Source organism: Rutilus rutilus, assembly GCF_951802725.1.
Source record: "Rutilus rutilus genome assembly, chromosome: 16".
Taxonomy (NCBI): domain Eukaryota; kingdom Metazoa; phylum Chordata; class Actinopteri; order Cypriniformes; family Leuciscidae; genus Rutilus; species Rutilus rutilus.
This window is the reverse complement of record NC_140224.1, coordinates 19,699,293-19,756,587: the sequence shown is the minus strand read 5'-3', so window position 1 is coordinate 19,756,587 and position 57,295 is coordinate 19,699,293. Positions and strand designations below refer to the sequence as shown.

Here is a 57,295-nt window from a genome sequence, read left to right as displayed (position 1 = left end):
CGACGTCCCTGCTTGGTAAAATTCAAACACTTTTATTTTCAAATTAAAAAGGCAAAATTACCACAGTAGATGGCGGCAGAGGAGCACTTAATTATTTACTCATTAGTCATTTGCACTCCTTGACAGCTTTTTCAGGCGTATTGCTTTCCAAAATATATTTTAGAGATTATCAAATCACTATAATAACATAATCTGTTTGGTCAGAAATCTGAAGCTGTCAGTCAATTCACTGCAAACTCCTGTTTTAAACAGTTAATCTGACTAAACTTCACAATGAATCTTTGTTTTGAGAGGATTTGAGCGAATTCTCACTACCAGTAATTCCCCTGATTGGTCATTTTCAACAGAAATGCATATCAGGGCTGCGTTCAGCCCCGACAAAACGTTGCACAACGTTTTTTAAACAGAAACGGTGATGCGTTGAACACACTGTTCTGATGACGCAAGAGTTGCAACTATGGCAGCTGAGAAGGCCATTCTTTGTGATCTTTGTGAAGAATTTTCTGAGCTTGATGAAGTCGGTATAAATATGTGTTTAATACTACAAAATATGCCCGATGTTACAGTTACTGCACTTGCCGCCCAGAACAAAAGAGAACATCCCAATCGAGTGAAGGGATTGCTGAAACTGAAATGGAAGCACACATCTTACCAAATTCAGACTAAAACACATCTATTTAGCCTCACATACTGACTTTATTTGTAGGTCATACTGTTTTAATACCCTGTATTTTCTTTCTCATTTTTAGGAAAAGCACTTAATTACCATTGTTTATTTCTATACAAATACACTTGCAATGAAGCTAAAAATATAAACAACTACATCATTATTATGTTGATATCCTATATTTTTTACAATAAAACTTTCGACAAACATGTCTTCTAATATCCTCAGTTGTTGCGTATACCGAGCTGCATCAAACACATTTGTAAATTACTTCCTTGCTTGAACCCATTGTGCGAGTTCACTATAATACCACGTGCTTTATATACATGTTGCTGCTGATTGGACTGCAGTTCTGACACACCCACCAAACAAGAGAAAACGTATCTCAAACCCCGTTGCACACCGGTGCACGCCGTTTCCAGGAAACATGACGTTCAACCCGGAAACCGTAGCAAACCGTTGCGCACCGTTTTGAACTTGAACATGCCCCAGGCTACAATACTAAACGCTGCATAATCACGTTTTAAATAAACATCAGCTGCACTGTTGAACTATATGACAAAAAAAAAAAAAAAAGAAGCTTATTTGCTTTTCTCTTTTAATAATCAATTACAAATTATATGTTACCCGTAGTAATAACTCTGTCAAGCCTGAAAATGCATTTAAATGCCTCATTCCTGCAGATTTGGACTTCCCAATTTGCGTCTAGACCAGGGGTGTCCAAACTCAGTCCTGGAGGGCCACTGTCCTGCAGAGTTTAGCTCCAACCCCAATTAAACACACCTGAACCAGATAATCAAGGTCTCACTAGAAACTTCCAGGCACGTATGTTTAGGCAAGTTGGAGCTAAACTTTGCAGGACAGTGGCCCTTCAGGACCGACTTTGGACATCCCCTGCTCTAGAAGTTGTCACGGACTCTCCAGGCCCTCCCCTCCCTACGCGCGCACACACAAACACACAGTGCTCCCCCTCCCCTGATTAATCACACACACCTGCTCATTGTCTCACCCGGCCAGCACCTCTGCTACATAAGGACACTGACTCAGTTTTCACTTTCTGATCGCTCAAACTGCTCCTGCCATTGTTTTGCAAGTTTAAACTTATCTCTGTTGAGCTCCTTCCAAGTCAAGAATTTCTATCAGTGTTATCATTCATTCCTACATGTTTTACTCACCTGCGCAACTATTACCGTGCTTCACCAGTTTCCTGTGGACTACGTGCCTGCCATACTTGCCAGGTAGATGTTCACCCAGGGGCGGGTTTACCTTTTTGGGGGCCCCAAGTAAAGTAAGGATCTCTGGCCCCCACACATTTTACGACGAATTGCACTACAGTAATATTGAATAGAATAGAAATAGAAAGTATAACATTTTTTACTTTAAACTGCATAACAAAAATGTTCTACACTTTGGTAGGCCCTACTTGCTCCCTTACGCTTTAAAATATAAACCTTGGTTTTGGATTCATCAATCTTAATTTTGTCCATTATTCAATATTCAAAATTACACAGTTCATTTCGCTATGAGAAAATAAACCTCTTGGTTTTAGCTTGAACAAACTGTCGTCTTATTGTGAAATCTGATATTCCGATTCTCAAATATGTGTTAGCTAGTGATTGTATTTTGTCTTTTAAACACTTTTATAATGATCACGAGATGATCACGAGATGATAACGGGTGATCGGCGCCGCCGTAGTTTGCTCTTCAGCGCAGAGAATCAAGAGTGTTCGGATTTACAACGCGCAAATTCATCCACTTCTCCCGAAAGACATGAAAGAAAGTGGCCGGTAAACTGGGAGGAGAAAAAGGGAAAGTAAACTATCTAGTTACCTAGCCTACACGATGTAGCCTATTTCTGACGTGAATAAAACACTGTCAAATTGGTTCTAAATTCCGCTTCCATAGATGTGTGTATTTTATAAATATCCTCCTGAGACCCAGGAAAAAAAAAAGTATATATTTTTTTATGTTGTTTAGAGCACAAGAAACAAATGGTAAAAAAAACATTTTTGAAAAATAATATTTTATTCATACGTTATGCTATGTCCTGTAGCGGACACCAGGACTCAGTTGTTTAAAAAATAAAATGACATGAAATTATATGTATTGGCAAAACCAATGGGATTTTTTATTTTTTATTTTCTTATCGCCTATACATTTTGGGGTTTCAGGATTTATTTATTTTTAATAAAAATTTGTATAAAGATGATTCTTAACTATGTTATGAAATATATAATGGAATGAACTGATACACCATTTTACTTTATATATGTGGGTAAAATGGCCATAAATTAATATTCCCATTCAATGCAATGTGTCTGTACACTGTATCTAATGTGCACATTAATGTGTTCTTGGAGCAACATTTAATGAAAAAAAGAAGTATAATTGGAGTAATAATTGGCAACATTTTAATAATAATATCTAATATTTCATAGGAATATTGATGTATAATTTATTTACATATTCACTTGTTGTGTCTCACAAAACGCCTGATAAACATGATTTAAGTCCTGATGTCCTCTACGGTGGACATGTATGAAATCAATGCCCTGTTCTGGAACAGAAAGACTTTTTTTTTTCTTTTTTTTTTTGAAACCCCATAACATTTTCCTGAGATGTTGGTTTATGAAATACAATTTGAAAAGTAGTCCGATTTAAATTATAATTACAATATATTATCATATTTCCTACATTTGATTACTAAATTAATGTCAGACATTTTTAAAGACCAAGGAGAAGTTGTTTTCATGGTGAAACCTCCAAACATTTGGTATCTCTGAAAAGTCCTGAATGTGCTCTTTACAGGACACCCAGATTGTGTCATGTGACGTGCGGTGTCAGAGAAATTCACTAAAATATAATGTCCACTACAGTGGACAAAAGTTTATTCCTGGGTCCCAGGAGGATATGTGGTCCCATATTACCAAATGTGAATCATTGATCGATCAAACTGAAATGGTTTGTCTAGAAGCGAACTGTGATGCATTCATGCTGTTATTAAACACTGTTATTGTGTTTGTACAGTTGAGGCCGTATCGACCACCAGAGCTCCAGCCAAGAACAACTGCAAAGCTCTGACTTCCACCAAAACCAGAGCAGCTACAGGTAAAACCACTCACTTAAATTTAGGAATGTGCAAAAGACGCAAGTGGAGGATAGTTGCCAATGTTAACATTTTCATATTTGCTCCAAAGTTTGACGTCATAATAATTTTAAAGTCTCATGTTCACCCAGGCTGCGTTTATACAAAAATGCAATAAAAATCAATTGGTATAAATCTTCAGAATGGTCCTTCAGGAATCATTGTAATATAGACCTTATTCACAGCAGCGTCATCTTTGATTTTTAATGGGAATGAAAGCGAGGCTGTGAGGGACAGACATGCATGTGTTTTTGGATCGTTCTGTTCATGAAACACTGGAAAAATCTTTCCAAGAAATTTCAGTTGACAAACTCCCGACAATATAAGCTGTGGAGAATTGTAAGTAATCTAGGAGCTTTATACAGCTTTTTACAGCGGATGCCATTGGAAACACGGCAAGTCTATCCCTCACAGCCTCACTTTCATACCTGTAATGGCGCCGCTCTGAATAAGGTCTATACTGATTTGGTGCTCAAAACATTTCTTATCACTGTTAAATACAGTTGTACTGCTAAATATTTTGTGGAAATTGTGAAACCTTTTATTTTGGATTCTTTGAATTAAAAAGTTAAAAACAGGAACACTGTTTGTGTTGCCTTTTAGTCATGTCTAGTTTTGAATTCCTTTTTGAAGCTTTCCCATTGTCATGTGACTCCCTTACCCCTCATGTGATCTTTTCATTTGCTCCTTAGTATTTGTGTCATGCCCTGATTGGTTCATTGTTCACAGGTGTTCTTTGTTACTAGTCCTTGTGTATTTAAGCCCTCATGTTTGCCCGGTTATTTTGCTGGGTATTCTGTAACATAGCTAATGTCGAGCAGACGAAGACAATGACGTAGCGAACCCAAGTGCAGATTATTTGTGAAAATCCAAGAACATGAAACAGACTATGAACAAATTCCAATATGTGAAAAATCATTAATGGGAATAAAACGTATTAACAAAGACCTAGCACATGAGACAACTTTGTTAATTATTCCCGTTAATGATTTTTCACATATTGGATTTTGTTTGTAGTCAGTTTCATGTTCTTGGATTTTGGATTTTCACAAATAATCTGCACTTGGGTTCGCTACGTCATTGTCTTCGTCTGCTCGACATCAGCTATGTTACAGAATACCCAACAAAATACCGGGCAATCATGAGGGCTGAAATACACAAGGACTAATCACAAAAAGAACACCTGTAAACAAAACAATGAACCAATAAGGACATGACAAGTACTATGGAGCACATGGAAAAAAAATCACATGAGGGGTAATGGAGTCGCATGACAAAACCTTGAGTCTTGTCACCATTTTCAATTTCACAAGCTAATACTATCCCAAGTTTATTTATTTATTTGTTTATTTTACTCAAGCTAACTGAAGATAATATCATTCCTTCTTAGTTTGATTAGGCTTTTCACCTGGAAGGTGGCAAACTCGCTTCAGAGACCATGTCCTCTTGTGGTTCCTCTTGGGAGGAAGGACTGAGCATAGACTCTGGAATGCATTCCTCTAGCTGAGGTTCCGAAGAATCCGCAAGATGCTCGGACTGGATGGGAAAGTTTCGTGATTGGTCTACTGGACTTTTCTACTGCATTACTGATCTCTGGATGGATGTGTGAGGTACAGGTGGAGCTTGTAACAAAAAAAACAACAACTCATGCTTACTAAGGACAAGTAAAGTTCAGAGTAATGGTTTCACTGGGCTTTCCACCTGGAAAAAGCCTCCATGGAACACCACAGTCTGTGTGGCGGCAGGGGCCGCAGGAACAGAATCTGCATCGTCCTGGATGTTGTGTGACGTCTCAGAAGCTTTCTGTTCAGCCTGCTTGGCTCTCATGGCAGCCTTCACAGCAGCCAGTCGACTCTTCACTGCAGCGCTGGCACCTGCACCTGCTCCGGCCTTCCCTCCTACGGCAGGAGGCTTCTGTAGCAGAAAAGGACAGGATATGAGAATTACACGCTTCACATTTGAAATGCAAGATTATTAAAGGATGGTGCTGATAATGTGGTTTACTTTGACCACTCTTTTTCTGACGACAGGCCTGACTTCCTCTTTCCAATCCCTTGCTTCTGCCTCTTTCAAGGAATTAAACTTCTTGTTAACATCTTCCACCTTTAATTTTTTTTATTTTTTTTATATAATAAATAATTCTTTGAGCAGAACTTCCTGAATTATCTACTCTTGTTTTAAACTGACGAAGTTGTTCTTTGGGGTTTTTTTTTTTTTTTTTTTTTTTATATATTTTTTTAATATCCATATGTCTAACTCCACCAATAATTGTGCCTCTGAGTTTGTAAATATCACATTCTTTTAACTTCAAACTAGATGTATGGGGACAAACACATAATCGCGGTCACACTTTGGACCTTGTTTTTACTTTAGGTGTGAGAGTCCACTGTGGAATTATTGGATATGACTGTATCTGATCATAAATGTATAGTTTTTTTAACTGTGATTCACCAGCTATTAATAAGGTCTCATCCCACGACATACTGTATGTTCTCGCATCTTTAATGAGCATAGTCTCTCAATTCTGCACAATGTTTGACCGTCAAAGCCCTTGCTTGTCTAAACATTCTAATACTAACAGTCTGCTTGTTAGTTTCAATGCAATCTGTTTGCCCTCATCAAAAAATGTCAGTACCCCTTAAGGTTAAGTCTAAGTCCAGAAATGATAGCCATGACTCAATAACAGTACTCACTGCTTGAAAAGGGAATGTAGGAAGGCTGAACACACAACGCAGTTGGAAAAAATCTGGACTCAAAATACACTATATTAGCATGAAGGAGCTGCTATTAGAGTATATCAGAATGGTTAAGGATGTAAGAACAAAATATTTTTCAGAGCGAGTCTCTGCCCATCACCACAACCCAAGATTTTTAAGACCGTTGATCTGCTGGAAAATCCAGTTGAAAGTGATGCCGACTGTGAATTGTTTATCATGTTTTACTGAAAAGGTTTAGTCAATTAAATCCTCTATCACACCCATGATGCATTTTTCAAGATTCTTTGAGGAGAAAGTTCTAAAGAACCGCATTTATCTGAAATGGAAATCTTTTGTACTGTCACTTTTGATCAATTTAATGAATCCTTTCTGAATACAAGTTACCTAATTTCTTTTTAAAAGTCTTGCTGACCCTAAAAGTTTGAACGGTAGTGTATGTTGTTTCGCTGTACATGTTTCAAAAGGGCAGTGATGGCCAGCGAGACTGAGCGTTTGACTGGATTTTCTGAGCTGTGGGAGTCACGATTTGATGATACCGCTATCCCGGAGGAGAGTAAGGCTTTAGTTTTAGCTGGTATTAAATTGAAAGTTGTCTTAACTCAAAGTCTAACACAGTATCCTAACTAGGTTTGATGCAAGCTTTTACTGAAAGTGAAAATGGCACAATCACAACTAATTAGAACATACCGTCTAATTAGTAATACCGTCACTGTCGGGTGGAAACCTTGTGTCTCCAAAAACACTACTTTTCAGAATGAAACACTTTTTAAAAATAATTAAACATGGTGTTGTCAAAGTTGATGTAGTGTTTTTATTTGTTTTATTTGTTCAGACAATTGCATGTGCTGTCATATTAACATTTTACCAAAATCAAGCTCAAATGTAGTTACAAGGTTTTTGACCAGAGACTGTCGGACATACTTTGGTCAGTCATTAGAACGGCCGCATCGGAGGCAGTAAGTGCATCATATTACGTTTTCATCAACTATATATACAGTAAACTTTTTATAGCCTGTGAGTTATGTGGGCGCTCAGTTTTTTGTAATTTGGCCAAAATCCAGGCAGGGTAGGCGATTTGTTCCAGAAGCATTTTTTTGTTATGCTAATTGAAAGTCTCTTCACATACTGATAGCAATCACTAAGTTAAGTGGTCTAAATGTATTTGTGTGTGTGTGTGTCTGTGGAAGGTGTAGGACTATAAAATGTTCTTCTAATTGCATTCGGCCCGAATGCAATGTTACGATGTCGTCAACGCATGTATATTCATACCTCCGCGCACCCTGCTCGTGCTGACATCACACATCATCAGTGCACAACGAGCTTATGCTTGTGTTCATACTTGTCATTTGGAAGAGATGGAAACCCATTATGATATACTCGGAGTGGTTCGTGACTTGAATTTATTCGTTTCAATGGCAACCCTATCAACATCAAAATGAATCTGCAGCAGTCAGGTGGTACAGGTCAGTGCTCTTTTTATATCTGTAATACGACTCGTACTTGAGCTTACTTCACTTCTTTATTGTTTCTGCTTTTTTCGTTTTACGTCACCGAACTGTGTGCAAAAAACATTCAAGCCTTTACATCACTTCCGTGTCCAACCCTTAAAGTAACAAGCATTCGTTCTATCTTATTAATGTAACAAACATATTACTTTAACTATGCATCAGATTATTATATTAACTAAGTATGCAACACTCTTCAAGTTGTTTGTGCTTTGAGACATGAGGTAGTTTAACACCATCACGTGATGCTTTGCAAACTCTGCTGTGTGCGTTCATGTGTTTTGAAGGCACGCCTTTGAAGAGTGCTCTGAAGGGAGGGTGGGATCTCATGCTTTTAAAGCTAGCCACTCTGAAAACTGCCTACCCTACCTTTAAAGATGAAGTGCTATGCAGAGGCTATTTAAGACTGTACTGGCTATGACTCAACAACAAATGCTAGACTGAGACCCTCTTCTCTGGTCCTCGAATACACAACCCACAGACAGATGTAAAGGTTGACCAATAGTAATCATTAATGAAAAAATTTAAATTATGAAATATGGAGATACAAGATTGGTGACAAGAATAATGAAATTTCAATGGTCTCAAATTTGATATAATAGGCTAACCTTATTTAAAGCAAAAATGACTTTATCATTATAGTGAAATAAAATTAGGCTACTTGTATTCTGATAAGATTTTGGTCATATCTCCCACCTTTAGATCTGACAGTACTGAGACTTTTGGATCAGAACTGGGACCCTGAGTAAAAAACTTTCATGTTAACCATATAACATGGGTCAAAAAGATACATAGTATAGCTAACCTTTATTCTGCATCCCTAAATCCTACTAATAGTCAGGAGAGGTTTTTTTTTCTTTTACTTGAGAGTTTATGGATCATGTTCTGATGTATTTTTCCCAGGATGCTACTAGTTTGGACTTTGAGCGTTACCTGCAGCCAACAGTGAGAGACAGCATGTCTCCGGGTCTTGCAGCAGAGAGGTTTTCCCTTGTGGTGGAGGATGCTGAGATGGAGAGTCCTGTGACTCCGGCAGAGGAGCGTCGTCTTGATGTCTTGGCAACACCTACAGGTAGTTTGTCCTTCATATCACATCATAATGTTATTAATGCTCACATATGGTTTGTTGGGGGGCATGTGGGCACTCACTTCTCTCTCTTGCACTCCTGTCTCAGTTCTTCCCAGAATGATGTTCACACCCGGGACCAGTCAGGTGGATTTACATCTTTCCTTTATTAACTGTCATTTCTTCTGTCTTTCATTAGGGTTCCCACTGTTTTCCAGTCATGGAAATTCACTCAGAATTTGGATCTGATTCAGCAATTTTGATCCAATAAAATATTTTATAGATGTGCAACTAGTAAAACAATTTCTACACAAATGTTTATGACTTGATTTTTATGAATACAATCTTAAATCCTAAAGATTTTTTTGTAATTTTTAGTTTTTCAACCATGGAAACCATCATTTTGTTTTCCATGACTGGGGGAACCACTACTCTATCACACTTTCTGAGAGTTTAATTTTTAATTTGTCCATAACCTTGTGTTTCAGATGTCAGACAATCTGTTGCTGTTCACCCCAGAGCAGAAGGAGAGAGTGAGACCATCAATGTGTGAACGTGACCTGATCATGTTCACTCCTCCCACAAACAAACAAAAGCACATCCACTCACTCTTTGAATGTGGATGTTTTTTTTCCTTATTTTATTGGCATTCACAGTGTTTTTAACAAAGCAAAAAAAACGATGTACTTCCATTCTGTGAATTTACTTTATCTTATTCTGGTGACTGATTGTTTTGAATGCCAGACGTGGTAGAGGTCACATGGGTCTTGGGAGAAGGGGGCGAGTGATTAACATTATTGTTTGGAAACTCTCTTTCCATCTTCGTCTTGTCTCTCCTCAGCCTCCAGCTGTTCTGTATGTCTGAAAATAATTGTAAATTATAAAAATATGGGCTTCAAAAACCATCTTTTTTAAATCTAGGGGATTTTTTTTTAAATACCTTGCTTTGTCAGAATCTGCAAGACCACTTCTGTTCTTTTCTCTCAGCTTGAGTCTCTCCTCCTCCAGCTTCACGCTGTGCTCATATGCAGGGAAGAAGGTCTGAGTGAAGAACTGCTGTGTTTTCTGCATCCAGTCCTTCTCTGAGGATATGAAATTAGCCCACTATTAGCCCACTATCAGAGGCATAACTAAGATTTTATTCATTTACATGAATTTTCCAGGTGACACTTTTAAATTAGGCTACCTCATATCGTTTTCCAAGACTGTGGGAAGCACATTTACATTTATTCATGTAGCATATGCTTTTATTTAAAATAAAATAAACTACTTCCAAATGAGGAATACAAGCAAAGGCAATAATGTAAGTGCTAGCAATACAGCGTTTCAAACATCCTCCAGAATAGTACAACCCTTGATCTTTATTTTGTCTTTATTTTATTTTAAGTCACCTTAAAGCCCCTTTGGAAGTTTGCTGAGACCCCCTAGTTGAGAACCACAGATATAGTAACAAGGACAGACCACATTTTCCATTATGAATTGCATTTGTGAAGTCAAACCTTTGAAAGCAAGCACAGGACTTTGTCTTTGCTCCATCTCCTCAGATAGGGATAACTGAAACATTTCAAAAGATAAGAGCAACTTAATAGAGACAGTCTGGTTAGCTTTCACCCCAGCTAAGATAATATCCACCTGTATGTGATACTGAGTGGTATCTACAAATCTCAAGAGACTTTGTACTGCCAACATGAGAGAAAATGGCTGAAATTTCATTCTTAAAAATTGAAAAAACAGGCACTGACTTGAAGTGAACTTGGCTCTGTAATATTCTGCGTGGTGTCGTCCCAATGACTTGTGTCAGTCTGGCTCTCAACATCAGTTTGGATTCTCTGGCCTTTCACCTCAGCACAGCCCAACAATGCCTCAAAGAACTCCAGAAAGCTAATCTACAACCAAAATAATTTGTCATATCAAATCAAAGTAAGATCAACCAAAAAAAAAACATGAGTTCAGCTACTGACCTCCAGGTCCAGGTTGATGTAGATTCCATCATGAATTGCAGAACTGTCAACAGAGAGGATCTCTAACACTTTGGACACGGTTAGCTCGCTGTCATATAAAGAGAGGTCCTGTGAACAGGACTATGCATAAGAATTATGTGTGAATAATTCTTAGTAAGTTGAGACTAGATGAAAGTAAGAGGCCTGTTACCTTAAGCAACCAGACAAATTGCCTTGCAGTCAAGGTTTGGTCAGGCTGGACAGAATTTGCTTCACACAGTTCCTGGTAAATTTCCCAGCATCTGTCTGAGTAGTGACATGCAACTGAAGCATGGTCAGGGTGGCAGAACAGAGAGCCTAAAATAAAGAAATACATTTTTAATAAAATAAAACAATAAAATAGACACAGTCTATGTTTAACAGGGACATTCAAGACAATTTGTAATAATACAATCATAATATAATGTGTATCTCTCTACCTTTCACATTCTTTGCATTGGGAATGATATTCTGCCTCATGAGCTTTGAAAAACATGCTGCGAGTATGTTATTAGAGGACCTGTAACATGACAAGTGATCTGTGACTAGATGGAAACTTTCAAGAACATAAAAAATCCTATCATTGTAGGAAAATACTCACTCAATATCTTCGTGGCAAACATGATATGCTACAACAATAATATAGCTGATACACTCTCTCGGTAGAATGGCAGTGAAAGGATAATAAACCTGATCTGGATTCAGACAGTGACAACAAGCAAAACTTTGATTACAAATAGTTTATTTGATATAAAGAGAAAACATCACAAACCATTATTATGCTTAAAGACATTACCAGTGATGAGATGATCTATTTGCGCTTGCGTGATGCCGTGCTGGTGAACTTTACAGTCCATGAGAAATCGAGAGAACTGCAGGTAGGTCAGGGGGAATATTTTGTCTGGAGATTTCTCATGTCCAAGGCTGCTGTAGAAGCTATATATCTCCCTTAACAAACCAATGTGTCTCAGCACTGCAAACTCCACCTGCACAGATGGAAATAAAATAATACTTACACAGCACACCAACACAATTTTGGCTCTGGATTTACCTTAGGATTCATTTCAAATAAGGACAAAAACCTGTTTGAGTTCTTGATCTCTGTGGTCCTCAGGGACTCTGTCTAACAGAGTATTGATGTTCAAAACCATGTCAGATCCGAGTGAGGAGTTTGTGCTTGACTGTGAAGATCTTTTGGATGAATCATCTAATTAACAGAGATAAACTATTAGAAACACTATAAGTAAAAAAAAAATAATAATAATAATAAAAATAAAAAAAACCTCTTGACATACTGTAAGGGACATGAAATTAATTAAACAGTGTTTATAGTACACTGTCAAAAAATTCTGATAAGTTAACTCTCTCTAAAGGTTTTATTTATTTACTATTTTTTAGAATGACTGTTTACGGTACATTACCATGCTATTTACCACATAAATGCATAGAGTTAACCTTTTTTTATTCAGGGATCAACGAGGATGGCCAATGTGAGAGTGTTTCAGGTCATTTGATGGAACTGTCAAATTAGATATTTATTTAACCAGCACTATAGCTTGTTTGATTAGATGCACTTTTATGCTTTGCTTACTTATAACATGTGGTTTTCTGTGACATACTGTTTTCTGTTTCATACCTTAATTTAAGCTTGTTAGTAGGTACAATTATATAACTGGCTAATAGATGAGGTTTTATCGAAATTGGTCTTTTAAGCTGTCCTGGAGTTTTTTGTATAATTATAATTTAATATACAATTGTAATCAAAATTATTCAACCCCCATTGCAAATCAGGTTTATTGGCAAAATGTACAGACTTTCAGCTGTTTGCAATGAACAAATCAAACATAAGTAATTGAAATAGCTCAACACAAATGTTTCAAATGATTTCCACAAATTCAACTGAAAATGCAACTTTTAATTACTTCTTCAGTCTCACAATTATTCAACCCCTTTATGGTAAGCATCTTTAATACTTAGTAGAACACCCTTTTGCTATTATGACCTGATGCAAACGAGATGTTTAACCAAACACCATACAGCTTCTGGCAATTGTAATTTTGATTACAACTGTACACTCACTGGCTACTTTATTAGGTACACCTGTTCAACTGCTCGTTAACGCAAATATATTATCAGCCATTCACATGGCAGCAACTCAATCTCAGAAAAAAGAGAAAATATCTGGTGAGTGGCAGTTCCGTAGACGAAAATGCCTTGTTGGTGCCAGAGGTCGGAGGAGAATGGCCAGACTGGTTTGAGCTGATAGAAAGGTAAGAGTAGGCTAACTCAAATAACCTCTTGTTACAACCGAGGTCTGCAGAAGAGCATCTCTGAATGCACAACACATCAAACATCGAAGCAGAACGAGCTACAGCAGCAGAAGACCACACTAGGTGCCACTCAGCTAAGAACAGGAAACTGAATAATAATTTAATATACGAAATAATAAATGTATATAGGCAAGAGTATATATATATATATATATACATTTATTTTATAATAAATGTAACAATTATACATTGTAAACTACATTTATATATAAATATTCATTTATACAATTCAATTTAGTTATGTAGGAAATCAGTTGCTAGGGACAATGGTCAACTATATAGTTTAGTAGCCATTAATTGACCAATCAGAATCAAGTATTCCAGAGAGCTAATGATATTTAATTCTAAATATTTAATTCTGGTCATGAATATTACTTAATACTTTACTCTCGTCTGGAAAAGGAGTCGTAATCCCACTCAGGCCAGGAGTGAAGGCAGGAAATTCAGCTATGCAGTCCTTATTAAACTCCCCTTCATATACCCGTCCATTTTCAAAAGTGTATTTCCCCTGCAAAAGACCATCTGTAGTGTTGGAATCACACAACCATCTCACATCTCCATAGTTTGAAAGGTGGTTTACCTGTCCATGTTTTTTGTCATGTTTCCACTCTCCACTATACACAGCCCCACTGGCATATAAGAACTGTCCTTGACCATGACGCATGCCTTTAACGAATTCTCCCATGTACTCGTTCATACGAGGGTACTGAGAACACGGAACTCTTTTACAGAACCATGTGTGCGTTCCTTTTCCATCCTACAATAAGTAAGAAACTTCTGCTAAAATTTTCAGTACAAAATTATACAAAATCATAATGTAGGAAATGACCCTAAAAATAAGGGCAAAGTTAGTAAATGACAGACCTGAATGCCATTTAACCACTGTCCACTGTATTGCTGATCCAACTGAACCCATCTCATTGTTCCTTCTCCATGTCGGACATTGTTCCTCCATTGTCCTTCATACACATTGCCAGATGGGTAACTTAATGGGAAACAAATATATTTATATTTTCTTCAAATATTAATTTATAAAGAAAAAAAAATATTTATAGAGAAATTATTACTATCACACACCACCGCTTTCCCCAACCCTCTCTGCTGTTGTTCACCCAGTCTCCTTTGTACCATGATGTGGATGCTTGGTTATAGTACATTACACCCTGTCACCATCACAGGACACCAGTCAAGATATTTATTATTAAATGCATGTGAGGAAAGTTGAGACAATAGATGTGTGTATGCACATACCTGCCCTTGTCTTTTGCCCAGATACCACTGACCTCTGTACACAGTAGAGGTTTTGAAACATTTGAACACCCCGACACCATGACGGACACCTTGGTGTAACTCCCCCTCATAAGTGCTGCCATCTAGCCAGGTGTAAGTCCCATGTCCCATGGGAACATTTAATTTAAAATCACCCTGCCACAACAGTTAATTTCGCTATGAGTAATTCATTTCTCCAATCAAAACACTGGGGTATTATGTGACTTATCAAATCCTAGCTAATGTAAATCTTCCTGTACATTTTTTACTTCCATGAACTCTTAACATACCTGATACTTTACACCGTCTGACCAGATATATTCACCAGAGCCATGCATCAACCCATGTGAAAAACAACCCTAATGAATACAAAATGGTAGAAATAATGAAATAATGTTCGGTAATTTAAGTTCCCTTTCAGTCACTCACGTTCGACGTAACGTCGACGTGACGACGTAATTGGGATCACTTCAGGGAGCCCTATCAATTTTGAGTGTCTACAGAACGAGCCAATGAACGTTGGCGTGCGTGAATCGCGTCACGCGCCCCTGCCCCGCAGCGCGGGTATAAACAGGAAGCGGGCGCACGCACACATTGTCTTTCACTTTGGAGCCGAGCTTTTGTTTGACTTCTGAACCTACAGACTGCTTACTGAGAATGAGAAGACTCTCATTCGTGTTGGTGTGATGGCGCGATCAGCGGTGGCCGCGAGCATTGCAGCTCACAACTGCTGTTTTCACAGCACTGCTGTTTTGTGTATTGTGTATGTGTCGGTATCGGTGGGTGTTCCGCCTGTGTGTTTATTCACACCACGGCTACCCCTGGGTGCCTCAACATTGAGAGAGTGTTTCTATTTTTTTTATTTCACTAAAAGAGCAACACAGATGTCATTCCGCTTGTGCGTTTCTGGATGCCGTCATTCCCTGGCGCCAGCAGATGGCCACAGTAGTTGCCTCTCGTGTTTGGGCATTCAACACGCTGAGGCAGCTTTTGTGGATAGTTCATGTTCCCATTGCGGGAATATGACTATCTCAGCGCTTAGATCGAGACTCGCTTGCCTCAAGGGAGGTGCAGTCCCCTCGCCTATGCCCCGATCTAGTGTTTATTCTGCCCCGCAGAATAGACCTACTTCGCCGCATGACCAGGGTGATCTGAGGATTACCGTGAGGGCTTCCCCGTCGAGACAACCTCCGCAGGCCCCTCACGCCTCACAAGCGCTGTTGCCTTTGGAGTCCCTTAGCGAACGTCTTGGTCCTTCTCCGGAACGACCAACCGTTTCCTGTGGGGCTCCTCCTGACGACCAGATGTTGATAGCAGCATCGGAGGGGGAGCTTCAGTCCTCTGGAGATGACGACTCGGCTGCGTTACCCTCCTCGGGGCGTGTAGCGTTGTCCGAGACCGATCCAGAATGGGCAGAATGGCCTATGCTTTCCCGGGCCGCCGAGAAGGTCGGGCTTGCGTGGAACCCTCCACCACGTCCCGAACCTTCTCGGTTGGATGATTGGTTTCTCGGGGCGGGCCGTGCTGGTTCTCAGTGCACCGCCCCGGTACCTTTCTTTCCGGAGGTGCATGAGGAGCTTTCTAGGACGTGGAAGGCACCGTATAGTGCCTGAAGCTGTCCTAGTGGCTCCTCCCCCCTCGCCACCCTTGACGGCGGGGCAGCTAAAGGGTATGTGGATATCCCCCCAGTGGAGTGGGCTGTCGCGATGCAATTGTGTCCGGCGTCCGCCTCCTCTTGGCGGGGTAATCCACGCCTCCCGTCCAAGGCCTGTAAGTTCTCGTCCGGTCTAACGGCGAGGGCTTACAAGGCCTGTGGACAGGCTGCTTTCGCCCTCCATGCTTTCCCCCGGTGGAGGGCAGGGCGGAGAATCTTTTGTTTCCTTTTCTTTTTGTTCCGCCACTGACCCACTGACCCTGGACGGGACGCGGAGGTTCTAGGTGATCTACCCCCTGCGGTAGTTGACACCATCACTTCTGCTAGAGCCCCCTCTACGAGGCGCCTCTATGCGTTGAAGTGGAACCTGTTCGTTGACTGGTGCTCCTCTCACGAGAAGAACCCCCGATCTTGCTCGATCAGAGCCGTGCTTTTCTTCCTGCAAGAAGGGCTGGAGCGAAGGCTGTCTCCCTCCACCCTTAAAGTGTATGTTGCCGCTATTGCCTGAATGTATGTTGCCGCTATTATAAAGCCAAAACAATCTCTGTTACCTTAAATGATACGCTTATCTCTGTAAAGCTGCTTTGAAACAACTTACATTGTTAAAAGCGCTAGGCCTATATAAATGAAGATGACTTGACTTGACTTGACATCACGATGCTGTTGATGGTAAGTCTTTGGGGAAGCACGACCTGATCGTCAGGTTCCTGAGGGGAGCGAGGAGACTGAATCCTCCTCGCCCACTCTCTATACCCTCTTGGGATTTGTCTCTGGTCCTTTCGGCACTTCAGAGACCACCCTTTCAGCCTCTGCAATCAGCTGAGTTAAAAATCCTGTCCTGTAAGACAGTACACCTGGTTGCGTTGGCCTCTATCAAGAGGGTAGGGGTACCCTCTCTATCAAGAGGGTAAAATGCATGCATTTTCGGTCGACGAATCGTGCCTAGAATTCGGCCCGGATAACTCTCACGTGATCCTGAGACCCCGGCCGGGATACGTGCCCAAGGTTCCTACCACTCCCTTCCGGGACCAGGTAGTGAACCTGCAAGCGCTGCCTTCGGAGGAGGCAGACCCAGCCCTGGCTTTTCTCTGTCCCGTTCGTGCTCTGCGTCTGTACGTGGACAGAACGCAAAGCCTCAGGACCTCAGATCAGCTCTTCGTCTGTTACGGAGGCCAGCAGAAGGGAAAGGCTGTCTCCAAGCAGAGGATGGCCCACTGGATAGTGGATGCCATCGCCTTGGCTTACGAAGCCCTGCCCGCCCGGTTTGAAAGCTCACTCCACTAGGGGTGTCGCTTCTTCCTGGGTGCTGGCACACAGCGCCTCGCTGACAGACATCTGTAGAGCTGCGGGCTGGGCGACACCTAACACGTTCGCTAGGTTTTATAGCTTACGTGTTGAGCCGGGTTCTTCCTGTGTGCTCGCTTCAACCAGCCGGTAACACCGAAGTTCCCGCTCTAGTGTCGGCTTGCTGCACCACTCCCTTCCTCGGAACGGATACGTGCGCTTTTTGCTCCAGTCGAGTTCCCCACTTGGCGAATCCTGTGAGCTCCTCCACACTCCTTCGGCAGTCGGACATTGCGGAGCGTCCAACGCCAGGCCTAGTGCTTTGAGTAACTTGTGCTAGGCTGGGTTCCATATGTGTGATCCCTGCGGCGATCCAATATGTGTATTCTTCCACGACCAGCTCCCTGCGGTGAGCCCGTGTCTTTCCCTTGGCAGAGTCTGCTCTGCCGTCACTGTCCGGTGTAGCCTCCCCCTTCGGGCTGGAGCCACCCCAGTGACATTCCATATGTTGCACTGCACCTTTGGCCAGTCCATATGTGTATTCTCCACATGTTACCTCCCTTCGGGCAGGATGTGGCTCCGCAGCGTCCTTTCCCCGGAAAGGCACGCTTTCCCAGTGTTATCCAAAGAGTTCCTCTGTGTGGGGTATAATGGAACAGCAGTTGAACTCCCTCTACGCAGATCTTCCGCCCCAGCCAATTGGGGGTCTGAGAGTCTTGCGTAGGGCGCTGGATGTGGCAGCAACCGTGGCGTTTTCCAAGGGATCCCAATTACGTCGTCACGTCGACGTTACGTCGAACGTGAGCGACTGAAAGGGAACGTCTCGGTTACTAATGTAACCCTCGTTCCCTGAAGGAGGGAACGGGAGACGTAACGTCCCGTCGCCACTGTTGCTGACCATCACTGCATGGCCGTCACAATGTCGGCTCCTCAGCGAAAAACAATGTGTGCGTGACACGATTCACGCACGCCAACGTTCATTTGCTCGTTCTGTAGACACTCGAAGTTGATAGGGCTCCCTGAAGTGATCCCAATTACGTCGTCACGTCGACTTTACGTCTCCCGTTCCCTCTTTCAGAGAACGAGGGTTACATTAGTAACCGAGACGGTTTTCAAGTAGAATCTGTTGTCTACTGGAGTTCCCTGAAGGTAGCCTATTTCAGGGCAGGGTTTTTTAAACTGGGCCTAGGGTTCAGTTTTGTGATAAAATATATTGAATTTATTTCTAATGTTCATCTTTCCTCCCTTACAACATTCTCATATATATATTTTTTTATATATAGCCTATATATATTAAAGATCTGTTAAGTAATATATAATGTACAGTAGTAATGTTAGCAATGTTCTTAATAAAAGTTTAATAGTGCATTTAAATTAGATTTACATTTTTATACAGGATCTAAAGGTTGAAAACCCCTAAGTTATCGTTCATCACTCACCTTGTAAATGTGGCCACCTTGAAAGTAAGCGACACCTTCTCCATGAAACATTTCTCCACACTTTTCACCCTCATATCTGAGAGAAAAAAAAGATCCCAAACACTACAAACCCCTATTTTATTTGTCAACCAATCTGAGTGTTATCGTTTCGCAAGAATGTCTAACCTTTCCACGATTATATGGTGAAGAATGGGAACTTTACGGCACTGATCATGTTCATTATTGTTTGGTCCATGCTCGTTCGTGTGCCGAGACACTGCAGAGGAGGAACACACAGCAGAGCTCGAGGAGTCTTGTCCATCGTCAGGCTCTGTGACGGACTCCGACACTAAACTGGACGTGGAAGACTGTCCTAACACTTTACTTAACGTTGGTTCTGGCGTAGATCTGTTAGAACTTATTTTTTGTACTTTAGCCATCGCCGGTAGAGAGAGTCAGAATTATTCGCTAGTTCACCAACTAGTTAACGTCCCTGTGGGGTGTACACACTACCGGTTGCTAAGCAATGTTACAGTACGGCAAGTTAGAAGGGTAAAAAATATATATATAGAGAGAGTCTTGTTTAATGTAAAATATGATTAAGGATAATATTTCTCAAAGTAGTTTTACTTTTGAAAGTCAGCTTCTGTACATGCACAGATTAAAAGGACAGTTCACCAAAAAAGTACAGTAACACTTTACAAGAATGAACAATACTTCTAAAACATTTATTAATCTTAACGTTAATTTCAACATTTACTAATACATTATTAAAATCAAGTGTTGTATTTGTTAACATTAGTTAATGCACTGTGAACTGACATGAACAAACAATGAACTGTATTTTTTAAACTAAAATGAAAAAATACTGTAACAAATGTATTGCTCATTGTTAGTTCATGTTAGTTAATACATTAGCCAATGTTAACAAATGAGACCTTATTGTAAAGTGTTACAAAATAACTTTTTTTTTCCTGAGGAAAACTGGTAACCAAATAGTTTTGGAGACCATTGACTTCCACTGTACGGATAAACAAAACAATAATTTATTTCTCAAAGTACCTTATGTTCCACATAAGAAAAAAAGTCTTGCAGGTTTGGAATGACATTAGGGTGGGTAAACCATGACAATTTTCATTTTGTGTGTGTGTGAACTATCCCTTTAAATTAATTATTCCTATTCTATACAAGCACTAGGGGTTATATATTTGCACCTTTAAAATGTTTACTAATTTTTAAGAAATAAAAAATACAAAGCCTCCAAAAAAAGTGACATTACAGTTAGATAAAGAATTAGGAGCTCAAACACATTAAAAAACATGAGAAAGATACTTTATTATAAAAAAATACAAATAATAATAAAATCCTTAATTAAAACAATAGTGTTTAACAGTCAATATAAAATTCACAGGCAAACTCAGCAAAAATAAAGTGTTTCAGTCAGGAGAAACCATATCCAGATTAGCAAGGTGTCTCATGGTGGGTCTACCATGTGGACAATTCCAGGGCTGTTCAATTTCACCCATGTGAAGCACAAGTTTCTTCATTTCACTGATGTTGAGGGCAGTGCCAACCATCACCTGTGTAAACAGAAAAACAGAACAAACTGTTTAAATGCAACGGCTCAATCACAGACTCTGATCTTCCTTTACAGGTTTTTATGTGGGTTCATACTGGTGGATTAGAACAGGGTTGCAAAATATTCCTGACGGGAAGAAAAGTTAGCTGCCCTTACCGATTTGCGACAAGCCCTGGATGCGAACATTTGCCTAACTCGAGAAGGTCGACACATGATTCCTGGACTGTCGCTAAGCATGAAGATGAGTTCTTCAATGTCACTTGGGCCAAAGGTCCAATTCTTACTTGTAGGTAAAGACACCAGCTTCACCCTCTCCATAACCTGAGCTGATAAACACACCACCATACCACATCAATTTGAAGGAATATGTACCAGATACGATCCTGAAAATCTACTACAGTAGATAACCCACCATCCTCATCAATGAGGAAGTCAAAACCATTCTTTCTGAAGATTTCAAGGTTTTCCATGAGCACAGTTTCACTGATAGCCGGGAGGTGGAGATTTTGTGGACTGCATATGGAGAAAGAAAATACAAGTTAGCTTTAAAATAAATACCAGCTCCCAGTTCCACTTATATTTGCAGATTGTGACTTACACTATGAGCCTCTGTCCCTTTAAAACCGTATTCTGTTGGAGCATCTCAAAATTGTACTTTTCATCTGTGGCATGCTGGTCGATTATGAAAAGGTCAGATTTCAGCTTGGTGATAATAAAACCCAGGTTGAACTGACCAATGATTTCCATATCCTTGAACATATCTTTGCTGTAAAGAAAAGTTGAAACCTTTTAAATGGCATATAAACTCATAAACATGATGATTGCAGTATTTCAAAGGGATAGTAAACCCAAAAATAAAAATTCTGTCATAATTTACTCATTCTCAGGTTGTTACAAACCAGTAAGCATTTCTTTCTTCTGCAGAACATATTTTGAAAAATGATGGTAACCAAACAGTTTCAGTTCCAATTGACTTCCATTGTAGGGGAAAAAAACAATGCAAGTCAATGGACACCGAAAGGGGTTGGTTCTTTAAAATTCTTTAAAAAAAGAAAAACATTCTTTAAAAAAATATTTTTTTTCTTGAACAGAAGAAAGTGAGTCATACAGGTTTGGAACAACATGAGGGAAAGAAAATGATGATAGAAGTTTCATTTTTAGGTGAACTATCTCTTTAGGAGCTCAAACTAAAAAGATCAGTCTAACCTTATTTCTTTCTTAAGCTCGTCCTCAGCACTATGGTTTTCTCCAGGGTTAATCTTCGCCCTGAACCGTCTATATTTTAACTCTTGATCATTGTTCTCTGTCTTCTGAGCCTGCAGCCTCTGTATCCTTTTAGAAAGTTCCTTCAGAGAAAACTGCAAAAGCACAGTTTTCTTCTGTATGCTGACAGGTGAATCCAATTCCTGGGAGGAATTCTTGTTTTTGGAGTCCACCAAACATGCTGGAGGTTCATCTTCACGTCTAGCTCTTTTAGCTTCAGGACTTAAGATTCTTTCCTGGTGTTGTTCTGACTTTGTTTCTGGCATTAAAGGTTCATGACTCCAGAACTTATTTACAGGTTCATCAATAGTCTCAGCTTTAACATCAGTTTCATATATAATAGGGTGTAAAACTGACTTGTTTTCTGAATTGTTTTCAAGTAGAATCTCTGGATCATCTTTTGCAGAACTTTGGTTTGCAGCCCAAGAATCATCAGCATCACTATCAAAGGTGCTTTTATATTTAGCTAAACAAACAGTCGATTTAATGGAAGTAACAGCCGCAAAACTTGGAGAGGATTTTAAAGGCGGCCTCATGTCAGTAACTTTTTTAGAGCAGCTCACAAAGGAAAACATATTCTTCTGAGAAGGACCAGCACAAACAGCTTTATGACTAGACTGCTTTGACCCAATTCCTGGAGCCTGATGGTTTGAAAATGCTTGTTTAAGTCCTGCTAGATTGATGGAAGTCTTTGGGGGCCCTTCATCTGTAAGAGCTTGAGACGCTGAAACGGTTTCAAAATCTTCTGTACCAGTGCTTGTCTTAGTTGGTCTACCTAGGCCTTCAAGAGCAAACATCAACATATGTAATGACACTTCAAGACAACACATGAGCGGTCCTATAAGGTCTGAAGTACTTTACCTGTAATTGCTGGAGAAATGTGATTGAGACTTATTTTATTGACACCAATCTCAAACATAGCAATGAGTGAGCTTTTTAGAATGGCCAGCAAGAGTTTTTCCTCTTGTAGAAGGATTTGACGTTTGTCTGGAGTGACATTCACGTCGACACAGTCTAAAATGAAACAAAGAATCAAAACACAGGATTAAATGATATGTTTAAAAATACTTCATTAAGCATTTATATTCTACATACTTTGTATTATATAAACTACCATTTAAAGGTTTCTGAATGACTATTTAAACATTTTCGAAAGTACAGAAATACAGTAAATTGTTAAATATATATATATATATATATTTTTTTTTTTATATATATATTCTATTATAATCTATTTTAAAATGTAATTTATTTCCGTGATCACAAGGCTGAATTTTCAGCAGGCATTACTCCAGTCTTCAGTGTCACATGATCCAGAAATCATTCTTATATGCTGATTTGGTGCTCAAGAAACATTTCTTTTTAGTATTAATGTGATTCTTTGATGGAGAGAAAGTTTAGAACAACAAGTGTATTTTAAATAAAAAAAATTGCAACACCTGTCAAAAGTGACAGTAAAGACATTTAAAATGTAATTCCTCTTGCTGAATAAAAGTATTTATTTCTTTAAATACCTAATACTTTTAATACCTAATAACCCAAACTTTTGAACAGTAGAGTATCCAATTATTTACAATCATATACAATATATTATATTATATACAGTACACTAATTTAATTTCTTAATTTAAAAAAAGTCTTACCTGAAGCGACAGTGATGTTTAGAGCGACAAATGGGTATTGATGCCGATTGTACATGTGATAAACCTCATTCACAAGCTTGGAGACCTGCAAATATTACAAAAAAATATGAATGAACACATCATACTTATTACATATATTATAAACACAAAAATACTTTAATAAAAAGACCACACACCTTTACTGGATCACAGGGTCTTTTATTGATAAAGAAGAACTGTCTGTCAGTAGCACTTCGACCAACACCATGATCCCCTTGTGACACAAACCCTTCGATGCTAGAATGCAATAGTACCAATAAACATCACTTTACACAAGAATATCCAAGTTATAATATGGTTTTCATTACCCGAACTGATAATAAGTCAATCGTAGATAGACCCACAAATGAATATGTTTACACAGAATAACTTACATGAAAAGGTCTTTTGGAACATCTACCCCACAGAGACCATAGTCTTCCTTAATGGATTCATTGGGAGATATTTGTTGGAAGGGAATCAAACTTTGTAGCTGAGGACAAATGTGACATGTCATAGTATGTTACTCTCAAACAACAGGGACAAACAATAATGCAGGTACTTTGTTAGAATAATATGATAGTGTTATGTTGGTCAATTTTGGTTTAGAGAAGAATAAGACGAATAAATAATAAGAATTTATCTTAAAATATCCACTAGAAAATAGGTTATTCTCACCTGTTTAGGTCCAAACACAGCTCCAATGTTGTCTCTCATGCTGTTACTGCCGCTGGTGCACAGTACAGTGGTGCGCTTGCCTTGTCCCATCTGGTTAGTGCATGTAATACGCACACCAGTGGAGATGATGCAGTAGGATTGCAAGACGAAAATCATCTTGGAATAATCCTGTGAAGAAACTATTTAATTCCTTCCTAAACATGGAGACAAACCCATGTACCCATATATATCCCAGCAGACCTTTTTGATGTTGCGCTGGAACTCCTTGTGTCGAACAGGTAACGTCGAGAAGAGCTTCTGAAGAGTGACGGTAGTGCCATGCTGACGGGGATGCGGCACACGCTCAGTGAGATGACCATTGTGGTCATACACCAGCCGAGCTCCGATCTGAGCGCTCTCATGACAGGTCACGACACTAAGATCACTGCGGATATTGAACAGTGTATATTAAGGAAGCACTAGAGAGTTTAATCAAACATATCAGTACATGATCAACTGTGAGATCATCATTGTGCTATAATCATCACGTATTATGTAATGCTCATACTGTAAGAATTAAGAAGACGCATACAAAGTAAAGTGTTACCTAAGAGCACAAAGTGAGCTGAGAGCTTCACCGCGGAACCCAAACGTCTCCACGTGTATCAGGTCGGAAAAATCTCTTATTTTAGAGGTGTGATGTTTTAAAGCTGCAGATGTGGAGAAGACACAGATAGGTACACTACCCGTCAAAAGTCTGGAATCATTAAGACTTTGAAAATGTTTTAAAAAAAAGTGAAATATTACAACTATTAAAAATTGTATATATTTTAAAATGTAATTTATTCCTTTGATGGCAAACTTGTATTATATATCTATATTAAAAAAAATCTTTATTTTTTTTTAACTTTTGACCGGTAGTGTAAGCATGCCAGACTCTGTTATGTCCAATGTTCAGAAAGAGGCAACTTACTTAGTCCCTCAAAGTTTTGCTCCTCAACACCTTTTCCATTGTCTGACACTTCCACCAACTCTGTTCCACTGTCTTTTAGCTTGACATCTGTATGAAAACAAAACAATTGACCAAATGTAGCATTATCTCAAGCGCAACATTTCCTCATGCTGTCATCCCTTGAGCTCACCAACATTAGTGGCACCAGCATCAATGCTGTTCTCCACCAGCTCCTTCACAGCTGTGGCCAGACTCAGCACCACCTGTCCAGAGCAGATCTGATGCACAGACTGTTTGTCTATTGCCTTTATGGCTCCAGCTGAATCCGTGCTAGGAATTTAAAATACAGACTATGAGAGCAAACAGCATGAAACATTAGTAAACAGTACTGTACAATACTGTAGTAAACCAGTATAGCAGACAGGGATGAGCAGTATGATACATGTATTTCAAATATAAAATAGGATTTTGTAATTTGTATTTGATAGGGTTGATGAAAATGGCTTCATATGTTGTATCAAAATACTTTAGTGTTCTGTATTTTTGTAGTTTTAAAATACTGTAAAATACTTTGTTAAGAAGTCTACATGATGACATCATAAAAATGCAGCCTCTGATTGGTGCCTAATCAGTAGTTTGCCCAGACTTGTTGAGATCAGAACAGAAAATGTATCCATAATTCCATATGGAAGAAGGTGGTCAAGGTAAGAAACGTGCAGGCTTGCCAGTTTTCCATCATTTTTTTGTGCATAAATTGCTATAATTTTTAACAGTTCATGTTAAGTTTTGGTGTTCGTTTTAGTAGTAGTGTTCTATAAATAGTTTACCAATTTACATAATGTTCTTGAAAACTATTATACCGAGCAGCAGCCCCACAGTTAAGCTTGCTACTTTCAGCCAACGTCGGTTGTGCACGAAAAATAAAATAAAGTTGCTATGAATAACGTTACAGGGGCTATCAGTTGTCATTGAGTCGGTATTGCTAATGCAAAATAGGCCCAAAATTACCAAGCACCAAGTAACTAAATAAGGATACAACTATGTCATTCGCAAATTGTTAAACTGTTGATCACTTTAAAACTAACCTTCATCTGGGAGATCACAGGGATATGTGAATATTTGATCTGTTAACTGGTTGCTAATGTCAGATTTATTGCATGACTAGGCAGAGAAAAGCTGTTGCTATCAAACATTGTTTACTTAATCAACTGAGTCAGTGTAATGGTGAAGGGATAGATTAAATAGGCCAATTGGTGGAAGGTTTGCGAAGAAATGTCATGCTCCCTTGTAAAAGTACTTTTTAGTCATTTTAAAATACAAAAATACAGTAGTTTATTTTGATACATTTTGTGGCAGCTGTATTTTGTAGTTTATTTAGATACACTTAAAATTAAGGTATTTGGTGTTTTATTTTAAAATACATTTTGATGTATCTTTGCTCAACCCTGATAGCAGATCATCTCACTTTGTCTAGTCTAGTGTTATTTCTCGTTGTTATAGTGCATCTATGGTTATAGTGTAGCAACCTATTGGAAACAGAACATGCAAAGCTTTAAAAACTTACCACGAATCTGACATCCTTTCTGTAACAGTATGGTTATAAACGCTTAACTTTGCATTGTGGCTATTTTGATAGCTTTTGCTCCCTGCGGTATTCAGAAGAAACAAGGAGCAGGAATTGAATGTGTTTTCATTGCTCCGTGTGAAAAACCAATTATTCGTCAAGAAAAAAAGCTATGCTAAACTACAAACTATATCATATAACAATAAACGCACGCGCATAAGTGCGTCGCTCTATGCTGCTCAGTCTGAACACGTTCCCGCCCGCGGCGTGACGCAAAACATCAGGTTTTGCGTCCGTGACGTGATCAACTGTTGCCTACTGTCAATGCTACTGTACAAATTTGTTATATGAACATCTTTCTTTTTTTATTACTTTGTTATGCCAAGTTAATCTTTAACTTTATGCGTCTTTCCCCTGTGAAGTCTATGTGGAAACAAATTTTCCAAAAAACGGCTATATATATATTCTCCATTTCTCCTAGTTAATTAATCAGTTCATTTTATTTATGTATCATTGCGATGCTTTGTAACAAAATCAAAGTACCAATTTTAACGTTTTATTTTGAAACATTTCATCATCCTGCACGTGGTTGTCTGGGTAGGGACTGTGTGTAAAGTTCAAATCTGATAATAGCCGAAACTGACTCTGACACAACAAAATTGTTAATGTCATTGTCTGTATAGAGATCCAAGTATGTTAAATCTACAATCCATAAACCAGACGTGTATTCGATTAACAGTTTGAAGCATTATGTATTTATTTGTTTATCATATATGAAGACAATTTTGAGATACTTCCTTACAGTCCTGTCCCTTGAAACATGGCAGGCAACTGTCAGTTTACGATGATATTTTTATTCGGCCAGTTTTAAAACTTGTTAGTGGGGTTTTCCCGATCAAAAGGGTTGGGTTTTCGAAAGTTGACCCTTTCTGAATAGGTCTAATGAAAGTGATGCACTGAAGTGTCTTTCAGAAAAACGTCATGTTTCGCAAAACAGAGACTCTCATGGCAGAAGAAAGTTCGAGTAGCGGTGTAGTTTCCAATCTGAGAAGCCGTAGCCTTCATGTCCGACGGGGCCTTTTCACTCAAGACAGAAGACCTAAAAGAGGAATGTTCAGCCTGACAGATACGGAGGATGACGTCCAATTTGACAGTGAGTGCACTCCAACGGCAATATTGTACAGCCCCTTTTATTCATGACATTGCACTGTTATCAGAGTAACGTTAGTCATGGTTAGACTCTGGGGCTCTTAATACAAAAAAGGGCGTCTGTTAAAATTGGTGTTAGTTCTTTGATTAATATTTGGATGTTAGAGACTGTAAACATCAGGTGCATAAATTGTCAAAGTAGTATGTCCAAATGACTAAAATGTAATAATGCAGTTTTAAGATGTCCCCCCTACTTAATATTTCATCTGTGTGGCTTCTTAGGGGTGTGTGGGGGGTAACTTGAAACTGTTTCAAGCTGATAAGTGACTTAGACCTTACCCACCCCTGATGTACACACAAGATGCAGCATTGGTATATTTATATTTGCTCAGCTGTTAAGAGAGTACAGTAAATGTTTGGTGTCTAAATGGATTCAGAGGGAAATGACATTATGGCCTTAATTGCCAAAGTTATTGCTGAAGGTAAGACACCTCCAATCCAAGTTGTTTAAGACTCATTTTGGTCAGATTATATATATATATATATATAGCCTATATGTTTTATATTCAAACATAATAACAATTTTTAGTATTCACCACCCTTTGTATTTTTCATATAAATGCAGCCTCAGACTCAGACAATAACTGTGAGGTGTTGCTGGCGGGGAAACAGTATCCGTCGATCCAGGAATTTGCCTCTGCCATTCCCAACCAACTGCTGCTGGGATCTCTACTGGAACACTTGTGCTTTGTTTACGAGAGTGATCCCACACGCTCACGAATGCTGTTTAAAGGTTAGCGTCATTGATATTGGCTTATAAAAGGCAAAATTTGTTCATTTACTATTTGTCTTAAAATGTATGTTCTCAAATGCCTCTGTTGTTTCAGTGATGGGCCAGCATTTAGCAGCCATGAACCTCCTCTCTCCGCTGGCTATCAGCGATGAGTTCAGCACAGTCCGACTACAGCATAACCGGGCGTTCACAGAGCTCCTGCATGCGACCAGCTCATCGCTTTTCCCACAGGTAATACAACTTAATTCATCATCAATGTCATTTTTTTTTGTGTGATTTCTGTTCAGCTGTTGCTTTCATCAACAAAACCAAAAGAAAACAAAATTCTTATTTTGCCCTACCTGTTCATCTTTTGGATTTTGCAGGAACATAGATATTTGAGTACAGAAGGCCAGAGTCTAAGGTGAAAAAATTTACACTTGTAGCACTCCACTTACATTGCTTTGTAATACTGTTCAAAAGTTCAGGGTCTGTCAGAATGGGGTCAGATTTTTTGAAAGAAGTATCTTATGCTTACCAAGGCTGCATTTTTTTGATCAAAAACACATTAAAAATATGGAGCTTATAATATGACAAAATGATTTGAATTTTAATTGTGTAAATTTGAATCATTGACAAGTGTAATCTAACAAAATGGAATATTATGTGGAATTTTAAATAGTTCTGAATTTGATTTCTTTAAATAAATATTGAACATTTGAAATTTAACGAATTGAAATGTTTTTATTGCTGAATTTTATAGACATGATGTATTTTCAAACAGCTATTTTTTTGTTCTGAACTCTTAGACTGCAAATATTCAGTTTTAAAAAATACAGATTCAAGTTTTCAAGATGAAGAAGAAATTCGGAACTTCAAATTCAGTTTTCTAAAATTCAAACCGTGGAAAATTCAGATCGTAAAGAAAGTAGGTCACAGATCATCCACTGGGAAGAGTAGAGGATCTCAGAAAATTGTGCATTTTGGCTGCACTGCAGTAGTTTTCTGCCGCAAACGTGGTGGTGGTTCAAGAGAATCCGTGTATCATTCGTTCAGTCGTTTTTTGATTTAATATTAAGAGATTGAGATTTCTAATATTCTAATAATAGGCTAGTCATCCGCTGCTGCAGTTGCACGGAGCTTACGAAACTTATTTTCTCATCAAACAACTAGACTAACGAATGGCTCGACACAACAAAAGAGCCTAGACAGGGCTTTCTTCTCTGTACACCAGCAGTTCTTAAGTGCCAGGGGGTCCGTGAAATAATTTGCTATAACCTACCGTAGCCTATTTTCCGGACTGTAAAGTCACGTTTTTTATCATGAAACACGTTGTGATTTATTCCAAAGTGACTTACGCATATATAATGCATTTAACGTCAAATAATATAAATGTTGACTTTCAAAAGTAGGCACGCCAAGAAGGCTATTCGCTGTATTTTGGTTCATTTTTGGTGTGCGCCAGAAAGATCTTTAAGGAGACCGAGACGCGCTAAAGCAGCGCAACATGTTGTTTTATTTATTTTTCAAAGGCATGACATTTTGTAGTCATTTTGAATGTACACAAATAAAAATATACATTTTACTGTTTTGAATGATGTCATATTATCTGTATGACTAAATGACAGAGTATTAAGTTATTTCTCCCTGCTGTGGAACAAATCCAAGTGATGGTGCTGCATCGCGCGCTCACACAACATAGTAGCCTATCAGTTCTGGCATTGCTAACTTCACGTCGCAGCATGTTCATTATCAAAATAAAACACAGTCAACCAAACATATAAAAAGTTATTCTGCTGGTTTTTATGACGATGTGACGCCCGCGCGTTTCTCTCTCAACTTGGAGATGATTCGGTGTAACTTGCACTCCGGTGCATGCGACTTATTTTCTGGCAAATACGATCAGTTAAAAAAATGTTGCTGTATTATTACAAAACGCAGAGTGGAGACCATTTGGGCAAAAAAAAAAACATATTGTGTTCATTATTTGTCACACATTCATTTTGGGCTTAATCACTGTTATTAGTAGAGGGTCCTTGGAAATTTTGTTTTAAAAATAAAACACAAGGCCTACATCATAAAACTCAGAAGATTATGTATTTTAATATCTTTGATAGTCAGTCTGACTGACAGTTCATACGTATGTTAGGCTACCCAAGTCAATGCATTATTCTTTTCTTTTAGTATTAGTGTTTAAAATTTTTTATTTACTACTAATCATAATGATTTATATCTTAAATTCTTTTTTAACTTACTGGGCGACCATGCAGGCCATGACAGCCGTCATTTAGCCTACCCTGTCATACCCAGCTGATGCAAAGTGTAGGTGAATTCATATCTACACAGAAAAAAGCCCTGTTTAGGCTCTTCCCCGGTACGGGTTGTGTCGAGTCATTGTCTGGTTGTTTGATGAGAAAAAGATGAAATGTATATACATTTTTACTACGTAGTTGCAATAAACGCGTTAAGAATCTGTGCAACTGCAGCAGCGGAAGACTATTATTAGAATATTAGAAATCTAATATTCAAGCTGTTTTCTCTTTTTTCTAATAAATTAATATTACATTTCTTAATATTAAATCAAAAAACAACTGAACGAATGATACACGGATTCTTTTCGTTTGCGGCAGAAAACTACTGCAGTGCAACCAAAATGCTCCGTTTGACTTTTCTGAGATCCTCTACTCTTCCCAGTGGATGACCTGTGACCTACTTTTCTGTACGATCTGAATTTTCCACAGTTTGAATTTTAGAAAACTGAATTTGAAGTTCCGAATTTCTTCTTCATCTTGAAAACTTGAATCTGTATTTTGTAAAACTGAATATTTGCAGTCTAAGAGTTCAGAACAAAAAAAAATAGCTGTTTGAAAATCCATGTCTTTAAAATTCAGCCAAAAAACATTTAAATTTGTTAAATTTCAAATGTTCAATATTCGTTTAAAAAAATCAAATTCAGAACTATTTAAAATCCCACATAATATTCAATTTTGTTAGATTACACTTGTCAATAATTCAAATGTACACAATTCAAATCATTTTGTCATATTATAAGCTCCATAATATGAGAAATATTATGAAATATTATTACAATTTAAAATAACTTTTCTAATTTAATATATTTTAAAATCTTATTTAGTCTTGTGACGGCAAAGCTGAATTTTCTGCAGTCATTACTCCAGTCTTCAGTGTCACATGATCCTTCATAAATCATTCTAATATGCTGATTTGGTGCTCAAGAATCATTTCTTCTTATTATTATCATGATAATGTTCAATGTTGAAAACAGTTTGCTTTATATTTTGTGGAAATCGTGATAACTTTGAGGATTCTTTGATGAATAGAATGTTCAGAAGAACAGCATTTATTTGAAACCGAAATAATCATTTGTAACATTATAAATGCTTTTACTTTTACCTTTGGTCAATCTAATGCATTCTTCATTTTTAAAAACCGTAATGACCCCAAACTTTTAAACGACAATGTATAGTATTATAACATTTCAAATAATTGAGAAATGCTTTTCTATCCTAGAACCAAAGATGGTCTTTTCCAAGCACAGACATCTCGTTACCTTAGTGAATTTGAAGAAATCGCAACACTGGGTAAAGGAGCCTATGGCAAAGTGTTTAAGGTGAGAAAAAGTAAATCATATTATGCTCCAAAGATGGAATCCACATATTGTTGAAAGGTGCGCACTAAAAACACCTATTTTAGGTCACAAACAAGCTTGATGGTCAGGAATATGCTGTGAAAAAAATCCTAATCAAGAAAGTAACAAGAGACGACTGTATGAAGGTAAAGTATGTCACAGATTCAGTAACTATAGTTCTGATGTACCCCCCACATCCGTATGATTTAGCTATTGTATGTCATAGCATGTCTTTTTTTTATCTCCTCGCAGGTTCTTCGAGAGGTTAAAGTGCTCTCCAGCCTTCAGCATTCCAACATTGTTGGCTATCACACTGCATGGATGGAGCACGTTCAGCCTGCCGTGAAAAGTACATTGTTCTAATGATGTGTTCTAAATAACAATGGTTACATTAGGAGATATATACCCATTTAAATCATATTTTGCTTATATTCAGTATTTCTGGAATCATGCAAAAATGGTACAAACTTGTCAAATGTTCGGTTTATCTCACTAGATCCCAAATCCCTCGTTTCACAAACGTTTCCAGCATTAGAGAAGCCATCACAGAAAGATGGGTAAGAAGGTTTGAAAAAATTAAATCCTACACAAATAACTTATTGTAACATGTTTACAATTGTATATTTGAAAATGCATCTTGCTTCAGGTGCACGCAGGAAAACACTAACAGCAGCAATGGATCGTCCATTGTTTTTGAACATTCTGAACAAGCAGAAGCCAAAGAAAACCAGGCTGCACTAGAAAGCATGTCAGTGAAACCCTCAACTTCAAAAGAAGAGATGGGACATGCTGTTTGCCCCAAAAATGTCCGCAAGCCACAGAACTTTGTTCCATGTGTGTTTCTGGGAAAGCCTCGCTCTATGGTGAGCAAATGCCCTGCAGCTAAAAGGGACAGCTCAGCACTCTCAGAGGACGACCTCAGTCAAAACAGACTGGAATTGAACAATAACAATAACTCTTACATTGATATGGACACTACTGAATGGTCCGAAAAGCAGGCGCAAGAGGTATACGGTCCACTGAATGTAAACCATCAATTTAACTGAAATGAGAAATAATTATCTTGTAATCTTTATATTATGTTTATGCTTGTTCCTGTCTATAGGTTCAGTTCCACTTAATGCTTTATATACAAATGCAGCTTTGTGAGCGATCTCTGAAAGACTGGATACAAGAAAGAAACTCAAGAACCACGTCAGTAGGTGAGATCACTTTATTCATACGAGTTACTATATTTTACAGTATTTATACATTTATACTTCCTTCTTTAGATGTAATTTAATAGGTACTATATCTCATACACTTAAATACACCCTTACTTAACCGGAAAGACAAGAAAAGCTGATTTGCAGAGCTAGATGTTTTGTTTCTAGCTTATAATTATATTGTTGAATTTTTTTTGAGCAATTTTTGACCAATACATTCATCCACAGATCCTTGTGAGTCATTAGACTGTGAACACGCATTGAAGATTTTAAAGAAAATACTTGAAGGAGTGGAGTACATTCATTCCCGTGGTATTATGCACAGAGACCTAAAGGTATGTGTATCTATTTTGTTGGTTTACATAACTTGGTATTGTGCACCTTACATTTTTCTAGTTCATGAATGGCTTGTTGGCATAAAAACTGTAGCATTTGTTTAAATGATAGGAGGCCTAGAGTTTTGATAACAGATATTGGGCAGGTGTGGCACAACAATGTGCAAACTTGAGCTTTTGAGGTTAAACTTAATAATAAATCACACTTAACAATTACTTTATTCATTTTACTGATACATCCAGTGGCCTCATAACAGTTTATAGCCAGCATAACATTTAACAGAATTTAAAAAATAAATGACCATTGGGCCTTAATAATGAGTTGCAGTCAATTTGATGAACAATTTCCTTATCCCTTACAAACACACTCTTTATCTGTTTGTCACAGGAAGGTTTGATAGTTCTCGTAATACCCCTGAATCCCCTTTGGATCTTCACACATATTTTTATGACACACAGTCACATATGGATTTCCTAAACAAATCTAATTCTCATCAGTGATTAATATGTTAAAACTGTTAATTTTGGATATTTATTACTGTGGATGTTCTATCTGTGTAACAATAAAAACCTGATCAATTAAAGGGTAACTCTCGCCAAAATGCAACCTAGGGTCTTTTTGTGTACGATAATTAGGATGGAAACGCCACTTTTAAGTTTGACCATATTTTCGTTTTAGGTTAAATGCCTTGTGAATGGGGCACTTTTATGATAGCATCAAAAATCACTATTTTTAAAACATTTTAAAAGGAGGCTCGACACAACATGAAACTTTGCTCAAAGTATCACCAGAGGCTCTACACATGAACTCGAGCATTGAGAACATTGTTTGTCTACAAAGAGTTTACTAAAAAGAAAGATTGTTTTAAAGCAATGTTGTGTCGAGCCTCCTTAGTGTTTTAAAAATAGTGATTTTTTATGCTATCATAAAAGTGCCCCATTCACTCCCATTCACAATGCATTTTAACCTATAACGAAAATACGGTCGAACTTAAAAGTGGCGTTTCCATTCTAATTATGCTTTTAAACGAAAGTTTGCCTCGGGTAGATTCACAAAAAGACCCTAGGTTGCATTTTGGCGAGAGTTACCCTTTAAATAAATAAAATAATTTATAATGTAAAATCTGTACTTGAACTGCACATTATGGGACCACTCCACATTATTTGTTTAGTTAAATTAAAAAGTTAGTGCTAGTATCTCGGTTTAAACTATTCTATTAAGTTGCTCAAACTCACTGTGTATTTATAATGTTTGTTTGTTGCCAATTAAAATTTATATTTGTTTATTTACAGCCAAGAAACATTTTCCTACATGGACCTGAGTGCCATGTGAAGATTGGGGACTTTGGCTTGGCTTGCCAAAACATTATAACAGACGAGCATGAGCAGCTGCCCTCCAGCTCTCAAGCAGGTGTAAACACAGGTGACAGAACTATTCACAAGAGCAAATGACCATTATTTTAGTTATTACAAGTTCTTAAAAAAAATTTATATTTTGAATATTCTTATTTTTCTGTTTGTTGCAAAACTACTGCTGATTTAATAGCAGGTAACATTAAATGGCAACTCTGAATTAATGCAACCTTGGACTAAACAATCTCCTATCGCACTTTTCAGACTCAGCTCACACTAGTGGAGTGGGAACTTTTGTTTACGCTGCCCCAGAACAACTTGAGGGTTCTCACTATGATTCAAAGGTAGGGCCCTGTGAAGCTACAAACGGTTATAATGCAATGTCTATACATTTGTTGCTGTTGTTTTATGTGCTGTATTTCAATGTTTGACTGTTTCATCTTAGGCACATACTAAAAATGTGGTAGTAGAACTTGATGCTCAGTATTTGTTTCATTTATACAGTCGGATATGTACAGTATAGGAGTGATTGCATTTGAGTTATTCCAGCCATTTGGGACTGAGATGGAGCGTGCGCACACACTTGGAGAACTACGTCAGAGCAAGATCCCTAACACACTGTCTAACAACTGGCCACTTTTGGCCAAGTATATCAGTCTGCTGACCAGCTCTGATCCCTCAATGCGACCAAGTGCATCTCAGTTACTTCAGAGTGACCTCTTCAGCACCAGTGACATGGTATGTGTGGTTTTAATGTTGAACAAAACAAATATGATCTACATATAGCCTCATTTTAGCTATCCGCTGAAACTTGTAACTGTAAAAAAAAACATGTTTTCATTCTTTATTGTAGGTTATCCACAATTTAAAGCGCAAGGTTGATGAGCAAGAAGAAGAAATTGTTCAGCTCAGGAGACAGATCAGTGAGCTACAGATCTCTCAAAATGCAATACACAGTCCAGAAAAGACATAATAATAGTAGCTCTTTTGTACTGCTATAAGTCCTTAATACTTGTAAATGATGTAAATTGTTGTTTGGAAATGGTTGTATGTGTGAGTGCAGCTGTGTATAAAAATGAGTGCCATATTTAATGTTACAAAAGATCTGTAAAGTAAAGTCCCCTGCCAATAGTGCATTAGTCTCCATTGAGTAAATAGTTCCTCAAAATAGCCTTACACTTTTGTATTATTAATATTACATTTCATAATATTACAATGATTGCAAGTTTTAAATATATGGATAAAGCTGCAAATGATAGGACTGAAATGTATTATTAATTTGTTTAAAATGTAATGAGGTCATTATAAGTATTATAGTAATGTTAAATATATTTATGTAGTAACATGTCTGTGTGTGTGTGTGTGTGTATATATATATATATATATATATATATATATATATACACACACATACATACATACACACATATACACACACACACAGATACAGTACCGGTCAAAAGTTTGGAAACATTTATTTTTTATGTTTTTGAAAGAAGTCTCTTGTGCTCAAGCCTGCATTTATTTGATTAAAAAACAGTAATATTATAAATATTATTAAAATTTAAAAGAATGGTTTTCTATTTTAATATACTTTAAAATATTCTGAATTTTCATCAGCCATTAATCTAGTCTTTAGTGTCACATGATCCTTCAGAAATTATTCTAATTTGCTGATTTGTTATCAATGTTGGAAACAGTTGTGCTGCTTGATATTTTTTTGTAACCTGTGATACTTTTTCAGGATTCATTAATGAAAAAAAAGGCAAAAATAACTTTTCCCTCTTTTTTTATCAATGTAACACATCCTTGCTGAATAAAAGTATTAATTTCTTTCAAAAAAAGGACGAAAAAAAATGACTGACCCAAAACTTTTGAACAGTAGTGTATATTTGTAACAGAAATTTCTATTTTAAATAAATGTTGTTCTTTTTTTTTACTTTTTATTCATCAAAGAATCATGACAAAAGTATCACGGGATATAACAAAATATTCAGCACAACTGTTTCCAACATTGATAATAAATCAACATATTAGAATGATTTATGAAGGATCACTGGACACTGAAGACTGGAGTAATGACTGATGAAAATTAAGCTTTGCATCACAGAAATAAATTATATTTTAAAATATATTCAAATGGAAAACCATTATTTTAAATTGTAATAATGTTTCACAATACTACTGTTTTTTTTCTTCTGTAGTCTCTTATGCTCAAGCCTGCATTTATTTGATTAAAAAAACAGTCATATCATAAATATTATTACAATTTTGATCAAATTTTTAATTTTGATCAAATAAATGCAGGCTTTATGAGCATAATAGACTTCTTTCAAAAACATTAAATATAGTAATGTTTACAAACTGTTAACTTTAACTTACTTTAACATACAATGAGGTTTGCATAAGAAAAAAGGAATAGATGTTGATATGCCATAGCCTACCGTACGATCCACCACCACGCATTACCCACTTTTAGACATTAAAATATGCCTCTACAATATTATACATGTGTACGAAACACTGCTTCTCATCATGTATCCACGGGAACTGCTTAAAGCGATGTTGTAAAAGTGGTATTGCTTTCCTTGTCGACGAGTTGACAGCAACAAAGATATTCAACTGTTTTGACGGCCCTTCAGTAAGGCCACATCCACACAACACTGGGTTGGCTGACATTACGAAAGTACCCGGATGGACCCGTGGGGAAACTACGTCATTGTTCACCGCCGGACGCTCTTTGGATTTTAGAATGGATGAACTCATTTAAATTAATCATAAATTTGCAGGTACGTGCATTATTTGAATTGGATATGATGTATGAATGTTGCAGGTTATTTTTGGAGAGCGCGCGTTGTGTGGTTGCGTTTATTGCGTGGCACGAAATTGAAAACACCGGGTTTCGCAATGAGTCTTACGGCGGCGTTGCCTTCTCGGCCACGGCACCGGTGAATTTTAAATACCATGCCCCTCCTTTATACCTGTTTCCGATTAAAGTCGAATTTTAGCTAATTAAAATGTGTTATTTTGTGTTGTTGATGTTTGTGAAGGGACACACCACATATATCAATATTATCTTTATTCACAGACAGGCTTCTGGAAGTGCGTGACCATGTTCATGCCGCCTTCCATCGGTATTGTTACGTTTAGCCGTTACCATGGCGTTTGTAGCTACAACACAGCGGTCTTTAAATCAGTCAGAACTTCTCGCGCCAATAAAAAAGGCAGCTAGCCATTCAAATTTCACTCACAGGCATTTTACATGCTTTAAATAATACGAAAAAATACATTTATTGTTAGCATTTCGTGTTTAAATAGCGTGCGGCAGAGGCCTAACTCGCATTCGAAGCCTTTAGCCGAGCACGCTAGATAACAGTTGGTGGACGTGCGGAGAGAGTGTGTATTACAGGATCATTTCCTCATACAAAATCACACACGGAACAGCCACTGTAGTTGTTAAACTGTGTTTTGAGTGTCGTAGAGTCTGACGGCTTAATTGAAGGTACACACATTTGCTGTGGTTTTATCGTGGAATGTGTTGATACGAGAGTTTACTGTTAACTGTAGCTATCATGTACTAGCCAAGGCCACGGGCCCATTCTGACGCTCAGCTCAATAGATCGACACACACCGGCTACTACACCAATATATAGTTAGCTTATTCGATCAATGCTTGATTGACTGTCCACAAGGAAATAAATATAACGTTAGATCATTGTTTTGCGTAATAAGGGCCGAGTAGTGTGTTTGAAATTCAGCGTTCACTTATGTTTGTGGTACTTTCACTTTGGCGCGATGTCTCACAGACATTTAACTCGTTGTCTTTTACGCTTTCCTAGTGACTTTGGGTCTTTTTGCAAAGCATTTACTTATTACGAAGTTATCTGTCTTTTTTTCACAAAGTGGTGTAGTTTTTATGTTGATATTGATTTAAACAATATAGACTTTAAACGCTGGCAAAAAAGTCACGGTCCTGAAAGGCAATATTTGATCAAGAAACGTAAACTGAGCCAAAAGATTACAGTAATTATATAATACATAGTAACACGCATTTACTAAGTGTACTGTTACATTAACGATTGATGTATATTTGGTCAATTGATTATTTTATTGTTCTAACCTGTTTAAAATGTGTTACACGTTTGACATTAGTTTGATTGAATATATCTGTTTGTTTAAAACTATATATTTTATTAGAGAAAGGTAAAGTCAGCAGTTAACACTTTAGAGAGATTCACATCTCAGTAGCAAAGCAACTTTTTGCTAGTGAGTGATTAGATTTGCTTTCCTTTCAGGTAGCCTACCTGTTGCATTTGACACTAAGACTAGCTTTATGTGCACGTGAAGTGGTTTTAAAAGGCACAAATTCAAATGCAAAATCTGCCTTTCTTGTCAAAAAATGATTGAGTTGACACACATGTCTGTTTTTTTCACAGAAAATGAATAATGACCATAGTTGACAAACCTCCAGAGAAATCTGACCTGGAGTCAGTGCGGTGCAAGCACTCCAGCTCCCTGACACCTTTCTCCTCGAGAGACATGGAGAGCAGTAGTTCGAGCTGGAGTGTTGGCCCTTCTGCCACTGAGCTTTCAAGAGCCAAGACTGCCTGTATGGCCCCGACCATTGGAGCGACTGTGAATGGTAGTAATAACACAGCACTCCAAGTCGAAAGGCCCAGAGAGCAAGGCAAGTGCTTGCCTTTACTGTTGATGTTAAAATGCTGCCGTAGCACCGCTTTTAAAATACAACAATAGGTTATGTTGTATTCTTGATGTGTAATGTATGTCTGTTTTTCTTCTTTTGTATCATGCAGTGGTGATGAACAGTGGGGATGGCATTGCTCTTCCTCAAAAGGTCCTGTTTTCCCCAGAGCGGCTCTGCTTGAAATGGAACCAGGGCCACCGCATTGGAGCAGGTCTCCATAACCTGGGCAACACATGTTTCCTGAACTCTACCCTGCAGTGTCTGACCTACACGGCTCCCCTTGCCAACTACATGCTGACCAGAGAGCATTCCAAAACATGTAAGTGTGAAAGATTTTTCAAGATTGCATGTAATACTTGTTGTAAGTTTGTTCTGATGTTGTACATGCTTTTTCTTTCCACGCAGGTCATGAGCCTGGGTTTTGCATGATGTGTACCATGCAGAATCACATCATCCAAGTGTTCGCCAACTCTGGAAATGTCATAAAGCCCATTAGTGTTCTTAATGAATTGAAACGTGAGTGCTAAGATTAACATTTGCTTTGACAATCGTTTGACATCTTCTGACAAAATTACTATTTGCCTGCTAAATGTACTTTTAAAGTGCTACATAAAAAACAAACTCCAAAAATGTACAATTCCAAATATGGTCTCAGAACACAATTAATGCTAGATAAGAGTTGAGTGTTAAGGAAGCATCATTATCAAGGTTAAATCGTTCCTTAAAAAAAAATTCAAATAGCCACAGTGTTTTTTGCGTTGGAGTTAAGTTCTAAGGAATGGTCTTACCATTCTAAATGCTAAAGTATTTATAGCATTGTCCACTGACCTTTTGTTCTTATCCTCAGGGATAGGAAAGCATTTCAGATTTGGAAGCCAAGAAGATGCCCATGAGTTCTTGAGGTACACAGTGGATGCTATGCAAAAGTCCTGCCTCCCTGGAAACAAGTGAGTTCACACAATGCAGTTTTGTTGGCCAGTTTTAAAAGGCATGAAACAAACATTCCTCATCCATCAGTTCATTAACTGTAATGACTGCATAACTTTATCCAGTTCAATACTGCATTATTTTCCTTTTGTCAGACTGGACAGGCAAACTCAGGCAACCACTTTTGTACATCAGATATTTGGGGGTTATCTGAGATCCAGAGGTAGGTCATCAGATTCTCGTTTGTTGTGAGTTGGTTTTATACGTTTAATTTTATCCTTTCTGAATTACACTTGCTATTTGTCTACAAAAAGGCATCTTTAAATTTAGAATTTGTGGAAGGATGGAATATTGAATCTGTGTTCCAGCTTTCTCCATCTGTTGCTACAGTTGTTAATGCACATTTCTTTTTTTCGCAGTCAAATGTTTGAATTGCAAAGCAGTTTCGGATACTTTTGACCCTTTCCTGGATATTTCACTGGAGATAAAGGTGACTGAAACTTTTCGTCATTAATTATCTTGAAGAAAGTTTTCTTCAATTTTAGAGTTTTGATAATTTGTATCTTTATTTTCAGACGGCTCAGACACTCACAAAGGCATTTGAGCAATTTGTTAAGCCTGAGCAACTTGATGGGGACAATGCTTATAAATGCTCCAAGTAAGTTTTTATTGCATTTTATGTGCATATTAATACCACATCATTATATTTGCCAAAAATGTAACCACAATTAAATTTTGCATATACATTCACCATACATTTGTATTCATGTGTTGCACACTCTTGAAAAGGGCCTTCTTTCAGTTTTAACCTCTTTTGACCAATTTTTGTTTTTCCTTTATGGAATTTGTCAGTGTGGAATAGTATTGTGTTTATATTTTTACACTTTCACTCATGTTTACAGTAATCCTCTTTTGTCTTGGTAGATGTAAGAAAATGGTTACTGCATCAAAGAGATTCACCATTCATCGCAGTTCTAATGTTCTCACTGTCTCACTGAAGCGGTTTACCAACTTTAATGGAGGAAAAATAACAAAGGTACTAACACAAAAGTTTAGTAGATAATTCTGAAAATGCATAAGATCCTGGACAAACTGGTATGACTAGATCTAGGGCTGTCACTAACGATTATTTTGGTAATCGAGTAATCAGTCGATAATTTTGGCGATTAATCAAGTAATCCGTTTTATTTATTTTTTTTATTTTTTTTTGGTAGTAAAAATAGACCTACGCAAAGACCTAAGCCTTTAAAATGACTAAAAAGACATAATAACAATGAGGCAATAATATTTGGTTCAAATAAAGTATCAAAAGCAAGTAATCATATGGTTTTATAGAACAACACTGTATAATACTAAAATGCATAATACACATAATAATATAAACAATCATCTTATGTACGACACGCAGAGGGTGCCAACGGCCTGGTGTTACATTTTTCAGCAGATCTAAACCTTGTTTAATATTGACCAAATGACATTTAATTAAAATGTTCACTTAATCTTTCATATTTGTTCACTTCTTGATAATAGAAATGCTACAGCCACTGTCATTTCTTGAACAAGAACATCAAAACATGCAAACGAGGGTTTAAACTTTTATTTTGAAATAGCGATGAACAGTTCGCAGGTTTATAAATGATTTACCTTACAAATCTGATGAAATAGCGCACATTGTTTTCCCAGATTAACGTTATAAGCAACCCAAACTCACAGCATATTCAGAGATGGAGTGTGAGACGTGCTTCGTGCATGTAAATGATAACAGTTCATGTGAAGCAGCATTTATTGTGAACGGAGCCGCTCTGAGATGCACGTAACCTACACACATGTAATTAAAGCACATATATTAATCCTGCAGCGCATGCATTTATTTAACTGAATTACAGCCTTTGTGAATTCACAGTAGCACTATACTATAGTATGGTTTTTAAATGGTTTTAGTACATTGTGCAGCCTATGAAAACGGTCTAATAATGCGTTTCATGGATACTTGTTTGTGGAATGCGCCACTTCCGGTATTTTGCCGGTTACTCGACACGACTTGAATTTATTCGAGGAATCATGACAGCCCTACAATCATCCATATTTTTGAGATGCCACCTTGATGCAGGATCTATAATAGGACTAGGTCAATGTGTTTAAATTGACAATTTAACAGCATTAAATTGCCATCAGTTAATGCATTAACTTCGGCAGCCATAATTGGTATCATTCTCATGCCTCCTTCACAGGATGTAAGATACACAGAGTATCTAGATTTGCGGTCTTTCATGTCTCAGTCTCATGGGGAGCCACAAATCTATGCTCTATATGCTGTGCTGGTTCATTCTGGTTTCAGTTGCCACGCTGGACACTACTACTGCTACATTAAGGTTAGTTGTCATGTATTGACCTGCATGCTCTTTTATTATGTGCTTACAACGTCATTTATGTTTGAAATAATATGATCCTCTGTTCTAGGCTAGCAATGGGCAGTGGTATCAGATGAACGACTCATCTGTATCTCTCAGCGATATTAGAACAGTGCTTAATCAGCAAGCATACTTACTGTTCTACATTAGGTAAAGGTTTAATTCACTTCTCATGATTCATATGGATCATTTATATTTCTGGGACTGAAGGGTGTTTCTGAGAAGTCTCTTCAGAAAAATGCCTATTTTAATTCAGGTCACCTGATGTGAAAAATGGAAGTGACTTTAGCCAGATGAACCATACTCCAGGCCAGTCATCTCCACGACCATCCATTCCAATCAAGATGAATGGGCCTCAGTACACCTCCACATCCTTCATTGGTCCTCAGCTGCCACCTCATATGCTCAAGGTACTGCAAGACAGTAACACATTCAGACAAACAACAAATCAGCCCTGAACTGAGCATCTAGGTTTGTTTCTTCTCTTCACCTGGTAACTTTTTTGTGTACTTTACAGAACTCGTCATACATTAATGGGAATGGTTCTTCAAAAGAATACCATGGTTGCTCCAAAAGAAATTTCTGTGGTGTGACCAAAATAGGATCTGGCCTATCTCATACATCCTCTTCTGCATCCGCGTCCTCTTCTACTTCGCTTGTTCGGCCCACGGGCATTCCTGACTCATCCAAGAGGCCAAAGTTGACGTTTCTCATTGGTCAGGGCAAGCCTGTGAGACCTGCTCAGACTCAGTCAAGCCCTAATTGCTCTTTGTCGTCAGCCTCTCACCCTCAGCCCACATCCTCTAGCACCTCAATGTCTACCTCAGGCTTCCCACAGGTCAAGCAGGTCAATGGAACTCACTCTGGAGCTTCTTTCTTGGTTCCTTATGGTCAGGAATCATCTGAAGAATCCGACCAAGAGGCTGGAGCCTTGGAGAATGGATTAGCTAAGCCTCATCTTGCTCCCGTGATAAACAATGGGAATGGGGTAAAGGATGATGCCCAATCCCACAATTCCAGTTCACTGCCTCAGCTTACCTCGAAGACAAACGGATCTAATGGCTTTCATGTGTGTGAAAGTGGATCAGAACCTGCTCATAAATCCCAGAATGGCCTTCCCAAAGCCAATGGTTTTAATCATACGGATAAGGTAAAAAAATTCAACTTTTATTTTGTGGCATGTTACAGTGTGTTATTTATACAGGCTTCATATTTTAATCTGGATATTTCTTTATTGAAGTATTTCTATTTATCATTATTTTTAGATTATGGGCACTTCACATTCTTCATCCCAGATTTCTAATGCGTCTGATAGTTCAGGACTGCAATTCAGCTTAAAATGTGAAAACAGTGAATCAAGGTGAGATGTGCACAGTTGTGATGCATAAATTCACTTGTAGCCATGGTTATTATAGTCATATTTAATGTTAGTTTGTTTTAGTAATTAGTGCTTTTGTCATTTCCGTTTTTGTCATTTTTTGCCAATTTAAGTTTTTCATCTAATATTTAATCAGCTTTTGTTACATTAAAGAATATGATTTTTAAGTTTTCATTTTAGCTAACAATAACACTGCCTGTAGAATTACATTTTAATTTAAATTTTAGATAAATACTATGAAATTTAAATATCGGCCATTTATCAGTTATCGGCCACAACGTAAATTAATTGTATCAGCAAAAATTGTAATATTGCTAAATCACTGACTATTTGTTTTTAATATTATCAAGTTTCTGATGGAATTAACTTTCTTTGGGTTTTCTTTATTCATACAACAGTTCCAAACCGCCGAGTACTGATGACCAACCATGCTCCTCACCTTCAAACAAAAGGATGAACCCTCCTTCGGACGCTTTATCTCAGTCTGGAGTGCATGTAGAGTCTGCACCTTCATCTAATGCCTCATTGGTCTCAAAGACTGCAGACACTGACCTTCATTGCCAGACAGCTTCAAAAGTTGAGTCGATTCCGAGCCATGCCACCCATACAGCGGCTGGCACGTCAGACCATCAGGCCAACAACAGTCTCAACCTCCATATCGGTGATGGTCACACAAGTCCACACAGGTTAAAGGAGGTGTTCAGGTGCAGTGAAGGGGAAAGCAAAGAGTCAAAACCATCACACTTTGACAAGTTTGGCTCTGGAGATGGACAGAGGGTGGGTGAGGACGGGAATAAAATTTCAGAGCGGCCACACTTTTCTTCACCCCTGAAGGACAGGGACCGGTACAGGCACCACAGGGAATACAGCGAAAGAAGCCGGAGCCGCTATGGGTACAGTCATCGAGATAGCCGTCCCATCAGAGAGCGCTCCTCCAGTAGAGACCGGCATCACAGAGATCGTGAGGTAGAGAGACACTGGGACAGATTCTCACACCATCGTAGGCAGCACCACCACTCCCAAAGAAGACCCAGAGAGGAACGCAACTGGAGTAGAGATAGGAGGTTTGTGGGTGAATCTTATCGTCCTTCTGGACACCATAACAGGGATGGATATTCCAGTCACAGCAATCGTGGGGTGGAAGGTGCCCATGGAAGAACGGCCCATACAGTGAACAGTTCAAAAAGCAGACCCTCATCTTCCCGCTCTCTCAGCCCACTGTCCGGACAAAACAAGCGGAAACGGAGTCCGTCGCTTGATGCAAGAGAAAGTTCTGATGAATGCAGAGCGAAGAAATCTAAGAAGAAAAAGAGAAACAAAGACAAACACAGGCGAGTCATACTTTGCTACTCCTTTCTTTTGATTTCCGATCTATTGATTTAGTCAATGTTTTGAAAATGCACCTACTTAAAATTTTAAATGATAATAATTTTAAAATCTTTTTAATTTCCTTTTTAAAATCTTTTTTTCCCTCATTATATAATAATAATAATAATAATAATAACTATAAAAAGACTAGTTGATCATTGTGACTTTCTGCTTACAGGCACTCAGAGAGGGATCCATCAGAGGGAAATGAGGATAGCAGCTCCAAGAGACATAAGAAGAAGAAGAAAAAGAAAAAGAGGAGGAGGGAGGATGAGGAGAGGCCACACACTGGGAGAGACATCGCTCTGAGGCGGGAAGAGCATGATACTAGAGCTAGGAATGGTGCAGAGAGAGGAAGTCAGCACCACAGCTCTGAGTCTCTCAACAACGTCCACCGAGACCATATGGAGGACCAGCAACAGCTCAATGGACAAAAAGGTGCATTATTTAGGGGCTTTCGCACCGGGTAGTTCTAGGAACTAGCCACCAGAGTGGTTCCCCGAGAACTAATGTTTCCCCTAGGGACGTTTTTCTGGTTGCATTCGCACCATAGGAACTCTTAAGTGACGTAAGTTGCGCTTGTTGTTGTGACCTTTATTTTGAGGGAGTTGAGAACGACTGAGCACACAGCAATTACATCCTCCGTCTTCATTAGTTTACGATCTGTCTAACGCTATTAGATAGAACTGGTATACTTAGAAAGTAGACAGTATATGAAAAGGTATTATTAGCGTATGCCATGTGGTTGATGTCCAGTGCTGCTAGCTGAGCAGAAATACATAATCATGTTTCTCTAGGACCCCTCAAAGTTGTGTTGGATTTTCTCCTTGGTGTAAAGGTTGAGAGGTCCATCTATCACTGTTTTCTATGTTCGTAGTGTTAGTTTGTGGAATAAATATATAGGCTATAATCTGTATGTTTACACAGACTTTTTAAAAATGGCGAGTGCTGGTGTTTCGAGTACGTTCGGCCAATCAGCGTATACTAACGTCACTGGAAGACCCTACTCTGAAGTAGGAGCTAAATTAATTCCTCCAAAAGGAGTTCCTAGAACTAAAATCGTTCCTAGTTCCTGCAGTGCGAACACGCCAAAATCCGGGAACTTCTGCCAGTAGTTCCAGCAGGAACTATGAAAAGGTTCCTCCGGTGTAAAAGCCCCTATTGTTAATAGCTTAGGCATCTGGTTTTGACATTGATAACAAATACTGTAAATTGTGCTTAAACATTTGTCTATTGAGCATCAGATAAGTGTACATGTGAAGCATACTTCTGATTGGAACTTTTTTACACATTCGGGTCACATTTAGTGCCTAATTCAGAAGAGAACAAAGAAAAGTTGTTTTTATGACAACTAAACATTTTCCCCAAATTTATCATTGCAATTAATATAAAGGTTTTTGTGGATTCCCATTTTCCCCAATGGTTATTATTATTATTATTATTATTATTATTAATGTTGTTGTCATTATTCTTAAATCTTAGAGATGCATTTTTCATTTTTTCTTCTTTGAATAAACACTGCTAAGTACAATTTAAATATACAATTTTATAACATTTACATTTTGCATTACTTTGCAGTAATGATAATTGTAATTGTAAGTGAGGTGCTTCATTTTCTTTGAAATATTTAAATTAATCACTTAATATGCTGTCTTTATTTGCCATAAAAATTCTTTTTTAAGATATGCATTATTATTATTATTATTATTATTATTATTATACAAACAGGGCCTTTTGAGTAATATGATTTATCTGGTTAAATGCAGAAATGGCAAATATCAGCTCTATGTGTGTCCTTCATGAGTACAATGTTCACCTGGTGTTTGGTAAACCTCTTTTGTGATTTCGATTATTTTTGAGAGCAGAGGCTTCTTGACTTTTGACATTGCATGGGTCCAAATTGAGCAGTCTCTTTCAGATAGATGACTTGTGCTGACTGTAATGTTCCGGTAGGCTCTGATGCGTTCAGCATCTCTTTGGTTCAATTGGTTTGCTAGTGATTGACTACAATTTACAATAATTTTTTCTCAGAAACCCTCTCCAGCCTCACATACATCCTGTCACACACGTACACTTTTGATCTTGGCATGACTTTACATAAATGTCATTTGGGAAAAAAAATGAACTAATGTTCTTTGTGCAAATGTTTTTTTTTTTTTTCAGCTAATGGCTGTTACAGTGGAAGTGAACCTGATCTTTGTCATACAGGGATAGAAAAAGATGTGAAATACAAACATTTTGTTCATGCTACCACTGTCAACAGCACAAAGACACTCTCAAATGGACATGGAGATGTAGACGGTGTCTATCACAGGACCCTTTCAGATGTTGAAGTGAGTAGACTCTGTCTGAGAGGACATTTTATGATAACTCAAACACAAAAATACAGTATTCTAAAGCCCCTTTCACACAGAGATTCCGGAAAATACACGGATAAAGTGACCCGGGATTTGACCCGGGTTCGTTTGATTTTGGTTCATTCACACTGCCAGTGATTTTCCGGAATCAGAGAGTGCGTTCACACACAACCCGTAAAAATGCCGTAAAGACACGTGACATCGATGTGACTTGTAAAGTTGTAATCTCTTAAGTTTGCTTATGAGCTGCGATCTCTCGCAGAGAGAGAAAGAGAGAGAAACCACGCTTGTGCATTTTTTTTCTCTGATTCGATCATAAACTTGTGCTTTACGTACCGTTTGACAGCTTGCGAACGATCCCGGCTTCAGCGTCATCACTACGACACGGCAATATTACGGCTTTTGTTCACACAGCGCGCGTTCCGGGACTGAACACGGCAATGTTACTAGGTCCCCAACACGGCATCGATCCCGGCATCAATCCCGGGTCGTGTTTGCGTTCACACAGAAGGCACTCTGGCAATTTGCCGGCAATTTCCCGGGTTCAAAGCGCTGTGTGAAAGGGGCTTTAGCAAATGTAGCCTTAATAAAAAATAGTTTTTTAAAAAGAATAACATTGTAATAAATGTAATAATCTTAAAGTAATTATAGTATTTGTAAAATGTATATTTAAATATTAATTAAATATAAAAAATATATAGATAGATAGATAGATAGATAGATAGATAGATAGATAGATAGATAGATAGATAGATATGTGTGTGTATATATATGTATTTTCTTTTTTTTCTTTTTACAAATCTGACTGATCTCTGGTTTTCACAGGAAGTCACACGTCCACATTAAAGGGAAATTGATTTCTTGATCACACTTAAGGTAAGAAATTGTTTGAACAATTGGTTTTTTTTTTGGTTTTTTTACTTGTGTAAGAGTTTGTACAAAATAAGCTCATCTCTAATTGTCTCGTTCCCTTTCTGTTTTTTGTTTTTTTGTTTTGTTTAAGACTCTGGAAACCACCCATGCAAGCATGTGAAAGACAGGAAATCTACAGCTAAAGTTCCTGACATTGGTGCTTAACGTTTAAAACATACTGTATTTTTACCACGAAACGATTTTTAAAGTTGCATTATTTTGTCTTTTTATTTTTAAGGCTATGGATTTTTTAGTACACTGTACATAAAAGAACTTTGATCACGAAAAACAAATTATATATAAAGTTAATATATGCGATTAAAAAAGAAAAAAGCCTGGAGCTTAACATCAGAATTGCTGCTCAGACATACAGACTCAGGATTTTCTCACTTGTGAAGATGAGACAAGCGCTCCCTTTAAGGATACTAACCTGGGAACGACAAGAACATTTATATGCTGCATCGGCGGAGAAAGACTGCTTGTCTTTTGACTTCAAGTTATGATGTCACCATTTTCACATATCTGTTGAGAGAACTGTCTCAAAGGAGCAGCCTTTGCTATTGCTACATGTGCACTTACATCACAGTTAACCTGGACACACTTGAGGACATAAGATGTTTGCTTTGCTGTCTCTTGTACCTCTCCTTTTTTTAAGCATCTCACTGTATTACTCTCTGAAATTCCTCAATCACACCTATCTAGAATGCAAGTTCATTGCATCTTTTTTGTTTTTAATTCTCGCTGTTTAGTTTTCTTGAATCCACTTTGATTTTAGTCATGATAATACTGTGAATTTAAGTTGAACTGTACTATCAGTTGTTTGTTTTTGGTCCTGTATCAGGAGTTCAATAGAGACACTTTCTGTAAAGCCACTCGTAATGTAGACCATGTTCTCTGAATGTCTGTCGACGTGTTTATTTTTTTCCTTCAGCAAAATGAAAAAGACGTGACAATGGTTATATTCAGCTTCTTCATTTGACTGTAGCATGTCAAAGTAAATGTATACAGTGTACAATATGTTGAGTGAGAGGAAACAGCCTTAATGTCTGAAATTGTAATATTTTCTCTCACTACGTTTACAATATTTTGTTGGAGTGAATGAACATGTATGTGACGATGAGAAGTGTTTGGTTTTGTAAAAGATGGGGTTTCCTTTTTACACATAAAGAATGACTTGTGGGATTTCTGTTTTGTGTGACAAACGTTTCGATTGATATTAAGGTGCTGTGGTTTTTGTTTTAGCTACATACAACGCAGTCATAGCTTATTAAGACATTTTACATCTACCCTATACACCAGCAAACCATGCTATTTCATTCATAATTTATTTACTTCTCAGTACAGTAATGCTTTATGCTGAAAGCAGCTTACTATAAAACCACACAAATCATAAATAGATTAGAGTGCACAGTACTTGCAAAGCAATAACATGCAAAACTTTTAATCTTATTGCTACTAAACTAATGCAAGATGGCTTCCTAACTACGTGATTTTTTTTTTTTTTTTACAGCACCCTCCATTAATATTGCCGTCCTTTATAAATATGAGCAAAACAGGCTGTTTATCCTCTTCGTGATATATTCTGTATGGGGAAATTATCTTAGATCAAAGTATTCAAGGAAGGGGTTGCCAATTCTTGTAACATGTATTTTAGAAAATAATGCTTTATAATTCATCTTCAATTATTTAACTTTAGATTTTTTGTAAACATTTTGAATACAAGGCTGAGGATAAACAGTAAAGGGTTTTTTTTTCTTCATTTTTATTAACTGTACAAATATTAAAGGTGCACTATGTAACTATGTAACGTTTTTTGTTTTGTTCAAAATTAACAAAATGTAAATAGTCAATACACCAAATTTTCTCCTTACGTCACTTGTGTAATTGCAGTATCTGTCAGCAGGGACGGTAAACCAGCCCAAAATCTTGACCCCTTTCTGCCACAGCTGTTTTAGTGAGATGCAGGAAAGCAGAATACAGGAAGCAGACCTTTGTTTGAATCTCAACATAAAATGTTTTATTAGGTCAGTTCTTGAGGTCATGAGTTGAGGTCATGTGGCTTGATTGACAGGACTGAGACCTGTATGTTCCATCTAAGATTTCTGAATTCTGATTTACTGACACATGCAGAGAGTTCTGAAATACAGTATTAAGAGCATGCTGCATATTTACCATAAAAAATGTTAAGCAGAATATAAGTGAGGACGTTTTACTTGTTACATTTTTGTAATAATACAACATTACATATGCCTATTAAAAAAAATATAATAATACAGGTATTCAATTTTAAGCCTTAAATTTCAGATGGGTTTGGTTGCATATCATTATGGCTTATCGCTAACAGGTAAAATTAGAAAAGGAAGCGTAACTGTTTGTAGAATTGATGTGTCATAAATCATATTCTCTTTATTTCACTATGATTAGTATTGTTGCCCTACATGGAGCTGGACAGTGATGATAACAGGCAACTGTGTTTACTAGCTGAAATTATAGAGAAAGAATAGTTGATTTAACGTGTATCATATGGATTCATGTTCTAACAGTGGACAGCAGAATCAATGTGATGAGTGTATCTACGCGCATTTCCTTTATGCTCTGCAATAAACCATAGTAATAATGAGTTTCAGGTTTACAGAGTTATCAGTCTTCACTTAAAAGCTCTGATTAGCTGCATTAAAAAATTGCATATACATCAGTTTGAAATCCATGGAGTTTCCAAAAAAAGTTGAACTATGGCTTTTGTGATGTTACTGTTTATGTTTGGTTCAGGTATTCCCTATGTTGGGGGGACAAAATGTCACAAGGATGGCCACACCAGAAATCTTTGACCTTGTGGGGACATTTTTTGGTCCCCATAAGGAAATTAGCTTATAAGTTCTACTAAGTGATGTTTTTTGAAAATGTAAAATGTGATGGGTAGGTTTACGGTTAGTGTGTGTGTTATTTACAAACATAGTAAAACAACAAAACCAAAAAATCGATTAATATAACAGATTGGCAATATTACATAAATACAACAAAATATGTTAACTTAAATCCGCAACAATTTAAATCAAAAAGTGAATACAAACAGGTGTTTGTATTCTTGAAAAGGCATCAAATAATTAGCATAATAAGAGAACATTTGATTTTTTTTCCCCTTTTTTTCAGTATTTTATATTAAGGACCTTAAACCATAATAAATATAATATGAAAAAAAAAGCTTGATTATTTTCTCTTCCAATTCATGCAACCAGTCCTGCTGATTTTGATGACTATGGCATGGCATAAAACAAACATAAAACCATTTAAAACTACTGATACAATTAAGACAATGAATGAAATTTGATATTATATGATAGCACAAAAAAACTATACTCGGCATGATTCCCTGCCATAATGGATCTTTTTACTACATTTATAGACTACCTCCTAAAGTATACACAAAAAAACATGAGTGGAATTGACATCACCAGTAGTTTGGTATATTACATCCATTTCTTGGCCATCTACTCCTTGCCAGATCTTAAATTCAGACTTCCTTTGAGAACATCTCCACCTAACTATACCTGGAAATTTGTGATGGTAGACAGTAAAGTTCCCATGTAGGCATCAGGGGGCGCTACTCTCTCTATATTGGACCCTCACGTGAAATTAGGCAGATATTGTGGCAAAGTCAGTCTCTTAAAGTTCTTTTTGACAAACAAAATTCAGCATATAATTGCATCCATTACCATCATTGTACTCCCAATACAATTCATTTGGAGATAAACATTAAGTACATACCCTTTAGATTAGCACATGACCTTTACAGACACCAACATTTTTAAAATCTAGTCCTTCTTTATCCTCAGAGAGCTCTTGCCTCTGACTATTTGTCACCTTCTGAAGGATGCAGGACCCCATGTGAAGGTTTACATTTAAAGAGTGATCCTTGAAACCACGACGTTAGGTCCACGGCTCACTTTTTAGCAGCCACTCGCCGTTTTCTAGTAGCCAGCATGTCGTAGAAAGGATCCCTGCTAATGCTTGCCCTGTAGGATGACAACAGTTAAATAAGAATTATACAGGCGAACCATGTTATTAATAAAAGTACACATCCATATAAAACAAAACGTTTCCGGAAGCAGTGAACCTGATTGCAAAAAGTTAAAAAAAGAGGTCCTTTAGGATTTGGGTGGCCCAGAGTTCCCGGCAGTCCCACAGGACATGCTGAGGCAGCTTTTGCTGTAAAACAAGGCTAAACTGACCACAGAACAGTTCCACAATCCCAGTTGAGTCAGAGGACACGTGTTAACTAGACGCCTATAAAGCCACAGATCTTCAATAATAGTACACAAATGGCCTTCATGTCACTATATACTATAAGGCCTGAACATACGTCATTTCACTTAAAACAAGTCTGTTTTAGACCAAGCAGGAAAACAAAACCAGAGCCATGGCCAACAGCAAGAGGTTAAGTGGTCTTTGGCTTCCCTTTCTCCAGTGATAAATGCTGATCTATCCTCAGGAAAAAAACATTTAACCTTGAGAGGACGTGGGTCATTTTAGTCTTGTCAGCCCTTTAGTGTGATGTTTGTGTTCCCACCACACTGTGTAAAATCATTTTCTTAGCCCTAATTTTTGTCTTGTTTTCCAGTAAAAATATCCTTAAAGCAAGATAAATTTAATTCATAATTCAAATTGTGATAGACTGATAGACTGATTGATTGATTGATCTATCCACTCATTCAATCAATCTATATATAATATATATATATATAATAGGAATGAACCTCACTAAATTGTGTAATATTTGTGCACAAATTAAGAAATAAATTCAAAATATATTGTCTGAAAGCAAGTCTTAATATCCTATGCAGTTTGAATAGATCTTATTTTAAAGGAGAACTCCGGTCAATTTTAACATTGAGCTCATTTTTTTTGTACATTTGGAGTGCTGTCAGTACAGAGAACAACGACAAAAATCGGTGTTGCCTACACTGTGTTATCCTCTTTTTAAAATTTGCACCCTGTTGACTTCAATGGGGCAAGTTTTAAACCTGCTTTTAGCCTCTTAACATCCTTGATGTGTCATTACAAGTGCACAGGTCATGTGAGTGATTCCTTCGGAGTGAACGCGGGTGAATCTGACTGCAGTAGACGTGAAAGATATGAATAAAAATGATGTTTATTCAGCCAGCGCACATACCTGTATTTACATCCTGTTTTCGGTCGAAGTCCACAGTAATCGATTGTCGAGTTCACGCGCATAGGTTTAGTAGCCTACCTATGATCACGCGCGTGAACTCGACAATCGAATACTGTGGACTTCGACCGAAAACAGGATGTAAATACAGGTATGTGCACTGGCTGAATAAACATCATTTTTATTCATATCTTTCACGTCTACTGCAGTCAGATTCACCTGCGTTCACTCCGAAGGAATCACTCACATGACCTGTGCACTTGTAATGACACATCAAGGATGTTAAGAGGCTAAAAGCAGGTTTAAAACTTGCCCCATTGAAGTCAACAGGGTGCAAATTTTAAAAAGAGGATAACACGTTGTAGGCAACACCGATTTTTGTCGTTGTTCTCTGTACTGACAGCACTCCAAATGTACAAAAAAATGAGCTCAATGTTAAAATTGACCGGAGTTCTCCTTTAAGCATTTCGTTTTCTGGAAAACAAAGAAAAAATATTTCTGCAGTGCACAAGCCAAGGTCTAAAACACTGGAAACACTCGCTTCATCTTATCTGCATGACGGCGATGTTCTTTGATAAGAGAAGTCGATGCCCCTTTCTGAGCGTCTGTGTGTGTGTGTAGATGACCTACAGCCGACACACATCGGTTATCTGAGAAGAGAATAATGAGGCCTGACACGGTAAAGCCTTACTTGATGGATTTGATCCACTCTTCCTTCTCTTCCAGCGTAGGTGCGGATATTCTGTAGACAACGTGATTCCCCTCCACCACCTTCCCGTCAGCCTCCGTCTTGCATGCCTTAATTACTTGCCCCTTATGACTGGAATTGTAAAGCTCAAAGCAATTCTGAAAGGTCAAAACATTAAATGGTCACTTTGACTATCTTAAGGGGATTCAAATTAGGATTCTTCTTAAAGGGATAGTTCACCCAAAAATGAAAAATCGGTCATCATTTCCTCACCCTCAAGTTTCTTTCTTCTGCTGAACACAAAAGAAGATATTTTAAAGAATGTCTGTAACCAAACAGTTGATGAGACCCCACTGACTTCCATAGTTTTTCTTTTTCTTAAGTCAATAGGGTCCATCAGCTGTTTGGTTACCCATATTCTTCAAAATATCTTCTTTTGTGTTCAGCAGAAGAAAGAAACTCATACAGGTTTGGAACACCTTTAGGGTGAGTAAATGATGACAGAATTTTCATTTTTGGGTGAACTATCCCTTTAAAGACTACCTAAAGAATATAGTTTAACCGAGCGCTTGAAGAGGAACATACTGGTTTTCTTGGTTCCTCCACCTCTCTTATACTAAGATTCTCCAGTGGAATGATCCCCCGAGGCTCTTTGTCCTGTGAAAACATGAGTTATAGACCTTAAATCCACTGTGTTTGTTTGTTATTAAAGCAATTGGTCATAGGACTTAATCTGCAATATGTTTCCCTAAATGAGATGTAAAAGCATGATTAAAAAAGTGAGGGAACTATGTGCACATTAAGCAACAACTGTCTGTCTCTTGGTCTAAATCTGGCACACAGCTAGGAAAGAATGCATTATTTCCTTCCACTTTGCTGATGAGATGACACAGCGGGGAGGTTGTTGCTTTGAGTGCTTTTCTAGTTTTAGTCCATGCATGTTAACTTTGAGGTCATGTATATGCCAGTGTACTCATTAACAGACAAAATTGCATGTGTACACATTTAACATGCATTTACTGATGACTCATCCTGCACTACACAGATTTTTGCCCAATCAGATACTCTAAAAGGAGTTTAGAATATAGAACCTGTATGAATTTCTTTCTTCTGCTGAACACAAAGGAAGATATTTTGAAGAATGTCGGTAACCAGACAGTTGATGGGCCAAATTGACTTCCATTGTAGGAAAAAGAAAATACAATGGAAGTCAATGGAGTACATCAACTGTCTGGTTACCGACATTCTTCAAAATATCTTCCTTTGTGTTCAGCAGAAGAAAGAAATTCATACAGGTTCTATATTCTAAACTCCTTCAATTTTTGGACTGAAAGGGATAGTTCACCCAAAAATGAAAACTCTATTATCATTTACAAACCTGTTGGAATTTTTTTCTTCTGCTGAACACAAAAGAAGAACGTCTGTAACTGAACAGTTGATGGGCCTCATTGACTTCCATAATATGTTTCTTTTCTATACTATGGAAGTCAATGGGGCCCATCAAATGTTTGGATGCCCATATTCTTCAACATAACTTTTTTTGTGTTCAGCAGAAGAAGTAAATTAATACAGATTTGAAACAACTTGAGGTTGAGTAAATGATGACAGAATTCTCATTTTTAAGTGAATTATTCCTTTAATCCCAACTGAAACTAAATGAAGAAAGTGCCTGTCAAGTCATATTATTGAGTCTTGATTTAAACTAGCCAGTTTGTTCAGGTCAAATCCCTGATGTTGTGCTTGTTTTGTCTTTTTTTGGGGGGGGGGGGGGGGGGGGGGGGGATGTGCTTTGAGAATGCTGGTGTCTGCTAAGACACTGAACAAATCGCTTATTTGCTGTTTAATCACTCTTTTTCTCCCTGACTTCTGCTTCTGTATGACCTTCCTTCTTTTCACTCATATCTTGCTGTGTTCCATTTTCTTGATAAATCTTAAATCTATTTATTTCCCAAACAGGAAACATCAAGCATCTCTACTTACTGTTGTATATTCAAAGTAATATAGACAGTTATCTGTCAAAATGAACCACCTCCTCTTCCAGGTCTTCACTCTTCCCCCTGCAAGTTCAAATACAGATAATAATAAATAAATAAAAATTAAGGGCTTACATAGTGACAGAACCTTTACACTGTAAATAAATCATGGCATGACATGGAATTAGTATAGTCCCTGTTTCATGCCAACTAACAGTTACCAAAAGATTTGGTTA

At 37.7% G+C, this 57,295-nt stretch overlaps 6 protein-coding genes and 1 long non-coding RNA gene across 9 annotated transcripts in view; 4 read left to right on the top strand and 3 right to left on the bottom strand.

Annotated features, from left to right (window-relative positions):
- Positions 1-1,764: 1,764 nt before the first annotated feature.
- On the top strand, positions 1,765-5,258 carry LOC311306555. Its single transcript, XR_014630181.1, has 3 exons — positions 1,765-1,905; positions 3,695-3,775; positions 5,203-5,258. It is a non-coding gene; the product is annotated as an uncharacterized lncRNA (long non-coding RNA).
- Positions 5,259-7,000: 1,742 nt separating this feature from the next.
- On the top strand, positions 7,001-9,888 carry LOC311306271 (uncharacterized protein; the record flags this gene model as incomplete). Its single annotated transcript, XM_084434592.1, has 6 exons — positions 7,001-7,082; positions 8,737-8,744; positions 8,938-9,106; positions 9,210-9,247; positions 9,589-9,724; positions 9,845-9,888. 6 exons carry the CDS (start codon positions 7,001-7,003, stop codon positions 9,886-9,888), a joined length of 477 nt encoding a protein of 158 aa, XP_084290718.1.
- Positions 9,793-19,121, bottom strand: rsph10b (radial spoke head 10 homolog B). The gene is made up of 17 exons (XM_084434752.1): positions 19,056-19,121; positions 14,969-15,037; positions 14,661-14,834; positions 14,487-14,572; positions 14,274-14,394; positions 13,990-14,166; positions 13,797-13,917; positions 12,162-12,286; positions 11,876-12,065; positions 11,681-11,774; positions 11,520-11,599; positions 11,252-11,397; positions 11,062-11,169; positions 10,843-10,986; positions 10,600-10,654; positions 10,041-10,182; positions 9,793-9,961 (listed from the first exon to the last, which is right to left on the bottom strand). The coding sequence occupies exons 1-17, from the start codon at positions 19,104-19,106 to the stop codon at positions 9,895-9,897; spliced, it is 1,950 nt and encodes a 649-aa protein (XP_084290878.1). The 5' UTR covers positions 19,107-19,121; the 3' UTR covers positions 9,793-9,894.
- Positions 19,122-20,344: 1,223 nt separating this feature from the next.
- Positions 20,345-27,142, bottom strand: pms2 (PMS1 homolog 2, mismatch repair system component). The gene is made up of 15 exons (XM_084434787.1): positions 26,711-27,142; positions 25,337-25,476; positions 25,168-25,254; positions 24,802-24,904; positions 24,456-24,639; positions 24,216-24,383; positions 23,933-24,030; positions 23,696-23,795; positions 23,520-23,604; positions 22,738-22,890; positions 21,820-22,657; positions 21,212-21,379; positions 21,026-21,126; positions 20,770-20,939; positions 20,345-20,614 (listed from the first exon to the last, which is right to left on the bottom strand). Exons 1-15 carry the CDS (start codon positions 26,722-26,724, stop codon positions 20,471-20,473), a joined length of 2,553 nt encoding a protein of 850 aa, XP_084290913.1. The 5' UTR covers positions 26,725-27,142; the 3' UTR covers positions 20,345-20,470.
- A 368-nt stretch (positions 27,143-27,510) lies between these two features.
- On the top strand, positions 27,511-36,434 carry eif2ak1 (eukaryotic translation initiation factor 2-alpha kinase 1). 2 transcript variants are annotated; one of them, XM_084434688.1, is made up of 15 exons: positions 27,511-27,863; positions 28,485-28,652; positions 28,747-28,883; positions 29,018-29,055; positions 32,163-32,262; positions 32,346-32,426; positions 32,533-32,629; positions 32,777-32,837; positions 32,927-33,287; positions 33,386-33,482; positions 33,714-33,820; positions 35,114-35,243; positions 35,438-35,517; positions 35,678-35,911; positions 36,027-36,434. In XM_084434688.1, the coding sequence occupies exons 1-15, from the start codon at positions 27,692-27,694 to the stop codon at positions 36,144-36,146; spliced, it is 1,983 nt and encodes a 660-aa protein (XP_084290814.1). In that variant the 5' UTR covers positions 27,511-27,691; the 3' UTR covers positions 36,147-36,434. The 2 variants fall into 2 exon arrangements, with proteins under 2 accessions (XP_084290814.1, XP_084290815.1); XM_084434689.1 differs by lacking the exon at positions 27,511-27,863 and adding an exon at positions 28,187-28,341.
- A 1,403-nt stretch (positions 36,435-37,837) lies between these two features.
- On the top strand, positions 37,838-50,413 carry usp42 (ubiquitin specific peptidase 42). Of its 2 annotated transcripts, none has more exons than XM_084434686.1 (19): positions 37,838-37,962; positions 39,610-39,860; positions 39,988-40,197; positions 40,284-40,394; positions 40,726-40,825; positions 40,961-41,028; positions 41,225-41,295; positions 41,381-41,463; positions 41,730-41,841; positions 43,037-43,177; positions 43,266-43,366; positions 43,473-43,626; positions 43,734-44,366; positions 44,482-44,576; positions 44,993-45,925; positions 46,141-46,400; positions 48,126-48,295; positions 49,145-49,195; positions 49,323-50,413. In XM_084434686.1, the coding sequence occupies exons 2-18, from the start codon at positions 39,620-39,622 to the stop codon at positions 49,163-49,165; spliced, it is 3,504 nt and encodes a 1,167-aa protein (XP_084290812.1). In that variant the 5' UTR covers positions 37,838-37,962; positions 39,610-39,619; the 3' UTR covers positions 49,166-49,195; positions 49,323-50,413. The 2 variants fall into 2 exon arrangements, with proteins under 2 accessions (XP_084290812.1, XP_084290813.1); XM_084434687.1 differs by lacking the exon at positions 37,838-37,962 and adding an exon at positions 38,264-38,675.
- An 815-nt stretch (positions 50,414-51,228) lies between these two features.
- Positions 51,229-57,295, bottom strand: part of cyth3a (cytohesin 3a) — a 20,082-nt gene continuing 14,015 nt past the window's right edge. Inside the window, exons 10-13 of the mRNA XM_084434690.1 lie at positions 57,067-57,143; positions 55,672-55,743; positions 55,090-55,244; positions 51,229-53,244 (exon numbers count right to left, since the gene is read on the bottom strand). Of these exons, the coding sequence (XP_084290816.1) occupies positions 53,172-53,244; positions 55,090-55,244; positions 55,672-55,743; positions 57,067-57,143 (377 nt within the window). The 3' untranslated portion in view covers positions 51,229-53,171. The remainder of the gene's footprint in view (positions 53,245-55,089; positions 55,245-55,671; positions 55,744-57,066; positions 57,144-57,295) is intronic.

Bases quoted from the DNA above. Each gene is read 5' to 3' on its own strand.
- rsph10b (XM_084434752.1), bottom strand. From the start codon at position 19,106: ATGTTTCATGGAGAAGGTGTCGCTTACTTTCAAGGTGGCCACATTTAC. The intron at 13,918-13,989 runs GTAAACCACCTT...GGTCTTTTGCAG, and splicing joins ATGACAAAAAACATGGACAG to GGGAAATACACTTTTGAAAA. The intron at 12,287-13,796 runs GTAAAGTATTAA...TCTGTTAATTAG, and splicing joins GACTCCTTTTCCAGACGAGA to ATGATTCATCCAAAAGATCT.
- usp42 (XM_084434686.1), top strand. From the start codon at position 39,620: ATGACCATAGTTGACAAACCTCCAGAGAAATCTGACCTGGAGTCAGTG. The intron at 45,926-46,140 runs GCGAGTCATACT...TTCTGCTTACAG, and splicing joins AGAAACAAAGACAAACACAG to GCACTCAGAGAGGGATCCAT. The intron at 48,296-49,144 runs GTGAGTAGACTC...TGGTTTTCACAG, and splicing joins GGACCCTTTCAGATGTTGAA to GAAGTCACACGTCCACATTA.
- eif2ak1 (XM_084434688.1), top strand. From the start codon at position 27,692: ATGTTTCGCAAAACAGAGACTCTCATGGCAGAAGAAAGTTCGAGTAGC. The intron at 28,884-29,017 runs GTAATACAACTT...TGGATTTTGCAG, and splicing joins GCTCATCGCTTTTCCCACAG to GAACATAGATATTTGAGTAC. The intron at 33,288-33,385 runs GTATACGGTCCA...TCCTGTCTATAG, and splicing joins CCGAAAAGCAGGCGCAAGAG to GTTCAGTTCCACTTAATGCT.
- pms2 (XM_084434787.1), bottom strand. The intron at 25,255-25,336 runs GTGAGCTCAAGG...GTTTTCATACAG, and splicing joins TGCTGGTGCCACTAATGTTG to ATGTCAAGCTAAAAGACAGT. The intron at 23,605-23,695 runs GTGTGTGGTCTT...TAATATTTGCAG, and splicing joins GACCCTGTGATCCAGTAAAG to GTCTCCAAGCTTGTGAATGA.